Source organism: Centroberyx affinis, unplaced genomic scaffold (genome assembly GCF_046629955.1).
Source record: "Centroberyx affinis isolate AG114_WGS23_722 - 3 ecotype Tasmania unplaced genomic scaffold, CSIRO-AGI_Caff_v1 ptg004757l_1, whole genome shotgun sequence".
Lineage (NCBI taxonomy): Eukaryota > Metazoa > Chordata > Actinopteri > Beryciformes > Berycidae > Centroberyx > Centroberyx affinis.
In genome coordinates this window covers 1-71626 of record NW_027282304.1, presented here as the reverse complement: position 1 = coordinate 71626, position 71626 = coordinate 1, and the positions used below count along the sequence as shown (strand labels likewise).

The following is a 71626-nucleotide window of genomic DNA, read 5'->3' as shown; positions in this document are numbered from 1 at the left end:
GTGCCACAGAGCCTCCACATCGTTTAGTTTGTCCTCCATGATGCTTTGGTAGCAGGCCTCAGTCATGAGCTTCACACTCTGCCATGAGCCTCCGAAGACAGCGGCATGGTAGTAGAAATCCCCAGTTTGCATGTAGGCCTTGGACTTGGGGTTGCGGTCATAGGTGAACATATTTTTTGGAAGGCGGTAGTAGTGGGCATGAAGCAAAGCCACAGAATCCCCCAGAGCCTCCGAGCCAAATCTCCCTGTAAACACCTGGTCCACATCAAAGCAGAAGACGTAAGTGCAGTTGTGACGAATTTCTGATTCTATGACATCTGCTATTGTCTTCATGCGCATCATAGAGATGTCCTGCCATCTGGAGTGCCTTTCCACATTGATAACCTTCAAGCTTCGCTTAGGGGCAAGCTTGATGTCTGGTACCTTCTCCGGTAGATCCGTAAATACATAATACGTCACTGGTAAACCCACCATGAAATGATGTTCTGAAGATTTAAGGAAAGTCTCAAGGTAGGCATCCAGGTACCTTGGGTGGAAATAGGGATAAGAACAACTGAGCTGCAGTTTCAGAACATTTGTTTGATGCATTAAAACAAAAGAATAATGATAAAATTATCATATTCAGTATCATAATATAATAGGTACAACTAATAGGTACAACTATCATATACATATATGCATTCATGTGTTCAGGTCTACTGACCTTTTATCCTAAAGGATTATTTATTGTTTGGTATCATAGTGCCGCCGTTGCTACGCCGTAGGGGTCTATGGCTGCACAAGCATTTATAGTTCTGTGTTGGTGATTCTGCGCATAGACCACTGAAACGCTAGATGGCATTGCCTTGCTTGGTTAGCACTGAAGTAATAACAACAGAAGTAGTAGTGTTTACATTCTCTGAAACTCATGTTCTAGGATATTTATCAAAGGTAGTTTGGAAAGAGTAGGGGCCCAAAGATGGCAGAGCGACAAGAGAAAACAGGGGCAGTGCTTCCTTGGTTGCAAAAAATCACTAAAAAAATGAATAGAGGTGGCACATCTTCTTCCGCAGAGTCCATAAATGAGCTCTGCGTGCACACCATGATTTGCTACTTGAACCCCACACACAACGACCCCTTCTCCCAACCTTGTCTGCTCCTTAAAATATTTCTCCATTGCGAATAAAATCAAGAGAACCTATACTAAACCACTGGAAAGTTCTCCAAATACATCCCATATTTAAGGACAGACCACACTTCACCTTTTCCCGGAACGCATCTATCAGGAACGTTCTGCAAGACCCCATCCTACACATGTACAGCACACCATAGATGATCAACCATTCCCCTCTTGCCACTTTCCTTGTGCACACTGTTCCCACAGTCACCCGAAACTAAAACATTTGAGTTACCTCCCAACCTTCCCATAACTCTCAAGTCACTCACATCATGTGTATCTTCAGGTGTTATTTACGCCATTCAATGTCCCTGCCATCTTACCTACATAGGTAAAACCAAACACATTCTCCGTACCCGAATCACGAAACATATAAGTGTGATCAGACGCAAGGATGACTTCTCATCCTTGCGTCCATTGTATCCAACTAGTCCATAGTGCAGAGGACATTTGTTTCTGTGCCATAGAGAAGATATCCCCACATTTTAGAGGAGGTGACTTTAAACAAGCTGTCACACCAAAAGGAGGCATGATGGATATCCAGACTTAACACAGTAGCTCTATATGGACTGAATGAACAATTAGACCTCATGCTTCCTCTAACTGTATTTTCTTTAACTTAAATTTTAATATTAATCATAAACATCGCACAAAAAGTTTGGAACTTTGTGTTTGGTAGATTGTTTCTCTGTTGTAACAATGCTTCTTGGCAATACATTTTATACCGTTGGAAAGCCTGTTTATTTCCCTTTTAAATGGTGCCTCATTTGTAAGGAACATGCATTTGTGGGATGAGCAGCACAGCTGAGTATGTGGGTTGCGCTCATGTAAAATTTGCCAAATCTTCTGTGCCAATGCCAAACAGCTTATTCTGCTGTTGCTATTGACTCTTGTTTTGAGCTTCCGGTACCCCCAGGTGCTGACAATCAGGTACCTGATTAAACAGGCTTTCCAACGGTATAAAATGTATTGCCAAGAAGCATTGTTACAACAGAGAAATAATCTACCAAACACAAAGTTCCGAACTTTTTGTTTGATGTTTATATGAAATTTAGGCTAATATTTGATATGCTCTTCTGTTCTTTTGTGTGCTAATCTTTATATGCTTGGTACATTAATTTCAGTTTTTGTATATATGTACAGTATATAGCTGTCTACTCTATTTTCACCGTTCCATTTAAGGACTTTTCATAGTATTTGTGCAGAAACAAACCTGCCCACGGCAAACACGGTGAGGGCCACAGACGACCGGTCTCTCTTGTGCTTCTGGTCGTAAATATCGGGGTCGAACATCCCATCCCAGATGATTGGAGCTTTCCAAGATGTGGATGTCTGAACGTCAGTTCTGGACCTGATATGGGAGACCATTTTAAGGTTAAAAACACACTCATAGCAGATACATGAGGAGTGACTAAAGATATCCAATTACTTGTTCATTATCTAAAACTCAAAATGGGACACCATAGCAGTTGTGCGGTCTCCGTAATTCTATGGGTGTCAGGTGCATATTAATGATTATAATAATGATGATAATAAATTACTCTCTTACTCAAGGTCACAAGAAATGGATTTAAAAGTTAAAAAAAAGTTATGCACACATTTTCATGACTGTACCTGAAATGGGGCATGAGATATGCCTGTTCCACTTTTAAGCATTTTAACCAAATATCGCAACACTATGTGGCCAATCAGCACTATATTTGTTCAGTTAGGGCTGCCCTAATACCACTGTACCAAGTTTTGGAAGAATTGGCAGGGTGGTTATGTCTAAATCGGAAATACGTTCTCCAGTGCCCCCATGTTGTTAGAGCAGGAACCAAACCCACAAAATTTTGAGATACCCCTACCCGGGGTAGAACAAAACATGACCTTGTTTTTTTCTAACTTTGACATGTCCCCTTGATGAAATGGATGGTCATAATTTTTCTTTTTACTGCAAAAGTCATTAAATTCATCAATGAAGTGATTCACCACATAGGCAAAAAAGTGCAAAAAAAAAAAAAACGCCTGCCCTGAAAGAGGGAGTACCAAGTCAATCCCATGTCATTTTCTACCTACTGGTTGTATTTACATCATATTTGCACTGATGGTCTACAGGTAGTGTTCCTACACTCCAAAGCAACCAGAATGCAAAAATATGGTTCTATTGTGAATCATCAGCCTTTTATATAAGGCCTTATTATAGGCGGAAATATCAAATAGTTAATTTTTCTGAGAAATACTCACTTCTAATCCTAATCCTAATCTAATAATACTGTAATCAGTACCCAATTATGCTAATAATTCATTTCAGGTAGTCACTGACATTGTCTCATCAAAAACAAGAAGTAATAGTTTGTCACTGAGCACTATTATTGTGACTATCCAGTGAGTATAACCCAAAAAAGTACACAAAAATTCCTGCCTTGTAACAGGGAATACCAAGTTGATCCCATGTTTTTTATCCACTGGTTGTATTTACATACTTCATATTAGCACTGATGGTTCTCAGGTAGTATCTCTAGACCTCAAAGCAACCTTAAATTAACCACAATGTCCAAATCGAGGGCTTGGAGCCAAAGGGGTGTCAGTGCGATTTTGGTCGAATATGAGTATTATATATCAATTGAAAGGTCTTAGTGAGATCTTTCACCATGCACCATGCACCATGTTCTACCCCGGGTAGGGGTAGAACAAATAAACTGCGAGTAATCCGCGCCTATTTGAATGATTACTGGTTTATAAGGAAATTGGACTGCATTGGTGCTTTGGATTGTGGCGCTGGATATCATTGTTGCTGGGCTGGATTGTGTGCCTATGTGTATGGAATGGAAAGTGGAGGAATTATCTGCCGTTTATAATTGAATGAGATGGCTTTGCTGATGTCACACAATTGATTTTGGAAATGGATGAAAACGCTGATGCTGAAGATGTTACTCCTGTTGAGAGTGTTGCAAAAAGTGATATTGAAAAAAGAGAGAAAATTGACTGCAAAAGGTTTTATGCTTCTGGTTGAAAATCTACAAAAGAATCGCAAGTTAAACCTAAATCAAGCCTCTAAAATCAAGCTACGGATTGATAATCTGTTATCTCTCAAAATAACAACTGATATTGTTTGCAGTGTTGAAAAACTTTTAAATGAGTTTAATAAGCTGTGTGATGATGCTGCTGAAACCCACAACTCATTGATGGAAATTCCAATGCCTGAAGAAGAATTCAAAAGGAAACAAACTTGGTTTGAACCTAAAAGTAAAGCAAATGAGAATTTCTTGCATGATATAAAGAAATGGTTGATGGATGCTAAAAAATGTTGTGAAATGGAGAGTGAAAACAAGGATGAAATTCAACCCAATGACAGTATTTCAAATGTCTCTCCATATGGCAAAACTCGGTCCTCATCTAATTCTAAAGCTTCTACTACAAATTCTGCACGTTTAAGAACAAAGGCTGAAAAAGCAGCACTAGTACAACGTATGGCTGCTCTGGAAAAGAAACATGCATTGGAAGCTCAAGAGGAAAAATTGCATTTGGAGCAGGAAAGATTGAGAAGAAAAAAGGAACAATTGGAAATGGAAACTGAATTGGCTGCTACTACGGCTAAATTAGCCGTAGCTAGCAGTGATGTGGGAAGTGTCTCCGCCCCATCTGATGGAGTGAATTCATATTACAGTAAAGAAATGAAATCACAATCAGATAAGGAACAATTACCTCGGTCAGATCCACCATCACAACAACCATTTTCAAAAACACTTGATGCACGTCCTAAAGAAAGGAAACATGCACAAACACAACTAACAGACAACTTCACTCCAATGCAGCAAGTACAATCCTCTCAAAGGTCAAGGAGAGGCAATGCAACCTTCATTAATTCATTCAGTCACCCTGAGTGACTAAGTTGCCTAGTCACTCAGGGTGCTATGGGAAAAGACATGTACAGTTGTTTCACCAACAGAAAGGAGTCCAGGCTGATGCATTTTCTTTTGTTAAAGTGTCTGATGATAATGTACTTCAAAAGCTTAAAGCCCTGAACCCTTCCAAAGCAACAGGTCATGATAACATTCCCACCAGATTTTTACGAGATGCCGCTGAAGTCATCACTCCCTGCATAACCCATATAACAAATTTGTCCATCGAACAAGGCAATTTTCCTCACGGATTCAAACTGGCGAGAGTAACCCCTCTATACAAAAAGGGAAGCAAATTAGAACATGGTAACTATCGTCCTGTCTCCATCCTGTGTTCTTTATCAAAGGTAATAGAAAGGGTCATACATGAACAAATAGACAGTTATTTATCATCACACAATCTTCTGTATGAATTCCAATCTGGTTTCAGAAAATCTCATTCTACAGATACCTGTCTGCTCTATCTAACAGATCACATTAGGAAAGAAGTAGATGTGGGAAAGTATTGCGGCATGGTTATGTTGGATCTCCAAAAGGCATTTGACACTGTAAATCATGATATCCTTTTGATCAAACTAAGGGCTCTGGGCTTTAACAATTCATCTTTACGGTGGGTTAGGTCTTATCTGGGGGGCAGAGAACAGGTGGTGGATGTAAATGGAACCATGTCCATACCACAACCACTAAAATGTGGGGTCCCACAGGGGAGCATTTTAAGTCAGCCTGTGATTGCAATCTGTTCCTTTACGCAGATGATTCAGCTCTCCTAGTCTCTCATCATGATAAATTACAAGTAGAAAAATTACTTAGTTTAGAACTTCATGAAGTCAGCATCTGGTTAGCAGAAAATAAGTTGTCTCTCCATCTCGGCAAAACAGTCGAGAGTCGATACTCTTTGGGTCAAATGCAAAACTAAAGAAGTCTCCTGGGTTCAAAGCGGTAGTAGGTGACTTTGAAGTGACAGCTAAGGAATCAGTTACTTATTTCGGGTGTATTTTAGACAATAAACTATCTGGAGAGAGTATGGCACTAAAAGCTCTCTCAAAGGTCAATCATAAAATCAAATTTCTTGCTAGAATATCCACTTTAATAGATAGAAATGCTCTTGAAATATTGGCAGGGGTCCTTGTGCAATGCCATTTTGATTATGCCTGTACTTCATGGTATACTAGCATCCCTAAGATCCTTAAAAAGAAGCTACAGACCTCTCAAAACAAACTGGTTAGGTTGATTGTTAAACTCCATGCCCAAACACATCTTCTCCCTGCCCATTTTATTAGTCTCAAATGGCTCAGAGTGGAGGAGAGAGTATCACATATTAAAATGTGTATTGTTCACAGGATTGTCAACAATGTGGTACCCAAATATCTATGTAATTATTTTTCTCGGGTTAGCGATGTACACAGTTATCCTACTAGAGGGAGCTCCACTGATTTTGTGCCATGCAGATTCAAAAGCTGGGATGGGTTACCTGCAAGCCTTAAGTCGGTTAGCTCTATTGGAAACTTTAAGTCCTCCTTAAAGAGCTGGCAGTGTGCTGGCAAGAGTAGCAGCTGGACCTAAATATAACTATTAAATTGGTTGAGTTGCAGTAGGTCCTAAATTACCCATCTTGTTTGTTTTAGTTGTTCATGCGTTGCTAGGGTAAATGTGACTGGGTTTGGAGAACATGTGGGTTCTTTTTAAAGCCCGAATGATTTAGACTAATTTAGGTATACGGTTTTACGCTGTATAGTGTAGTATAGAGACATGTATTAATTGTTGAATTGGTTGGATACCTTGTACTGACTATGTATTGTACTGCTGCCTTCTCTCTATTGCCCCTCGCCACCCTCCCCCTACACGCAGGCACGTGCATACGCACATGCGCACTCGCGCGCGCACACACACACACACACACACACACACACACACACACACACACACACACACACACACACACACACACACACACACACACACACACACACACATATTAAGTAATTTATGCATATTATGCTCACATAATCATTCAGTCACTAACAGTTAAACACACACCTACACCCAAAGGACCACAATGGAAATAAGCTCTTGGGCTTTATTGTGTTTTATCCTTTTGACAAATAATGCTATAAAGATATGATGCCTCCTGGTGAGGCTGTGCATATATTATTTATGTATAGATGTCATATATTTTTATATTGTCGATAAAAAATTTCAATTCAATTCAATTCAGTTCAGTTCAATTCAATTCAAAGGACAAGCAATGTTTGTACAACTCAGACCTCAAATGAAAATGGAGTTGAGAACATTGGCAACATTTTTCAGTGACAAACAGAAATTACTGCTCAATTAGTTCAACAACAGCACTCAGCATCTCTTCCACCAAGATTAATACCAATATTTGATGGTGACCCTCTGCAGTATGGATCTCTTATCATGGCATTTGAACAGGAGATTGAAAGCAAAATCACTAATCTCCAAGACTGCTTGTACTACCTAGAGCAGTACACCAGGGGGCAGCCAAGAGAATTGGTCAGAAGCTGCTATCATATGCCAGGCAATCAAGGCTATGAAAGAGCCAAACATTGACTGAAGGAACACTTTGGCAATGAAATGAAGATTGGAGCAGCTTATATGGAAAAGGCCTTAAGTTGGCCAACAATAAAGTCAGAGGATGTTGGCTCCCTTCAAACATTTTTACTGTTCTTGAGAGGGTGCTGTAATATGATGGGAAGCCTGCAGTACATGGAAGAAATGAATGTACCATCAAACCTTAAACATCTTTTGATTAAACTTTTGTTCCCTGATTTGGTAAACTTTCTTGAGCAACAAGTCAAGATTCTCTCTGATCCTCTCTGACCCCATCTTTGGAAACATACAGGACATGCAGACTGCTACCTCTAAAGGAAAAGTTCTCTCAAAATCTTTGACCAAAAACAAAACTCTTGCGACTGTGGCAGCTGTCAACATCTCAGCGGATATAAAATCTACAGAATCGCAGATCTGCCATGCTTCTGCTTTATCAAAAAGCAAGACTGTATCATGTTGCATATGCAAAGGTGATCACACAATAGAGTGGTATTTGCTTTGGCTGTCTAAAACCTGGTCATGTCAGCAAGAGTTGCAAAGGTCGTGTAACATGTAATGTATGCAACTCAAAACATCCTACAATACTTCATATTACAGCTAAGCTCAAAGCATCTGAAGAACAGCCAACAAGCAATGCTTTTGTCCCTCAGCAGACCTGTGCTCGTACTGGGGCTGGTAAACAAGAATGTTTTCTCTCAATTGTGCCAGTGCAAATAAAGGCTAAGAATGGGAATAAAATTGACAACCTACGCTTTCTTGGATCCAGGAAGTTCAGCCACCTTTTGTACAGAACACCTGATGAGACAGCTAAGCACAGACAGCACTAAAGCTCACATTTTCCTGCGAACTATGGGACAAGCAAATACTGTAAAGACTCATGTTCTGACTGGACTGGAAGTGTCTGGTTATGATGACAACAGGTTTGTGGACTTACCTGAGGTTTATACTCAGCAAACCATGCCAGTTACCAGAGACAACATTGTCACCCAAAAAGATATCAGAAAGTGGCCTTATCTACAAAGGATTAAAGTTCCCAAGCTTGATGCAGAGGTGGATTTGTTGATTGGCGCAAATGCCCCAAAGCTTTTAGAACCTTGGGAAATTATCAACAGCCATGGCAATGGACCCTATGCTGTCCGAACCCTATTGGGGTGGGTTGTGAACGGTCCACTTAGAGGAGGTGGAAGTGACACAGGGAAGAGTGGCTGCCCTACTGTCACTGTCAATAGGATTTCCATTGACAAAGTGGAACAGCTGTTGATTGCACAGTACAGCCAAGACTTTAATGAAAAGTCATGTGAGGAAACTGTAATGTCAAGGGAAGATATGAAGTTTCTCCAGATCATGGAAAAAACAACTCATCTTGAAAACAACCACTACTGTGTTGACTTACCTTTTAAGGTTGACAATGTCATCATGCCAAACAATCAATGCATTGCTGAACAACGTGTCATGAGCTTGAAAAGAAAGTTTCAGAAGAACAAAGAATATCATCAGGAGTATGTACACTTCCTTACCGATGTCATCAAAAATGGCTATGCTGAACAGGTTCCTCAACAACTGAATGACACTGATGGCAAAGTCTGGTACATTCCACATCATGGGGTGTATCACCCTAAAAAGAAAACACTGAGAGTTGTGTTTGATTGTGGAGCAAGTTTCAAAGGCGCTTCCCTGAACAGCCAGTTGTTACAGTTTCCTGATCTCACTAATTCCCTGATCTCACCCCCCTGCTGGATTTCATCATGGTGGAACTTGGGAATGGATCATTCGCCTCATAAGGAAGGTGTTGTACGTCATCCTCAGACAGAAGACTTTAGATGATGAGAGTTTTTGTACCATTCTCTGTGAGGTTGAATTATGTAATTGTAAGTGCACACCAACACAATTATGGGGCCGGTGTGTAGGAGCCATTTGAATTTGAATATTATGTGTATGTATATAGCTCACTCTGACTACTAGGGTGTAGTATAGGTTCTGATCACGTGGTGATAGACAGCACAGCAACAGGTGTTTTAAATGAACATGTTATCAGTATGAGCCTGTAGGTGATGGGGAGCACACGGTTCTTACCGTAATAATACGTCTTTGTCTCAAACCCAGCATCAAACAAGACTTCGTTCATAAGTGGTGAAGTATTGTTTTTGTACATATTCAATCGTTGCAATAAATGGGAACATCACCCAAAGAACAGTGTTTTTTGACATTGTTTATTTTAAGTGGATACGAGTGAAGAAAATTCCTTAAGCCCCCTACGCTAAGTGACTAATTAAGTTTGTTTTTTGGATAGTCACTACAGGCTCTTCTTGTGTCTGCTGATAGGCACACAAAGTTTTATGGTGTTACGGGAATCCATTCGTACGTTCTATGCCTTTTTATGAGAAGCTGTGCCCCCCTTTGGCCAATCCATGTGAAAAGTTAATCAGTTCTTCCTTGCCCCATGAAACAACAGAAACAAACAGCACTATGCAGTGGGTCCTGCTGCTAGGCTAACAACTTATCTATTTGTTGATTGTGCTGACTTAACTACAGCCAGTATTCACAGTGCTAATAATGATTGATAGCAATCATTATAAACCATTATAAAAGAAGGCATCTCTGCTGCTGTATTGGTTCTGATGCCTTGCCGCTCCTTGAGGTTCTTAGGCAGCACCAATATTTATTCTTGTTCTATTGCGCCGCATATCAGTCTCGTTTTTTGCTTGGAGACTGGAAGTGGAGGCAGTGAAGCCAATCCCTATGGAGCTGCATCAGCCCTGCAACACTGCGCTGGTCGTGCTTGACCACAGGCGCCGGAATGGGACAAACCAGGGGGTCTCATGGAGGATTTTTATCTTGCTCAGCCCAAACACATTACTCAGACTGAAAAGAAGACAATGTCTTTTCATGAAAATGTTACATAATTCATCTTTAAAGCTTTTTTTTTTTTTTGTTAAATTGCATTTTTCTGTCTGATCATTGCCCTGCCTGTCAGCACCCACTCTGCATTCAAACAGGCAGCCAGTTCCAGAGTAGGGAGGGAGGGCAGTTTGGCCGAAGAGGCAGCTCAGCATGATGGAGCTGCCTGCTGTTATGATATACAGTACATGGTTCGTGGTTCTTACCCTAAATATGATCAGTACTATTGACTAAAATGGCCAGGTTCAGCAAAATTAAGTATAAGTAAGTGCTCGGCCTATATTGGGAGGATGGAGCTCAGTGGATAAATTGTTCATGTCATTGTTTGAATGAACACTTTGAGCCCAAGGCATTCCTAATTGTTGACGATTGAGTTTGGAGGCAGTCTAGATTAGTTGCTGCATAATGGTTTGGTCCATTGGATCATGAATGAAGACTGCTTCTGGTTTCTAAGAAGGATGATGTGTGCTAAGGAACATGTGATATGGGATGGGCAGTGGCAAGTGTTTACAAAGTGACTACACCCTAACCTCAGGATCCACTGACTGACATTCGAGTGCCTCTCTTGCCTGTTGCTGCCATCCCATTTAATCCATTTACTTACATGTTGAATGTTAGACACAGCAGACCGTTGCAGAAAACATGGATGCATCAAGGATTGGTTCAAACGTCATAAGAAAGACAGATTAAACCAGTCTACTGTAGGTCAAAAATCTGAATCTTGTTTCAAATGAAAATGTGATACAGTACAGGATTTGGGAGTTTTACAGGCTTAGGTCTCAAATTGTCCTTTATATTGTTTTCACATAATCCTTTAATTATCCTTCCTACTTAAAACAATTTTTAATTCTATATAGGTCACCGTATAAGGCATACTGAGTATCCTTTTTTCTTTGTTCCTAGAATCTCTAAAGAAATTGGACGACGTGCCTTTAAATTTAAAGCTCCATCTGACTGGAACAACCTGCCCAGTTCACTTATTACCTCCTTTCATTTGTTTAAGGCATCTCTCTTTACTTATCTTCAAGCAACCTGCTCTTGCTTCTAATTATATTTGAGATATGGAAATAATTTATCTCTAATATGTAGGTGTATGTAAATGCATGTATATAGCTCTATATGAGTATGTGAACATTTACTGTATATATTTCTACTGCATGTATTTTGGCATCTTTTGGGGAACTAGTGGGTGAGGGAGTGGCTAGGCTTGGGAGAGCTTCCTTTTTTTTTGAGTGTATTTGTGTTGTTTTTGTTTTATGTATTGTATTTTCTGTATATTTGTGTCAAGAACCCCCTTGAAAACGAGATGGTTCATCTCAAGGGGTTTATCCTAATAAATTGTCTAACTATTCCACTGTTTCTGTAGATTGGGAGGTCACTATAAATCAACAGGAAATGATTCTCTGAACAGTACCACTTTGAGGCAATAAAGGAATTAAAATCTAATATTGATGAAATATATATAAAAAATATATTTTTTGTATATCTTCAAGGATAAAAGGTCACATTACATTACACTCTTGTATCTTTAACAATTTAAGCATGATGGTATGTAGTTAATGTGTGCAACATTTTATCAGAAAAAAAAAAAGTTTTATCATAACTCTTTAACTTTAATGCATATGTTGGAATAATATGCACTTTGGACACCAGGGGCATTGCGTTTTAAAGGTGTTTTCACATGCACATCACAAGTACTAAACACAGGAAGGTTCATCAGATTGGTATTTGGACATATTAAATATTATATTCTTCAGTCATTGCACATTCAATTAAAATTTCCTCAAAGCTGTCTATTGTTGGTTTAAACCTTTTTCGTCTGTTCCATCCCCAAACTGCATCAAAAATCAATCTTTCTTTTGTGTTGGTGAGCAGCCTGTATTTTTGAGCCCAGGTGAGGCAATATTGTCTGGACACAAAAGAAAGTGACTGGATTATACAATTCACAAAAAGTAATTGAGAGAATTGAGAGCTTGAGTCGACTCCCTAATATGGGTCACTAGAAACAGGTGTTCCTTTGTCATACTGGATCTTTATAGCCTATATTATAGTCCAACCAGTTGTTTGGCTGCCATATTTTCTAAAATTCATTTCAATACTAACCAAGAGCAGTGACCCCTACTGCCCAATAGGCAATACATTAGAACATATAGTAGATTATAACTAAAATGGTAACTTTATCATCAGGGAGTTTCATAAAGATAATGCAAATTTCTACACATTTCTACACGTGCATACAAATATCGGTAAAATATTAAAGTTCTGTTTGAGTCCAAATCAGGCTTTGGTGTGCTGACTTCTGATAAACGCCCCAGCTCCCAATGAGGAAATAATGTCTGTAGCCATGGAGACAGTCTCTCATAGGCTTGTAAAGACTACTTGGAATTCAGGGCCCAAACTCCATATTTATTCATATGGCTGGCTAAAGAATGTTCATCTGTATATTATGATTGTACTGTCTGCAAAACAAAAGGTTAAAGGTCTTACCCAAACTCAAGGGTGTCATCTACACTGTTATCCAGATTCTGCATCTCTTCATGGACCACAGGCACTTTGTCCACAGGGAGAAACCTCACAAAATATCTGATATCAAAAACAAACTATGGTATGAAAATCTACAGTGAAATCATAATGATGTGATTTTTGTAACAATCTAGCTTGTTTATGTTTACACTGCGTCTTTAAGAGAAATAATGAGGACTTGGTTTGGTGTTCACCTAACAGATGAGGAAGTGAGGAAGGCAATGCAGAGCACAATAGGGATCGAGAACGCCCATTTTATTGCAGCCTTTGTTTGTCCGCTGGAACAATGCAAAAACAGTCACACGAAAAAGGGATAAAATTGAAATCCATCTCTGGTTACATATTACTGAGTATGCAGAGTTACATGTCTCTATTGCATGAATTGGCTTGTAAAAATGAGCGATAGCTTACCTCATGGTTGAAAGATAATGCCTTCTGAACTCTTAAACGAAGTGAAGGTCGCTGTAGGCTCAAGGATAAAATTAAGCCTTGAAGGAAAAACGGATAATATGTGGCACATTTAATGTGTTTATACCCAATCTTCCCTGATCAAATCCACAGATCTCATTGCATGATGTCATCTGAGTACCTTATCTGTGTACCTTACCTCATCTGTTCATCATTGTATGGAGAAAGGAAACCAATACTTCTAGATGTTTTTGTTATTCACCCACATACTCAGATCAGTAATAGACCTATAAATCATTACATAAGCCTATAAAATATAAAAACATTCCATAAATGCCTTGATCAATACCATACTTTGCAAATCACGTTTTTCTCACAGCCCTACTGGTTATCGTCACCAAAACCAAACATATCTTACTATCCTACTTGGTTTTATTTTGGTAAACTTTAATAGTATGGTTAAATAAAATAAAAAATAAAAAATCTAAAAGTTTAAAAAGTTTCTTGACGTCAATAATTTCCCAATTTTTACACACATAACACAGATAACGACTGTGTAACAATAAACCTTGAATTGCGGTTTGCTGCTTCAAGGGCACAACTTGTAGACTACTTAATGATTAATAGCTTATCTTTTTACCAGGATAAGCTGTCCAGCACCTTTCTCCGTAACTATTGTTATCAAGAAAAAAAAATCGATATTGTAAAATAGTCTACTGTTGTTGCCCTACTATAGGGTAATTTAGGTCGAGAAAAGTTTAATCATGTCGTCTCCACAAGAAAATTAATATAAACGCATTCAGGCCATAGACACGCTTTAAATACAACTAAATCATAACAAAAGTTGACACAATCTGATTAAAGCCACTCTCTTCCTGAGACCAGATGTAAATTAATTAAAATTAAAGTTCAACGTCACGTGCGTTGCTCAGCATGGACACTGACAGAGACAGGGAAAAGCATGTTGCTCAAATATTGGCTACAATCTACATACATTAACACACAGATGTTATTGATGACCCACCTGTGGATTGTTGCTACTGACACCCTTGATCATCCACAGCACGTCCAAAATGTTGACAGGATCACTCTTCGGTAGCCTATGTTTAGATTTTTCGCGTATGATTCACACTGGCAAATATGGATTGTGCCAATTTAAGGATTACCAGGAGAAGGAGAGGGAGCAGTCTACCCTTCCGTCGCCACCAGACCGTGTGGATTTTTGAACGGGATTGATTGGGACTGCAGACGAGAGACCAGCGGCGACGTTACGGCGTGTATCAGAAATCCCCTAATATATATACGCCTACTAAGTACGCACACTAAGTAGCCTAGGCTACGTTTGACGTCGCCTTAAAATCGTGTGACAAACACGTCGTCTAAATGTAGCCTACGTCGCCACCTGTACGCAGTCGCCAGTGTGACTTTTTTTCCAACTTCATTTAATAAATTCAATTCATTCAATACATGTTTTATATATGTTAAAATGTCTTTAATTTGGTTAGATTGTGTGTAAAGTTTGCATTAGTAAATGTATTTGTTATATTGCTTTGACTTAGTTATTTCCCAACAAGTGGAAACAATCTAGTTTAATTGTATTTATTTGTGTATAATAATTTTGAGTTTACTTTATGTGTTTGCTAACTTTCTGGTGCTAACTAATTAATGTAATGCTAATGGAGTTTTAATTTATTATTTTGCCTTATGTCTGTACTTTTCTGTTTGTTGAAGTGCAAGACAGCAAATTAAACATCTTCAGACATCAGTCAAGGCTTTCATTTTTCGTCTGGACGCTACACTAAGAGAAACCAGCGTTACACTGTTATAACATGAGACAAAAATATTCGTCCTCAACTTATTTTATCACTGTATATAGCCTATTATTATAATATTATAAATGTTATTATGAAGCACATACTATTAAGCTTTACCTTGCGATTCTATACCATTAAATGCACAACTGCAGACAAACGTACAGGGTTAATACACAGTAGGGATAGGGGTCACTTAGGCTATACCCCCCCCCCCTTTATATCTTTGAGGGACATGGAAAAGTCTTGCATAATATTTACTATGAAGGTTAAAATATTTCATTTGTTCCAACTGTGGAAGTTGTGAGGTAAGAAATCATGTTTGAATGCCCATGCTAATAAAACTTGTTTATGGAGATTAGAAAGGTTATTAATTAGGATGCTGACGTTGTAATTGTATAATAAGACATTTCAGACCACCAGTGACGATGTATACGACGTCCCTTGTTATTTTTATATTATTTTTATACTGTGAAATATATTTACAGCAACTTTTATAATGAAAAACTGTCTGGAACATGTATACTCCATGTATTGAATGAATTGAATTAACGCAATAAAGTTGGAAAAAAAAAATTACACTGGCGACGGCGTACAGGTGGCGACGTACAACGACGTTTGAGTCACACTGGCGATCCTCTCTTCTCGCGTAAATGTCACACGAGAGTCTCCTTCGGTAGGTAATCCGTGGCACTATCCACCCTTCATACCCTTCTTAGTTGGCAGTATCAAACTGATTTATATTGTAAGAGGTTATGGTCTTGAAAACAGTTGGAGTAGTACGGGGGCTTTTATTTTATTTTTTTAACCAGGGACCCCCTCTGGGGTCACCTGAAAAAAAAAACATGACGTTGAAATCCGTGCCCATGGATTCGCTGTCCAGGTCCTTGATGAGCTCTAGATGCGTTACTCTCGCCAGAATAACCGGAAACCAAGACTTCCGGTTTGGGCGTTTAGTCTTCAAAATAAAAGCGCAAGATTTCAAACGTACAGAAATACAGTTTTAAACCAATTCATTTGTAATTAATCGTCGAATTCAATAAATGAGGACCCAGATTGATATCATAATAATAATGAAAAATGCCATAATATGTGCCATTTACAACTATATAGGCTGCATACAGGCTACAGGCTACACTGTGCAGAAGACATAGGCTAGGCCTACAGAACACAGACTAGACTGGACACTGCGCAGGTCACCTTTCATTGATACTGCACTGCAAGTTATATGTCAAAACACTCCAGACCTGTACTTTCACTGCACTAACATTTAGGCCCAAGTCAATCTCGGAACCCATCGTCTATCGGTCTGACGACGATTAGACTCTGGGGGCGACGGCCATATTTCGGGGATTCCGGTGTAGCCAGCAGACATCCGGGCCAAGACTACTCTTCCGTGCGCCGGTCATTGTTTACATAGACATATATACGTAGACGCCGCATATTGGACCGGGAAACTCTCAGAAGACTCATGGATGTATAAAGAGAGCGTAATTATGGAGAGCGTAATTACAGCCGAGCAGTGTTGGGCAAGTTACTGAAAAATAGTAATTAGTTACAGTTACTAGATACTTCTCTCAAAAAGTAATTGAATTACTTTACCAATTACTGCATAATTAAAGTAGTTACTAGGGAAAGTAACTTTTGCGTTACTTTTAAATGTCTGCTTCAATTCTCTTATTACACAGTCATTATTTTAGTGTTGCTGTGGCACAGTGTGGGACAAGACAACTGTCAAATTTAATCTATCATTGTACACATTATCACTATGATGAAAAGTAAGTAGTGTAACAATAAAACACAATAGATATGTTTTGATAGGCGTATTTGGAGTGGCGTAAGTGGACCCTATCCTACAGTCCCTGCTCTCAGCAAAGGGAGGGAGCTAGTTGTGCTGCCTGGCAACCTCGCTGTGTGTTATGTGGACAAACAAACTTTGATAGAGAAGTTGCCTCTCAAAAATTGATGAAGTGCTGATCACTGTAAATAGGAGAAAACAAGAAAAAGTGTGTCACACACAAAATATGAACTATTCCTTTAAAGTCAGAATTCTGAGAATAAAGTCAGAATCTCAGAATTATGAGAATAAAGTCAGAATTATGAGATTCAATTTTAATCTCAGAACTCAAATACATTTCTCATATATGGTCCTAATCCTCTTCTGTACATGTGGTCAAAGCTGTTTAATGAAGAAACAATCAAAATCTAAACATGTTTGAGTGGCAAGACTAACAAATATTTTTTTTCTTTATAGGTAGATTAGCTCAAATCCCAACTGAACTGGTCTTGACTGGCACCCCTTAACTTGAATTGAGATGATTTTTGAAGGAATGTCCGATGAACATATAACCGTTTCGTTGAAAACAAGCACGTTTTTCATGATAACCTGCTACCGATTTGGCTCCATGAAACTAAATCCAAAAGCCGAATAGGCTACAGCTTATTGGTGACTAAAATCACTAAAATTTGCTCCCTCAACATAATTATTAGCTCTTAAATGTTTTCATATGGCATGAGGATACATTTATCAGTAGAGCATTGCATAGTGGGTTAATCATAGTTCTAATTAATAATCAATGATGATCAATAGATATAGACAATGAAACACATTCAATCAGGAAAGAGGGAGGGTCAGTAATTACATCATCAATCAATAGGAAACTCCCTCCTGAGTCCAATGAGCCATCACTGATCTCAATGCAACTTTGGGATAAATAGATATAGATGATCAAAAATCAGCCCATTATGAACAGGGGAGGTGCTTCAGTGACATCACCAACCACTAGGAAACTCTGGGTCTGCTCCATTAGAGTGTGTCAATGCGCCACTCATTACCTAGTGGCAAGAGCAGAGTGTGCAATATGTCAGCTGGCAGCCACAAACTTCATTATCGGCACACTCGACAGCTGAGTAAACAAACGATAATGGACGATGGAGCAAAAGCTGTGGTTGTAGCTGGCCTGGTTTACTCAGAGACGTCCATTGAATCACAACCAACACATTTCCATAACTGCCAGCATGGAGAACAGTTATCGTTTTGTGTAAGCCTAAACATTTATCAGTTCACTGTTTTACCCATCACCGTTGCTCACCATGCTCGCACCACTCGTGTGTTTTTGTTGGGTTGCTACGTGTCCTCGCCATTCTTGCTGAGCCTTCAGAGGAGCACAACTGACATGTCCCCCGGTATGTGGAGTTATTAAATGCAGTGGAAACTACGCACACCCGGGCCAAAAGCAGTACGCACCATAATGGAGTGGAACCTCTCTCTCCTGAGTCACATGAGCCACCACACATCTTGATGTGCTTTCAGAATCAATAGATCAGGAAAGGGAGAGGGGCTTAAATGACATCACTAATCAATAGGACACACTGTCCTGAGTCCGATGAGCCATCACTCATGCCAATGTGATTTTGGAATCTGTTCTTTGATGACTTGAAAAAGCTTCTAAAGGCTTGACAAAATATCTTGTGTTTGTGTAAATGACTTTGATTGAAAGTGATGAGATTTGTTGCACAAGACAACTGAATTTAAATTCTGTTTTCTGAATTTGTATGGAATGATTGAATGTATTGAAGTTGAAACCGATTATAGTAATCAAACTCAAGTTTTTATCCTATTACAAAATGTATATTGCAAAAAAGAACTAAATATTTAAATATTAAATTGATACTGGACTCTTGAAACCTGTGCCTCAAGACTTGAGACTGACTTGAAAGTTGACTTGGTCACACCTCTGGAAATAGATAATAAAAACATCCAATCAGGAAAGGGGGAGGGCTTTAATGACATCACCAAGTTTGACAAGCCATCACTCATATCAGTGCAACTTTGGGATCAAAACATCAAAACAGTTGGAAATCTGACAGAGACGGATGCGTAATCAGCTCTCATTGAAAATTAATTGAAATGAACGGAGGTGGACAGACACCAGATCAGTGTGGCCGCGGCCTAACAGATGTAAATAATCAAACATCTCACTGCAACTTGGAGATCAATAGATACAGATTATCAAAGTAAAGCCAATCAGGAAAGGGGGAGGGGCATAAATGACAGGGTCTCTAGGCTACAGCCAGCCAAAATTAAGACTTTAAGACCTTTTTTAATGCTGCCTGGAATTGAATTAAGGACCAATTTAAGAAACAGAGTTGGCAAAACCAACCTTTTTCTGATTGAATACAGCTAATGAAAGTTCTGAAATTATAAATGGACAGTATAAGAAAAAGGACAACAGGAAATTAATTGTTAAGGGACATTAAGTCCAGCTGTGTTTAGTAAAACAGATAAGAAACATTGTACTACAATCCCTGTTCTGTATTAATGTAAGACTGGATATGCAGCACAGACACACCTGTCATTGCATTATGAAACAGGGACAGCCGATCAGGAAAGGGAGAGGGGCTTCAATGACATCATCATTCAATAGGACACTCTTGAGTCCTACGAGCCATCACACATCAACACACCTCAATGCAGCTTCAGGATTGCTCTCCTGAGTCTAACAAACTGTCACTCATGTAAATGTGACTTTAGGATAAACAGATATAGACAATCACACATCTCAATGCAAATTCATACAGCCAATCAGGAAAAGGGGAGGGGGTTATATGACTAAGCCAATTGATAGGAAACTCTCTCCATCAAGTCAAGCCATCACTCATGTCAATGCTAGTTCAGGATCAATATACTTATTTTTATATATACACACACATACATATATATATATATATATATATATTTATACACACGATGAAAAGGAGCACATTTTATATATATACACACACAAAATGTGCTCCTTTTCATCGCACACACACGCGCACACACGCACACACATGATTATTTTTTATAGATCAATGGACGGCCAACTGATACTAGCTGCTGGTCACAGCTAAAAATGTGAAGCATTTTATTCTTGCATAGTAACATTTAAAATTGTAGTTATTAACATTTGAAAATGGGACCAAAAATACTTTGGTATTTGGTAAGCAAAATACTTACAAATACAGTACAAATGTGAAGTATTTTTCTACTACCTCTTTAAACAAATTTTCAGCACATCCAGATGTGTGTATTTAGTAACAAAATAATTTCTTGTTTCAACACACCCTTTTAGACATACTTGTATTTCAGCAATAGGGCATGGGCACCATTTTCATAGATTTACCTGAGCTCTGGTCCTGCCTGATAGCATAATGCATATCACATTACTTAGTGCAGCTATTAATACAAATCTTTTAGTAGAAAAACTTTCACTTTGCTCAATAAGTTATTCCAAGTTGTGGCCCTTTAGCCACACTATGCTGTCCGGAGTGTGTCATAATATTTTGGTGCCCATAGTAGGCGGGCGATATGTATGTCACTCCGGTGGCCAATACTTTTGTCCCAGCAGTACTCAGGAGAGAGCAGCCTGCTGGGTTTATGGAGCCACAGGTACTTGTTGAGATGACTCTCATCGTGCCACAGAGCCTCCACATCGTTTAGTTTGTCCTCCATGATGCTTTGGTAGCAGGCCTCAGTCATGAGCTTCACACTCTGCCATGAGCCTCCGAAGACAGCGGCATGGTAGTAGAAATCCCCAGTTTCCATGTAGGCCTTGGACTTGGGGTTGCGGTCATAGGTGAACATACTTTTTGGAAGGTGGTAGTAGTGGGCATGAAGCAAAGCCACAGAATCCCCCAGAGCCTCCGAGCCAAATCTCCCTGTAAACACCTGGTCCACATCAAAGCAGAAGACGTAAGTGCAGTGGTGACGAATTTCTGATTCTATGACATCTGCTATTGTCTTCATGCGCATCATAGAGATGTCCTGCCATCTGGAGTGCCTTTCCACTTTGATAACCTTCAAGCTTCGCTGAGGGGCAAGCTTGATGTCTGGTACCTTCTCCGGTAGATCCGTAAATACATAATACGTCACTGGTAAACCCACCATGAAATGATGTTCTGAAGAGTTAAGGAAAGTCCCAAGGTAGGCATCCAGGTACCTTGGGTGGAAATAGGGACAAGAACAATTGAGCTGCTGTTTCACAACACTTTTTTTTTTTTTAAATGATCAATTCATCATTCAGTATCAATCTTTTTATTTTTTCATTTTAATACTTACAACTGCCATATACATACAGTATATGCATTCATTTGTTCAAGTCTGTTGACCTTTTATTCTCATGCTCATAATATTTGTGCAGAAACAAACCTGCCCACAGCAAACACGGTGAGGGCCACAGACGACTGGTCTCTCTTGTGTTTATGGTCATAAACATCAGGGTTGAACATCCCATCCCAGATGATTGGAGCTTTCCAAGTTGTGCATGTCTGAACATCAGCTCTGGACCTGATATGAGAGATGACTGTTTTAAGGTTCAAAACAAACTCATATACATATTTCATATAAGATATCTTACTACTTGGTTCATTAGCTAAAACTCAAAATGGGACATGGTGTGCCAAAAAGACTTTGTAGCGGTTGTGCTGTCTATGGAGGACTCAGTATTCTGACTAAGTGGGTGTCAGGTGCTCATTCTTTTTTATTTTTCGGCATTTTTGTCTTTATTAGATTGTCTCATGAAGAGAGACAGGAAAGATTGGGGAGAGAGAGGGGGGATGACATGCAACAAAGGTCCCAGGCCGGATTCAAACCCAGGATGTCGCGGCTACATGTTCTTATAGGTTTCATCATAATAAATGACCCTCTTACTCAAAGTCACAAAAAATTGATTTAAAAGTTGTTTCCACAAGAACAGTGCAGTGAAGAATCCCTAAACATTTCCATCGCAGGGGCTGACAGGGCTGTCCAGAGTTTACACATTATTTATGCAGATAAATTTATGCTGAACAAATGTCACAATGTTGGTCAATGTCTCCTCTCAGCTTTGCATCCATGTCTTGATACGCAAAAAGTTACTTTGATTTACCACAATTTTGTGATCTATGGTGCCTTTTGTTTTACGTAGGCATTGTGTACACGCATTTGAACATTTGCTTAACAAGAAATACTTTCTTTTTTGATCAAATTTCAAATAGCACTAACTCATTGAGAAAAATAATTAATGCCAATTAAAATCATATGGCGTAGTTTTTTGTGATCAATTACTTTTGTTTTCATCTACACACAGCATATACCTGGACAAACTTTTCAATCGTAAGAGAGACAAAAATGAACAAAAGAGGAAGTAATTGTACATTGTCAATTGTAAAGAGAACACACACATATATATATATATATATATATGTATATATGTGTGTGTGTGTGTGTGTGTGTGTGTGTGTGTGTGTGTGTGTGTGTGTGTGGATATATATAATCGTGCCATAACACCATTCAGCCTGCACATTTATACCACAAAACCTCAACCCGCTCTCTCCTTTTATTGCCGTGTACCTGCTTGACCCAACAGACTCGATTACCGGCTCGCACAGCTGAATCTTTGTAAAACATTTTAAAAAAAATTTCTCAGTGAATATCTAGTAGATCAAGCACGTACAATAGTTTTGTGTTAACAGGTGTGGCCTTTATTAGATTTGAGAAGGTGGATAGGAAAATTGGTAGGAAATCTTGGTAGGAAAATAACAGGTGACTGTAATAAATTAACATCTGATTGTAATCAAATGACAGCCACAGCCAATGACCTGTGTATATGGTAAGGCACCATATTGGTAGGAAATGCATGCGACATCATAGGAATACTATGAATAGAAGAGTATACATCCACACACCAGATATCAGTTAGCCTCAGTTCCCTGGGATACAAACGTCAATAAAGGAAATGACAAAGTGTCATATACCCATATTTAAATAAGAGGAATTTGAAGTTCTTGGGCACTACATTCTAAAACTAGATGGCACTCAGTACAGCGCATACCTCTGCCAATGCTAATTGTCAATATATGCCAGTTCCACATGTCGGATTTCACCAAAAGTTAATTTCTTCCATGCCACATTATCAACTTATTTCACATCAGGAGATGCCGACATTTTCATGACTGGACCTGAAATGGGACATGAGATCTGCCTGTTTAAATTCTAGCCACTTTAAAGCATTTTAGCCGATTATCACAACACCACATGGCCAGTCAGCTCTATATCTGTTCAGTGGCCGTTAGAGCTGCCCTTCTGCCACTGGACCAAGTTTGGTGGTGTACCAATCAGAAATCGGAAGACGAAGCGCGAAGAGGTTTATATTATATAATTATTAATATCTTGTTCAGATCTATGACTGTCCAGGGTCACCTGATGTCACTATGCAGAGTTTTCAGTGCACTCTACCAACACTATCAGTCTTTTTGCAATACAATCATCTTGTACAAGTCTAAATTGATTAACTCAATATACAACAGACCTGCAGAGGTGACCGAGTTTCAATAGCCTATTTAATATTATCTATTATCTTATTTCCATGATGGTTATCGATTGTTGAGCTCTAAAATGTTTAAATATTGCAGAGTATTGGTTACACTCAACGGTGCTATAATCCAAACACAAGTAAATCCTAGAGAAACTTAAAGGAATTACTCTGTAGAATAGTAAGGTGAAAATTACATGATGTTCGCTCCAAATTGTTCTCTCCCCTTAAATTGAATCTGCACAATCAAATGTTGTGTTTTGCATGGCAAATTCTGTACAGCACGTCTAGACTGTGGTTGCCACTGTGGTTTTGGTGAAGTGACACCACTTTACCAAAGTCAAGAACATGAAATAACTTGAAGAAGACTCTTAGTTACACTGTTGACAGTAATTAACCAGTAATTTCAACAACAACAACAGTAATTTCAATTTCATAATTATTATACTATTATATTATAATTGAATTTAGATCATATCTACAAAGTCACACAAGAGAAGGAAAATGCCCATTGATGTGCCCAGCTGATTGCTGTCAACAGCTTCAGTCAGGTTGATCAGTTGCAGAAAACATGGTAGCATCAAGGATTGGTCCAAAGTTCATACAATTATTCCTTACATTGAAAGGTATTTTTTAATGACTTATTGTATGATAACATAGCAAACCCTCAATTACCATACAACCGCAGCTACCCAATGGGTTAAACAAGTCTATTGTGTTTGACAAAGTCAATCTTGTGAATCTTCCCTCAAATGAAAATAAAAATGATAACCATGTGTTTCCCATGGTACATTGAGTGGTGAGAAAACAATGGCATAACCAGTCTCTGTATCTTGTAATTGTATGCAGCCAAAACAAAGGGTTAGGTCTTACCAAAGGTCAAGGGTGTCATCTACAATGTTATCCAGACTCAGCATCTCTCCATGGGCCACAGAGCACTTGTCCATAGGAAGAAACCCCACTAAATATCTGATATCAAAAACATGTTATGGTGAGGAAAATCTACAGCAAAATGTAATGATTTTTGCAACAACATAGCTTGTTTTTGGATCTGTCTCTTGAATTGGAATAATAATGACTTAGTTTGGTGTTCACCTGACAGATGAGGAGCTGAGGAAGGCAATGCAGAGCACAATAAGGAAACAGAGTGCACACTTCATAGCACCCTTTGCCTTGTAAATGTGTCCGCTGGAACAATGCCAGAACAGTCAAATGAAAAAGGGAACATCAAATCTTACACCATGTATGGTTATATACGAGTGAGTGCTACTGAGCATGCAAAGTTGGATATCTCTATATCACAATGAATTAGTTTGCTTATAGTGAGAGATAGCCTACCTCATGGTTGAACGATATTGCCCTCTAGACTCTTAAAGGAGGTGGAGGTTGCTGTATGAAGAAAAGAAGAAGAATGTGTCACACTAAAAGATTTTACACACAAAGATTTTAGCCTGTCAATATGCATGGGAATTGTGTCAATAACTTCAGGGCACTTTGTGTGTGTGTGTGTGTGTGTGTGTGCGTGCGTGCGTGCGTGCGTGTGTGTGTGTGTGTGTGTGTGTGTGTGTGTATTCCTTTTATGTACATTACTACAATCATGTTTTGTCCTTGCATAGAGGAAGGAAGGATGGATGTTTTTCTCATTCACCATCATACACAAATCAATAAATTACATATAAAATAAAAACACAGCATGATCACAAAAAAGATCATTCGCAAGTGAAATGTTTTTTTTCCGTCTATGCCGTCACTAAATTGCCCCTGTAAAAATGTGTGTACTGGCTATCATCTCATTTATTTTGAATGTTGGTGACTTTAATAGTGTTGTGAAAGTTCCTTGTATGCTGTCAGCCATTTCGCAACTTGACGGAATGCAATGCACCGGGCCAGCCGACAACCAGCCGACCGTAAACAGGTTTTCCATCTCAGGAAAGTAGTTCCATAGCACCGAAAATAGTCCCCGTCCTAATGAAGAATTTGTTCCCATTTGAATTTGTTTTGGTAATAACTACAATAGCCTGACTTTTCATGGTAACAGTTAGTCATTTTTAAAATTTAAATTCTTTGTGAGCTGTATTTAAAGATAGATAGATAGAAAAACGTTACTGATCCCAGAAGGGAAATTGAGTCGTCATAGCAGCCAAGACACACAGATGCCAAAATACATTAAAACACAACAGATAAGAACAAAAGGCGCTATAATGGCTAAAAAGCGAGTGACTAAATTAATAAATAAAGATATAAATACTTGACAAGTTAAAAATAATAAAAGTTAGTCCACGAACAGTTTAATGTCACCAGGCCTGGCAAAGGCAGATGAATTGTAGAGTCTGATGGCACCTGGCAGGAATGATCTCCTGTGTCGTTCCTTTACACACCAGGGTTGAATTAGTCTGCTACTAAAGATGCTCTTTTGCCTGGCTATCATGTCATGGAGGGGGTGGGAGGTGTTGTCCATAATCGCCAGCAGTCTTTCCTCCGCCACCTCCTCCAGTGTGACCAGCTTGGATCCGATAACCTTTACAGCCTTTTTTAACAGTTTATTCAGTCTGTTGGCGTCCTTTGCTTTGATGCCACCGCCCCAGCACACCACAGCAAAGAAGACCACACACACACCACCAGGTTTTTAGCTTACAATTGGAGCCAATGACTTCCGGTTTGAAGGCTAAAAAGGGAACATGGGAAGTCGGAAAGTAACGGGGTAGAGCAAACGCATTGTTGATTTTGTTATTTTCATAGGATTTGTTGACGATAAGAAATGCATTAAAAAAACACCACCCTTATCCTTTAAGTCACACATATTGTCTGGTCAATGGGCTGTACATGTACATTGCTACGCTTTGTGTAAGACAATCACTTTTTTTGTTGCATTAATGCTTTAGCTAACATTACTGTAAAAGGCTAATAGTCTGTTGTCATCTGTTTTGGGAACTGTGGAACATATGCCTGTCTAACCTGACACAAATAGCTGTCTGTCAGTTTCGTTGTCATTTTTTTCATTTTTTTCTGTGTACCACTTTGTGTACCACTTTGACCACCCTGGTCAAATTGACCAGGGTGGTATTCCAGAAAGCAGGTTTAGTGAAAACCCTGAGTTTGTTAACCCTAAGATGAGGGAAACTCCAGGTTTTCAGTTCCAGAAAGAGGTAACTTAAACTCTGGGTCAGTTACCACCGTAACTGACTCTGTGAACCTAACCTGCTCGCTGGCAGGTTTTCTTCAACAAACCCTGAGTTTCTCTCTGTCTCCCTCTTACAGAGCCAGACACGTGGTTTCATTTCACATTATGCAGTTACACATAATGTGTAACTGCATAACAACCTGGTCACAGGCAGGTGTGACTACACTCAAGCCTGTGTACCTACTCTAAACAAATTCTAAAGTACTAGATAAAAAGCCAAGGGATTTTCATCACTGTAACATCCTGAAAAAATATAATTTCCTCAATTTTGATAACTTCTTATTTTACTCTGATACATGCCTGATGTTTAAAATTATTCATAATCTCGAACCCCCTCCTCTTAGAGGATGCCTGGCCTATCCTGGCAGTGGCAGTGCCGGTAGGACTAGAGCACAAATGTGTCACCACCAATGATTGCTTTGTATTTTTCATACTGATTGTATCTATCTCACACTGATGGACTTTTATGTATTGTGCTGCTTTATGTAGTGTATTTGTTGTTCTGTGGTTGTTTTTTGGTCTACCTGCCCAGGGACAACAGATGTACACTAGCTACATAGTGCATAGTCTTAACGTGTTTTAACAGCATTTCAGTGACAATGTTTAAATTTACTACATTTGTTGAAGTAGCTGAAATAAAGTCACTGAATGCTGTTGAGCCAAGATACAAATAGATGTGTAAAAATTTTAAATCTACTGTATTTTAACCTCAACGCCATTTTTCATCTTCGGTTGCTGACCCCTGTGTTTTGTCCCCGTAAGATTAAAGCTGAAGAAATACATTTAAAATGTAATGTAGGCTATAGCCTAATACACAGTCAGATTCCACCACTATCCATTAAGGAAATGTAAGTCTGGTAAAAAATGAATTAATGGACAACACTGAATAAAACTTTGTTAACTTATTGACACTTTTCCCCACTGCTCAGGCTCTTTTTTTAAAGATAAATGTACACCATCCGCATACACATACATTAATATCTCTACGTCCACTGGATAAAAATGGAGGCCCTGCCTTTTATTTACCTGTTGCCATGGTGAATCGTAGTATCAGAGCTCCATTGATGATGGCTTTTTATTGTCGCCACGCACGCGCTTAACTCAGGGTGAACATACTCAGAGTTGATTGAACTAACTCAGATCAGCTGTTCTGGAACCGAAAACTCAGAGTTTCCCATCTCGGGGTTAATCAACTCAGAGTTCAGGGTTAGACTCAGAATTTGTTGAACCTGATTTCTGGAGTGGACCCCTGAGGACTGTCACCAGAAAAGATTGTTGACATGTACGCAGGGCGGATCGAAACAGAGACGATTACTACTGCGTTGGGTAAGACGGCTGTTTATTTGAAGTTTGTGTGTGTTCAGTTGGAATGTATCTGGAGGTAGGCTCCTGCACAGTGTGGTTATAACTTTTTCATGTGCTGTCCTCTGGTCTACTGGCAAGTGATCTATTTTCCCACTATTTTATTACTTTGCGTCGTACAGTATTGAATTATACAAGACTGGTTTTGGATGTGTTCGTCGGTTGTTGTCTACTTTGTAATTTGTTGTGGTGTATGGTCTATTGGCTATAAGTGATCTATTTTGGCATTGTGCGTGGCGCAGCACAGCATAGTTGGGAATTGACAGGGATATAATAGTTTTTATTTTGGTTTTTATTTTGCAACATTGTTTTCATGTTTATTTTTTAATACAGTCTATGGTGCTTTGTTGCTAAATCAGTTGCCTTGTCTGGAGAGATGTGTCTGCTAACGTAGCTTGAGAATGAGAAATGGATACGGTAGTTTATTTCAGTGTGATTAGCATCGGGTAGCGATTTAGCTCCAGTCCCGATGAGACTATGGCAAACCGTTTTAACATTTAATAGACATTCCTTAATGCCATTCTTCCCATCCACAATTGTCATTTGGCTTTACAGTTTGTTGAATGTCCTACCAGGGAAAATAAGACACTTGATCTGTTGTATGCCAACGTCAAGGAGGCTTACAGTGCTTCAGCTCTACCACCACTTGGCAGATTGGACCACAATCTGGTCTTTCTTCAGCCTTGTTACAAACCCTGTGTACTGAGGCAGCCTGCAACCACCCGCTCATATATATATCTAGATATCTACAATCCAATTGTTACTAGTCATAATTTTAATTTCAGATATCCAACATGAAAAACCATTCCCATCTACCTGTCAACAGATATCCACAATACATTTGTGGGGCTAGACATTGAGAGGAGGGTACACATACTGTCAATATATTTCATTTTAATACTTAGTCTCTTCTTTTGTTGTTTTGGTTATCTGGCATGAGGTCAGGTTGTAGTTGGACGTTTTCCATGAATACATAACAGATAACTAAAAACATCAAATTATAAATCATCTTGGTGATTGATACTGCACTACTTAACTACACTGCAGTAACTGCTACAGTGGAACACTTCCCTGTGTACACTCACAGATGTAGATTTTGTAACATAACAACATTATGGTCCTGCATAAGCAGTGTTATGTTTTTACATGTGCCTTTTTTATGCATTTCTAAAATAAAATAATTTTATTCTGTATGAACAGTCAGTGTTGTGGTTACTTATTGGTTTCACATTTAATTTACATGAGTGTGTAAAGGGAAAAACGTATATACACACTGTCTACACTTGCATGGTGCTTTATTACATTTCAGTCATTGAAATGTAATAAAGCACCATATAAGTGTAGACACGGTGTGTGGGATTATATTACTTATTCAGTAACTTTTGTCCTATGCCCCTGTCACTAAAAGACTTTTAGGTGTGCTAAAGTTTTTTCTACATGGATGTGTAATAAAGTATAACAACACTTGCCTGGGTCCAGACCTTTGAATCCACCCACTCCACCGAGTGGAGTGTAACGAGTTGACAATTCTGTCTGATATCGGGCAATAACAACAGTTATTTTACTCAAATTTATTGTCATGTAAAGTATTATCCAAAGTCACATGTTCAAATCAATTAATGCACAGAATGCATCAAAGAAACTTACTGCTCTATACCTCTAAGCTGTAAGGGCCCATAGTCTGCTTTATAAATGTTCATTGCATTCTGTAGTGAGAACACATTCAAACATACAGGCTCCAGACCAGGGGCCCGTTCCATAAAGCGTGCTAAGAAAAGTGGGGATTAAAGTCCAAAACCTGACTTGAATGAACCTAACAAATCAGTCGGGGCTAAAGCGGTTCCATAAAGGTCAATTCAGGTTCACGCAATCAGACTAATTCGAGACAGGTTCAAGTAGTCAGGATAATTGCAAGTGCACGCCATTCTTAAGCAGCCTGAGAGGTCAAACATGGATCAAATCGATGCACCATGGCAAAAATCAATGGTAAAGAGAGAGCGGCGATGTTCACGGCCACCAAGCAGCGCTTGTTAGTAGAAATACGGTATATGAAGAAATGAAACATAATAACGAAAAAAAGGTAATACAGCTGCCATAAACACAGCAAGAGAAAAAGCCTGGCAAGAAATTGCTGATTGATTGAATGCGTAAGTAGCAACTAAGAATGTAAAAATGTAGGCTAATAAAATATTTTGATACAACCAAATTAAGTCTTGGGCACAATACATTCAAACAGTCAGTAAGAACAGAAAACCTGTAGGTTATTAAAATCTTATACAAGAATACATAGATATTAAACCTCAAGGCTGCAAATGTATATATGTTCACTCGTTTAATATATACGTATATATTATGTATATTTGATGAACTTGAGTGGGGAGAAAAGAACATGGCAGCAGGTGAAAACTAAATATAAAAATATTGTTCAGAATGGTAAGTATGCCTATAGGCTATATAAACACTTAAGCATAATCTTGATGCTAGAACTGTCCAATCTGTCCAATGTTTATTAATTGTAGCTGCAAAAAAGAAGAGTGATGTTGCACTGGGGGAGGGAGGGCCACCAGCACACTGAACTCCTGCAGAGGAGCTGCCTGGAGCTGAACAAGGGCCAGTCACTGAGGGAACAGGGGGGGGAACAGCGTCTGAATCCGTGCCACCTAGTACTCATCAATGAAAGCACACGCCATGATTGACAAAGAATGACACATGGGCTGAGGTCCTTATTTATAGACCTTTACTGAATTGATTGAAAAACCATACACCCACCAAACGCATCTAAGTTTACTTTTTGACATTGTTTTAAATGTATTAACCAATACAATAACCAATACATTTTTAAACATGGTTTCCTATCGGGCAAATAGAGGATACAGGCATATGGATTTAGATACTACATTTCTGGTCAATATAATTTTTTGCAATTGTATTGTTAACTATTTATGTAGCTATTGTCATTCTATTGGGGTAATTTAGATTGAGATTTTATGTAGCATAAGCCTAAATGCTTGATATCACATACCATATAATTAAACTTGGAGGTAAACACGTATCATTTATCATTGTTTAATTTATTATTTATTTAAGTTGATTTTCTATTAACTTTAATTTTTTGACTGATAGTGGTTAAGTAAAATAAAATAATATGGCAGCACGTCAGACAGTCAGTGGTAAAATCATCCTTTCCCGTTGGGTCAGTGTTACAGGAACTCTGGTTAAGCAACAACTCAGGCTTAGCCTGACAGTTAGCCTGTCCAGGACCAGGTTAGTTTCCCAGCATAAGTTGCCATAGTAACTGAGCTTGAACTATGTTGAAATTGCTTCATGGAATCGAATCATCTGAAAATGAGTCAGACTAACCGAAAGAAGCCTGGCTTATTTGATAAACTCGCTTTAAGGAACAGGGCTCAGGATGATCCACCATGCATGTAGGGGGATCCTGAAGCTGATTCATTCTTCTGGTAACCTAGGGAATGAGAAAGGGTAACTGTTATTTAATTTTGCAAGCTTTATAGGAACATTACACTTACAATTACGTTTATCTATATTATGTTTATTATTTAGCACAGACAATTTAGAGTAGATGTGAGTACTGTACAAACTAATGTACAGGACAAACAAAGGTGTCAACTCTAAAAGAGGTAAGATGTTATGGACAGGGGGAATGACCAGCAGGCCTCCATGAGATGCAATGTTTGAATATTTCAGCTACAGTTCTAAAACTGTTGAGCTGTAGCTGAATAACACTGTCATAGATTACGACAGTCATGTCCAAATGACAGACAGCATGGGACATAACCATATGTTCCTTGTATGTCTACATACTTGGCCAATAAAGCTGATTCTGACATAACCATATGTTTGCAGGTCGTGACAATATTTGTATCCCCTGAAGATGAGTTCTTCTTTTGCGTCTTCACATCAATTTGATGTATTTGACCATAATAACTACATAATGTCTGGTGTGGATTTGTTTCCTATCGCTGGCCAGTACAACGGCAATTGTAAGACACTTTATGGAATAACATTACAGCAGCTATCCAAGTAGCCAGCTAAAAGCTACCGACACCTACTGTGTTGACGACCTTACTAGACTCAAACCACCGGCACCAGTGAACGTCAGGTTAAAAATGAATCAAACAAACCACACGGTATAGTTACCGTGCGAGACACTCCGGCAGGTAACATTAGATATCGTTTTTATGGGATACAAATTTGTCCGCTATGGCTATCCAGAAAGACCACATAGCCGATGCAACCACATACACACGCACGGTGAGAAAGTAGGAAAACAGTGAAATTTCAACCTACCAGTCAGAGACATCCTGCTGTAACCGTGTCTGTAAAACTTCAGCAGCTGCCTCCTCTTGTTCGGTTGACAGATTCCGCCTCAAAAATGTACGGTTTTACATGTTGTGTCACAGAGTTTTCTTCTACAAGGAGCTGCCATGTTGGTTTTGGAGTTTTTCCGCGTCTGCACCCTCCCCCCTCACCCAGCCGATCATAGCATCCCCACCCACTCAGAACAGCGCATAGTTAATGAGGGGAGAAACAGAGGATGGAGAGGCTCCACAGAGCCTGGATTTGGGTGCATCGAGGTACATGCTGGGACACAAATCGAACTCACTTGTCACTGCTTGCTATGTGTGTCTGTTTGGTAGGGGGCTCTGCCAATCTGTCAATGTGTAGTTTGAATCGAACTAAAGGAATAGGCTACGTTATGGATGATTTGAATTGGTCGGTCCTAGTCTAGGTCAGAGAAGGCAAGGTGGGCTACAGCCAGGAAACACAATGTCAGGAAAAGACAAGACAGGTTATATGGATCTTCTTCACGTTTTCAAAAGAGGAAGAAAGGTATAATATGTTAGGCCTATAGGTTAGTTTAATCAAGTGATTGATTATCCATATCTGGAAAGACAGCAAAAATCAGGCAGCTGTGTGGTGGCGAGTTAACTAACAGGCGGCCAGATGGACACTGGAGTGTTAGCTTGGACTGACACTTGGTTGATAGCTTCATGGTTAGATGCCTACAAGTTACAGCAGTTGTTTTTTTTTAACTCAACATCTTCAATATAATATTGGATCACTGTAAACAAAATGTTACTATTTCTCTCCAGTCAGCTGGTTAGTCAGTTAGTTACTGAATCCTCCCATTCAGGTCTACTTATGTGGGCTGCTGGAACATTAAATGCAAAAGCTAACTCTCTTCACATGAAACATCAATATTATTTTCAACTTAAGACACTGTTTCCCTTAAACGTGAGAAAATGTTTAAACATGTAATTTTTAATTTGTGCCTCTGTATATTTTACTATGCTGGTAGAGTCCTCCAGCCATTCAGAATGGATTAGGCTTTTCCATGGTGATCTTTAATGTGGCATTGAAAATATCAGCTTCCTAACAGAAGGACATCAATCACAGGTTAAATAATTTACTTCTTAAAATGAGTTACGCTTAAAGTTAAGTCTCCATACGTTAACAAACAAACCAAAGTAGCTCACTATTAGGTTGTAGTAATATAGTGATATAGGTAGTGAAATACATAGAAATATAACTTTTGATTAAATATAACTCACTGGATTACAATTGGATCTTTTTTTAACAGTAAAGAGTCAGATGATGAGTGAGGAGCACATACTGTATATTATATATATTTAAAGTTTTATATATTAATTGATGACTGTGTCTCTGTTCATTTTTTGCAAAACCTGAAATGAACAAGAGAGAGGAGGAGACAGAGACAAAGAGAGATGAGGGGAAGAGACAAATAAGTGTCAAGAGAAGAATTCAGGAGGCAGGCCTGAGGAGAGAGACAGACAGACTACAATATACTGTATCACTGTTGACCAGTGCAGACTGCTGCTCAAACGGTTTACTATGCTGCTTCATTTACACCCATGTATGTTCATGTCAAATTACACCAGATTGATGCATTTTACTGTTGAAATTTTAAAAATTTTCTCCCGGGGGAGGACGCCCAGACCCCCCTACTATGGTTCTGTGACTTCCTCTGGGCTGAGCCCCGGATGTTCTGAAATCCTAACAACGCCCCTGGTGTGTGATCCCTCATTTGGCGTAGTCGTTAAGTGTGTGATCCACAGTTTTTCAGTTGTCATAAAAAATCTGCAGAAACCAGTCGGTTAGTGTATACACCCAGTCTTTTCATAATCTGTTAGGGTTTTAAAAGTTGTGTGGTGTATCCCCAGCCTTACTGAAATCAAGATAAACTCATTCAGGTCATAGATAGATATGATCCAACATGTAGGCTAATGGTCAACTACAATCAGTCACCACAATCACCTTGAGACGAGACGCTCTCTTCCTGATACCATATGAATGCTTTTGTTTCTCTGTTTTGCTTCTGTCATTATTGTTGCCCATGACTGTCAGTGTTTTGCCCGGCACCTATTGCACGATAAGCCGCCCAAGGTTTCTTCCAAGTTTTCCTATTAAGGTTTTTCTTGGGAGTTTTTCCTTGTGTGCATTTAGGGTCTAAGGCTGGGGTGCCGGGTAGGTTAAGCTATGTAGAATAGGGAGTTTGTTTTGTCTTGCTAAATCTGCTCTTGCCTACCTTGTTTTTTTTTTCGCTATGTTTGTCTTACATAAATTTGTTCACCATTGATTGTGTTTAGTTAGACCTAGCTAGACACACTCTCTGTAAAGTCCTCTGAGACATGGTTGTGACAAAGGGCTATATAAATAAACTTGGCTTGACTATGAATGTAAATGCGCTAAAGTTAAAGAACAACGTCACGTGTGTTGCTCAGGTGGCTAAACAGTAACAGAGAAAAGTATTGAGCAACACATTCCCTACAGACATTAACACAGAGACGTTATTGATGACCCACCTGTGGATTGTTGGCAGCGTCACCCTTGATCAAATCCAAAATGTTGACAGGATCACTCCTCCTATGTTTGGACTTTTCTCGCGTGTATTTTTCACACAGCCAGCAACATTTTACTACTCCAGAGACGTCCATGTGTCGCAGTCTTCAGGGGAAAACAGCAGCAGGGAGTGGCTCTTTTCAAAGGTTACCACAAGTTTCAACGTGCATCGCGATAGCAAGGGTCTTATTCATCTACCTGTGTGACAGTTAGCTAATGATTCACACCTGGCGGCTGCACAGTAACCACAGCCATGTAGTAGCCTGCTGTCGCTGCTGACCGGAGGAGAAAACCCACGGAGACTCAGTTAATCACCTTTTAAACGCGGAACAGAGTGTATCCACCTGCTTCCTGAACAAGAACAATAATTGGAGCTATATTAGCTGAGGTTCGGGAGCAGGACCACACCCCAAACACTCCCCTCCCTGTCGTTTCCCTTCAAATGCCAACCTGCCCAGCATACCTGTTCGTTCTCGTTTACGACGTTTAAGGCTGTGGTAACCTATTCACCTGACGAGGAAGTGAGTTAGAGGCAATGCAGAGCACAACGCACAGCACTGCTTTGTAAATATGTAAACCGGAAAAAAAATATATAAATAATAAAGGGAGCGTAAATCCTAAATCTAAATTAATTCTTTTACTATTTCATTTTCTGTAGCCTACGTTAGGCTACTACAGTCCGTGTTTTGTTTTGTTTTTATCACTGCATATAAAGAATCCGATATTTTTGGATGTTTTTCCGTCATTCACCAAACTCTCAGATCATTACATAATAGGCCTATAAATTAATGTCGTTTTTCTCCCCCTTCCTTCACAAAACCCACGCACTCAGTTTACCCACCTTATTTGCGGGATAGAGTTCACGCACGTTTTTATGCTGACATAAATCTTTGTGGCAGATATTTCGAGTAGCCTACTGGATATTTCTGCATAGGCCTATAGCCTATCAAGTAGTAGGTTATTATTGTATCAAAGTGATGTAAGTTAGTTGTTTTAAAAAGTGCTATATGAGTTTATCATTAACATTATTATTATTATTATTTTTGAGAGGCATTTCAGCATTATTCGTCATTATACAGTGATGTCTCCAAACTCACAGATGGGCCGGAGATGAGAGTTTGGGTGTGATCTTGACATGTCGACTGTTATTTGTTGTCGAAAAATGACAAACACCAAACACAGTTTAGCATTTGAGAACAGGGCCAACAACAATTTGATTGTTACCAGAGTTACCTAATGAGCATTTTACAGTGAGGTACAAGAGGCTTTAACCAGCTGAGCCACCAGGACGCCTATAGGCTCTGTTTGGGGGGGGGGAGACAACTTAAATCAGTGCCTTTGTGAATGCTATTGTTTTGCCCTCTGATTAGCACCGACTGGAGGTCTTTTTTACTAATCGCTTTAGTTACCACATCATGCTGACCTCTGAGCATCTTCTGGTAAAAAACAAAAACAAAAAAAAAACTAGTTGGCCAAGCAGGCCAGGTTGACGGTGGGTCTAATTCCCTATTGGTCCAAGGACTCAAACCCGTATCTCTGATTACGTCCACCCACAAGTAGGATTGTTACCATTCTGTCAATATGTTGACAGTATGCTATAATGTCCCCAAAGCTATACCCTTGCGAGAAAGAACTGATCCTATAATACAATTTACACTATAGCCTACGCTACAAACATCACAGCAAAATACAAGTACAGGAATATTATAGGAATGGTATAATGATATAGGCTAGGAGAAAAAAAAAACCCATAAGGTCCCTATAAACTCACTATTAAGTCCCGCAGACACACTTCAAGCAGCCTGTCGAATAGGCAGTTAGAGGAATATTATGGTGATTCTTCGTTAGGGAACCATCATCATGCAGGGCTAGGGAAGCTGATTTTCCAATGAAAATTAAAGTTTAGACTAATTAGTTTATTTGCTATAAAAATGGTCAAATTTGAGTGCAGAAAGCATCAACAGCCCGTGGAACAAAATACTCCAATATTTAAGCCTAATGGATCTTACTAATGATTAGGCAGCTATCTAATAGGTTAATATCACAGGTCAGCAGCATGTCTAAATTTTAATTCGTTTGAGAACAAAGCGAATTGCCTGCAATTTTCAAACGTATAGTTTGTATTATATAAACAGTGTCTAACAACCATACAAAACTTAACCTTAAGTTTCAAAGCACAAGGTTATAGGCTTCAGGCAGGGTTGGGGTCAATTCATGAATGAACGCATCAATTCCAGTTCATTGGAATTTGAAAAAACCGACAGGGAACAGGATTGGAATTGAATTGGAATTTTAGGAAGTTGAATTTAACTAAAATTCGGTGAAATTCCATGTTTTGTTTTTTCTCACATATCTGAGGTTACAGTAGTGTTGTATAATATACATACTGAATATAAAATATTCAGAGTACCTCTCAGGTCGTATTTGATGCATAAATATAGGAATGAATGAATGAAATGATTTTTTTTATTTTCGTGTCATACTATCTAAATGGCCCCTCCCATATGGGATTACATGACACACAACTACAACAACACATCCAGGTCACTCAACATAACAGCACAAACTGTTGACAGCTAATATAATACAAAGCAACTACTGCTAGGCTACATGTATTTTCTGAGTCCCCATGCTTTATCTAAATAGTCCACAAAAGCAAATGTTTCCACCTCACACAATTTTTTCATGAAGTCTCCCATCGATAAATAATCAATATCTCCTCTGTTGATCTTATTATAATGTTTGATTTATAAAGTTTAGGAAGTCAAGACAACCTCTGTTAGAAGTGGAATTTAAAGGAATTCAGTTCTTTTTCCTGTCATTCTAATTCAATTCCATTTCTGTTTCCATAAAGCTAGGTGCAATTCCAATTCCAACTCCAGGAACTGAATTACCATGCAGTACCATGCATTCTTAATTCAATTCATGAGTCGCCCTGACCCTGCCTGGATACAGGTTGCGGAAGTTTTCGTAGCCGATTATGCTCCAAGTTTGCTGACTATAGTGCAAAGATCATCACTGGTGAAATATAAACTGATGATGGGCAAAGATGAGCTGGCATCAAGGCCCTTCAAGGAAACTGGGCAGGTTTGATCAGTATCTACAGTAAAAGCACATGTTGGTTTAATTTCAACGACTTGTATTTGGCCTTTTGGCTCCCCTCCTGTATTGGGACCTTAGAGGTTACAGTAACATTACATTTTTAACTGCTTAGAGCAACTATCTTGTTTCCCTGATAATACTTCGATTGGCCTCTTATTTTGAGGCTCTTAAAATCTGTTGCCCTTCAAAACTTTTAAAGCTGACTTGTCTGCAATATAAAATGAAGCTATGATCCTGATATCTCTGGCCTGCAGCTTTCTATGCTGACCGACTGCACAGCTTATAGTTGCAAATCCACTCAGACTTTAGAAATTGGCATTGCATTGTAGATGAATGGGTAGCAAAATATAAAATAATATCTTCATTCTTTATTCTCACACTCTTGAAAAGGGATGTGTCATTTTGAACACGTGTGTGTGTGTCTTCTTTGGGAGATATACTGTATGTGTTACCTTTCAGTCAATATGTGTTAATAACAGCATATGTTGGATGTAATTGTCATTAACACATTGTGTTGAAAAGCAACACAAATGTGTGTTCTCGCGAAGAAGACATGCAGATGTTTTAAAATGACAGAGTGCATCAAACTGAATCTTCTATGCACTGTATGTACATATTACATATGTGATAGGTACATGTGAACAAAGAAGATTGTGTTTATCTTTTATCTTTTTTTCTGCCAGAATTGTTTCCGGATACTTTGTTCCAGGTGCAGCCTGACTCCAGACACGAGCCTTTGTTTTGGAGTGAACAATAAGGCACTATACGTACTGAAGCCGACTGAAACATTATCCTCAATAATAGTACCCAGATAATAAGGTGAGAAACAAGAGCTTAAGAAGAGTCAAGTACGGTAAAGCTTGAATATCTATCCATTCCCTGTACACACATCACCTTGGGTAACCGTATACCGTTTTCATATAGAGTTAAACAGAAAGTAACCCAATACCAGTCATTCATAAATAAATAAGCCACCTCAGGAGCAACTGTATGACCTTTGATTCATCAGCATTAAGAAGTTGCTGAAAGAGTCATTTATGTCTGGCCAAGGCCTGTGGTTTCCCAAAGTAGTTTTTCAGTAAAATCATCTCACTGCTGCTCCATTTTAAACCATTGGATAAAAACAATGTCAGCATGAAGACACATTTGGCAAACCCAGGGCAGATTTCTTTGGCTTAATTCAAAATAATTGTGGAATGATAGAATACACTCAAATAAAAGTAAAAGAAAAAGAAACAAGTCTTCACACTACATTGCAAAAGAAGAAGACTTTCAGCAATGCCTGTAATTATAGAATTATTTATTATAAAAGGGGTTAACAGTTAATATAGTTTATTTACAGTATATATCATGCTGTGACATAAAAGGCAAATGTAAAGTGATAAACAACATAAGAGTGTACCCTAAAATTGTAATAAAGTTAAGGCTTAAATGTATATAAAATGGCAAAATGTTGATTATTAATGATAATTAATGATGGCAAAATTAATACTCAAAACAAGGTTGTCTTTACATAATGATACCGCATCTACACATTATAACTGAACACCCAAAGGAGGAATTTCATCATTCAGTTTCAGGGCAGAAACATTTCTGCTCACTGAGCAGAGTGGAGTATTGATATAACATTTTGGATTTGCCATTTTTTTTATTTGCACACCCAATTAAATACAAAGTGGACAAACAGTACAGTAAGTGCATCATTCAATGTAATAATAACACAATAAACATAAATATTGTGGTGAATTTGAAGAGAAAAAGGCTTCTAAAAAATTACTACATTCTCAGGGAGTCTTGACCAGCAGATAAAGATACTGATTTTTACAAAAAACACTACTTTGATTGAACTCTTGTACTTGCACTTATGGGAGAGCAGATGCTGTCATGCTCATCACATTATTTATTGAATTCATTATTAATTTAAGTATTTTGAGTGTCAAACCAATAGTCTGTATTGGACCTCTACAGTGTATCATTTGATTGCTCAGGTCTTTCATCATCACTACATGGCAGTGCTTATAATTTAGGTGAGCCCAAACACTTTTAAAACTTGACCATATTAAATTGGGGACTCTTAAGGATTGCCTTGAGCATTTTTTCATAACATTACAAAATATATGTTAAAGAAAAACTATGGAGTAAAAATATTGACACATAAATTATGTGTGAATTATGTCCAGACAGACTGGATTAGCAAAATGTTGCAAACATTGACATAAAAAAGTGGCACAAGATACATGAATACACTTTATATAAGCATTTACCTTTATGGTCACTCGGCTTAGCTAAAGGAAGACAAGGTGTCTGATGCAAATAGGTTTTTGCAAAGACTTGAGTAAAGAAAGAAAAGGACCATATAAAAAGACAAAGTAATCCGTTATAACACAAAAAGTTTAAAATTTTCCATGTAGCTGCCTGGAGCAATATGTTTTTTTCTGTGAAGTCAGACTAAAAAAATTTTTGGCCTTTCATTTCCAGGCCTGAAAGTGCTGTAAAATCATCTTTGGATGTCCCCGATAATACTATCTGGTCAGCAAGAAAGGAAAGGAGGATATACTCATTAAAAGAGTACCTCTTCACAAGATACAAATACAATCTGGCACATTTTTGGAACCCATTTGTGGGAAAACAGAATCCACCAGAGGAGAGTGGATATCACAGGAAATGTCTCTGATGGAAGAGCAGGGGATGGGCGAGGGTTCAACGACGAGGAGAAGCTCAGATGAGGGAAATCCGTATAGGGATGGTGGGCGACTCTGTCCTGTGCTGTGGAGAGTGATGGGTCACCAGGTGCTCCACCACTGTGTGTTTAGACATGTGCTTCATAAGGTAGGTCTCCTGGAGAACAAAGAGAGCCTCCGTCAGCATCAAAACACCTTGAGACATCATCGCTGCAGTCGACCTAACAATTCACATTTAACAATTTAAGCCTGCAATAAGCGATATCAGAGCTTACAACCAATCCAGAAACTAACGTGTGCTATGTGGAGATTTCATTGAGACATAATGATATAAAACAATATCCACACACGCGGGTCAGCTGTGTTGCTGTTTTCACCTCTTTTCAAAAGCTTGTTGTCAAATTCCACTCCAGAACGAAGCTCCTTCCGGCTCATTCAGTAGCTTTAAAAATTTTTTAAACCTAGCTCGTCTCCTCCGTCGCTGTTTAAAAGCGGCACTCTCCCCCTCCCATTCCTGAAAGAAAATGGTAATGGCAGAATCGCCACTGAATGAAGCGAGTGCTAAACTTGTTAAACTGGTAAACTTGCCAGCTTCCTCTTCACTTGTCATTGTGGGACATGTAACCTTCAGCGGGAGAAAGTTCTGGCAAAGCGAGACTGGTAGCCGGCGAGACATCTCCGTAGGTACAGTTAGCTTAGCTGTTAGCCTTTATGCATGGTGCTTTGCTAGGTTTATCCTTAATAGCCCTCCGTAGTGCAATGGCTTTGCTGTGCTTTATTTACAAATGTGTTGCGGTTTCTGTCGCTCTCTAGTGGTCAGGGAAAATCGCTTATTGCAGCTTAAAATATGAAATCTGTTTGATTTACACAACTCCAACTCACTGATGTGTACGCCCTGCCGCACATGCTGCAACAGTAGGCCTTGGCGTTCTTGATGGCGTGTGCAGAGAGGTGGATCTGCAGTGAGGCAGAGTCTGAATAGGCACGGTAACAGTTGGAACACTTGAAGGGCTTGTCTTTGTTGTGCTGCCTCTGGTGAGACTGGAGTGGGGGAGACGAAACGTTTAGCTGTTAATTACAGTGAGTCACCAGCACAGCGCTCTAATGAGTCTGCATGTCTCAAGTTATTGCCTGACAGAAGCTACCACCGTTACTTATGTCACAGATCCATATCAGTAGTGGAAAATGAGATTTGTGTGGCGGAGAAAAAAAGACTGATTGGTTATTTCAAATCTTTACCTGCAGATTAGATAGCTGAGTAAAGGCTTTTTCACATCCTGGATGGGCACATTTATAGGGCCGATCACCTGTGTGGATTCTGAAAGAGATTGAACAGATAGGAATGATGAGACAAACATTACGCAATCTAAAACCTTTTCAAGCATGCCAGAAAGAGAGATCAAAAATGCTGTGAATTACAAAAAAATAAACACCTGATTGAATTGCAATCAGAAGCAATCTACCTAACTCTAAGGTGCGGCAAAGTACCAAAGACATGGTACAAGCCAAGAGGCCACAAAAATAATTTGCTTACTCAAAATTATACCTTAAAATAACACTTCAGTGTACTGTTTTGATGACTCATCCTGCACTTGGAGTGTGACATTTTGATTGACATTTCTTAGCCAGCTCTAGGCCCTGTACTGGGAGTTTGTTTCCAAGGTAACATGTCTAAAAAGTTTTGTGAGTTTGTCTTTACTACAGACTAGCATGCCAGCGATTTGAAAAAGGAACTGCACAATACTCCCAGTAAGTTACATCATTTTGACAACAATCATATTTCATCACAGCTTCTTAATGTTTTTGCTGCTCAGTGGCAAACAGAACAAGACTGTATACTGGGCAGTTTCAGGTGTGAACGTATGTAACTGTATGACTGTGAAGCAGGGTGGTGTTGAACAACAGCATGTGTGCTCAGCAAGGCTTTGCTGGACAATATCAATGTTAAAAAAAAGTCATGAACAGACTGTAGGTGATCGAGTGAAATGAGTGTAAAGATTAGACCTGGTGTGCTGCTGCAGATGGGAGAGCTGGCGGAAACATTTCTCACAGTAGGAACAGTGGTAAGGTTTGACGCCCAGGTGTATGCGGAGGTGTTGGGCCAGTTTGTTTCCAAGGTAACATGTCTAAAAAGTTTTGTGAGTTTGTCTTTACTAAAGACTAGCATGCCAGCGATTTGAAAAAGGAACTGCACAATACTCCCAGTAAGTTACATCATTTTGACAACAATCATATTTCATCACAGCTTCTTAACGTTTTTGCTGCTCAGTGGCAAACAGAACAAGACTGTATACTGGGCAGTTTCAGGTGTGAACGTATGTAACTGTATGACTGTGAAGCAGGGTGGTGCTGAACAACAGCATGTGTGCTCAGCAAGGCTTTGCTGGACAATATCAATGTTAAAAAAAAGTCATGAACAGACTGTAGGTGATCAAGTGAAATGAGTGTAAAGATTAGACCTGGTGTGCTGCTGCAGATGGGAGAGCTGGCGGAAACATTTCTCACAGTAGGAACAGTGGTAAGGTTTGACGCCCAGGTGTATGCGGAGGTGTTGGGCCAGGTAGGACGCGTTCGCAAAGGACTTAGTGCAGTGAGGACACTTGTGAGCCTTTGCCTCTGTGTGGGTTTTGGAGTGGATCTGCATGTCTGACTTGGAGAAGAAGGTCAGCGGACAAACTTTACACCTGTATCAAGAAAACAGACACACAGACAGACCACACACATAAACAAGGCAGGCAGAAAGACAGATGGGTGGCCAGACACATATAGCCTAAGCGTTCCATTAGCAGCGTCCAAGCACACAAATACCTGTCCTCACAGTAACATTACAGAGCAAGTACCAAATTTGATCTGACACGTGGAGTTTCATTGCTCTAGCGTTAGATGTTTGTTTTGTACATCTTCGCTGTGGAAATTGTGGTGGAGATTGAGTCAATTTTGCAGGAGTAATAACAAAAAACAAGTGTTACTGCAGGGTCAGCCTGATGGTGGCACTATGGAGCACAAACATATGTGGTCTTACACACTTTAATTGAGGCCTATCCCTGTGTTGTTCATTTCTTGTAATGATGAAACATTATCTTATGAACAGCTAGCTTGTGCTAGTTCTTTGCTGTTTTGCTCACCAACCAGGAAACACACTTCTTTTACTGGCCGTCTATATGGACGTCCCTTAATTCACAGAGCCATCTGTTGGTCAAACTTGGTATTATACTTCTTATGTTACTGTTATGTTCATTACAATCCCAAACATTTATGTGAGGTTAGGCTGCTCCAGCTTACCACTACTGATAAGGTCAGACAAAAATGGGAAAACAACATTGGTGAGACAATAAGTTTAGAAGATTGGTCTCATATTTGTTCTAGAATTCACAACTGCTCTTATAATTTCAGACATAGGTTATCATACCTTAACTGTTCATAGAATATATTTTACACCTGAGAAAATGCACAAAATTAATGGGGAACTATAATTTCTGTGCTGGCGTTGTACTAGGTTGAAGGGAACTTTTTCCCACATGTCCTGGTCATGTAATTTATTGTCTAACTGTGTTGTTACTGACACAATATCTACCTGTCTCAATGTATCTATTCCATGTTTACAAAGATTGTGTCTGCTTGGGACTCTCCATTCTGACCCATGGAACAAGCACCAGAAAAAAATATATTGACCTTGCTTTACTGGCAGCCAGGGAATGTATTACTATACATTGGAAATCCTCTACTCCTCCAACCATATCACACTGGCTTAATGAACTCTCAAGTTACATTCCTCTTGACAGAAACTATTATAATAACAGGTGTAAACAGCATGAATTTCTTCAAATTTGGCAGCCACATTTAGATCTTATAGCATCCAGGACATGATAATAGCTGGTATTACTGTTAAAAAAAAGTCTTTGGGCTTGTTATTATTGTTATTTTGGGTTTGTTTGTTTCTTTTTTGTCTTTTGTTTTTTGTTCTTTTGTTGTCCTGTCTTGTCTGAGTCCTTACCCCCAGGCCACCTAGCCTACCTAAAACCCATATCTGCATTTATGTTGTTGTTGTTGTTGGCCATATGGACAACTGTCAGTGCGTGTGCAGGTCTGGGTGCGCGTGGGAGTGTGCACATGAGGGTGTACATGCATGTGTGCGTGTGTGTGAGTGAATGTGTGTGTGTGTGTGTGTGTGTGTGTGTGTGTGTGTGTGTGTGTGTGTTTGTTTCTACTTCTCTTTTGACATGGGAAGGGTATGGTAAAATGGGGAACATAATGTTTCATATTGTTAATATGCCATTGTACAAATGTCATTCTCTTAATCTGTGCACTCCTTCATAAATATTAAAGAAAAAAAAAAAGGTTGCTCTAGCTTTAAGCATCTAAAAATCAATTTGTAAATTTGGAATTTCAAACCTCTGTGTAATAGTCATGACACTGGAAAAATTGTGAGATACCACAATTTAAGTAATGGTTGAATATATACAGTACTGTGCAAAAGTCTTAGGCACCCTAGCTTTTTTATATAAAATGTATCTTTGATGTTTATTTTTTTTCTGCATTAGTGTGTCAGTAGACTGCTCTTTATAGTTAATTTCTTTGATATGGATGGAGAAACCTTTCATTTAATTATTTTTGAGAGCATCTTTGCTTTATGGATTTTTTTTACATGTGCCTAAGACTTTTGCACAGTACTGTATATATAAATGTATATATTTGGAAACACTTGTAAGCCAAGGTCAGAGACACTGTACCTTTATTAGCTATGCATTTAAAAGACATGTAGGCACTAGGTCATTCGAGAAATATTGAATTGAAGTGGAACTACTCAAAAAATGCCCTTTCTTACCTGTATGTCTTTCCCTCTTTGGCAGTGATGGTGACACAGGATTGGTCGTTGCCTGAGGCGAGGATGGGGTAGGGCACCACCAGAAGAGAGGAAGTCCCGTTCTCTGCCTTGATCTTCTTACGGCCTCGCTCCACCTTGGGAGGAGGCCCAAGGAGCGCAGCCAGGCCCCCGTTGTTTTTTAAAGGCTCCATCCCATGTCCGCCGGCTAACCCTGAGATGAGGTGAGGCATCGGGGCTCCACCCAGCCGACCCTGGCTGCTGGAGGTGGGTGTGGTTGGGGTGATGACCTCTGAGGTGTTGAGGTTGCCTGTTCTGGATGCCAGCGCCACGCCTGATCAGTGATCGGAGGAGGAAAAGATCGGAGTAGGTTATCAATAACAGGTTACATTTCTAAATGACTCCAAATTCTTATTGGAATACAACAGAACGGCATACAAAAATACAAGTACAGAATACTGTGCAAGAATGAAGGGTAGCTTACTTTGAAGTCAAAATGACATCATGGAGAGGGATAAATAGACACTTAGACACTCCACATCTTTGTTTATTTTTTTACTATTTTCCACATTTTAGAATAATTGTAAAGACATCAAAACTATGAAATAACAAAAACAGAATTATGCAGTGACCAAAAAATGTCAAACTCTTATATTTTAGATTCTTTAAAGTAGCCACCTTTTGCCTTGATGGAAAGGCAAAGGCTTTGGAAAACTATTTATATTTGTCTATGAAACAAATTTCAAGCATTTAAGCATAAGCCTTTAGATCAAAATGGCTTTAAAATAATGAGAAACAGAGTACATTCAGATGTGTCCAAACCTTTGACTAATAGTGTATATATACCCATACATTGCAGGCCTGACTGCTAAAACAATATTTGTTTCATACTACTGTTCTTATTTGTACAGCATCAGGAAGCACTGGGCTGAGAGTTGTCTAATAAAACTGATGTTGTTACCTGATACGTGGTTTGTTCTAGAGGGTTGGTCTATGATTTGACGCAAATGCCAGTCTTCCCACAGTCCTCTAGCTTTTATAGCTGCCTTATCATCCAGATTCAAGTTTACATCCCCCAGAATACGCCCTGTTAGAGATGTGCAGAAAATTCACATTTTTACAAAAAACACACTTCCGGCCAACATTACATTTGACAACAATTGGTAGTAACACTCAACAAAAGATATTTACAGCAGGTAATCATATAGCAAAATAAAGTTATTCTTTATGCAATATAATGAGATGAAGGATGGGTAAATTTCATGCACATCACTAAGCAAATCACAGCATGTTGACAGGTGGAGCCGGTGACGAGTGACTGTTGGGGGGAGCGTACCTGTGACAGAGCTGGAGGCGGGGCGGGCGTGCAGGGCGATGTCTGGCTGGGACGGGCTGTGGGTGTGGAGACCCGGCATCTGCTGGACTTTGGGAAGGGACATCCCATGCTGGCCGCCTTCCACCTGGGTGGGGGGAATCAGTAAGGGCTGTTGGGAAGGGACTGTGGTAGCGGGCAGGTGTGGCGGTCTGATCTTCTCTGCCATCAGCTGCTCCTTGATTTTATTGATCAAGACTAGGTTATCCAGCTGACAGCCAGGAAACAACATTTGTGACAAGAGAACAGCCATCAGTTCAGTCAGTGCCCTTTGTGTTGCGCTGGTTCCCTCTAATGGATGCTACTTGACATTGTACCCACAACCTTCTTGAAAGAAAGTCCCTGAGGATCAACAACTGATGTCTGTCTTAAATACTGTGTATGGATATAATAAAAATAAATACACATTTTCATGAAATTCCTTGAATTCCAAGAAAATGTATAAAGCAATCATTACCCTGTGCAGAAATTTAATGAAAATACCAGACTCACTCACCTGGCCAGGCATAGTAGGTGGTGGAGGCCAGAAATAGGGATTGTTAAAGCGAGGTTCAGCCATCCTGAAATGAAAACACGAGACTCAAAAACAGCAGCATGAGGGCAAGATTCAACCTCTGGATCTGTCTTTATCCATAAATGAAAATAGTGGACAGTATGTACAGTATTGAGTACATATTTGTAATCAAACTTGTGATTACCGTAGTAAGCAGTGGTTAAAAACAAAAAAAACAACAAAAAAACAAATCTCCACACATGCAGCAGCTGACTGCTCAATGTGATGATTTGAGATAACTTGCTCCAGTCTTGTGATACAGCATTTTGAAAGACATTCTGTATTGGTTCTCCTCCTCTTCCAAGTGCGAGAGGAAACCTTGTGTCCAAGGCACACTGAATCTAACTATAGAACACCTTCCTCACACTTTTTCTGAGTCACTACTTCTTCAGTGTTGTCCAAGATGTTTTTTGGGTTGTTTTTTTTGAGTTGCTGTGGAGAATGAAGTCAGCAAGAAATTCTTAAAAGACAGACTTAAAAGTGATTGCCACGAGGACAGAGTGCGCTTGGAGATGAAGGGGCTTTGTTCACCCTCCCTGCCAGTTTGGCAGCTTTTTTCTTAGGATTTCCAACCACACGGCTGCATGATGGGCATTTTGCCGAGAGATAGACTCTCACATGATTACAACAGCTAGTTAGGACACACTTGAAAGCTGTTATCAGACAAAACAGAAATGTTGAACCGATGTGGCTCGGATCCTAATCTGTCTGACTCCTCCTCAACATGTCGGCCCCAACAGGTCGTCTGATGGGAAGCAGGAGACACACTGTAGAGTCACCTCAGAGCACAGCATCGACAAGACCTGAATGACGTAGCCTATCTCAAAAGCCGAGAGGTCAGTAATCCAACTAACTATAATTAACATGGAGTAACTATAATGACGATACTGAACGAAAGCCCCACATTACACTGATCTGTAAGGGATGTAGCACAGATGCTACTGTACAGTTTTTAGTCCAAACATCAAATTATTCTGGAATCTGTAAAAAAAATCTAGAGGAGACAATAGTTTATTTTCACATGATACAATTAGGCATTATGCTTGATCAAACAGATGCTTTTCCTCAAAACTCTCTTGGGCAAGACGGACAGAAACCCTCTTAACTTCAAGGCAGAGAAAGCCGCTTGCTCATAAAGCTGTGAGCTGAAGGCCTTTCTTTCCATAGCTTCTCTTTTCAACCCCTATGAAGTTCTTTATACGACATTTTGCATTGCGTGCTTTGGCACACTCCACCATTCCTAAGTCTGTTTGACTTAGCAGAAGCATAGCACAGTCCACACGTATGAGCCAAGAGAAACAAAAATGATATGTCCAGGGGTATGAACGTACAGTAAACCCCACAAAATATTTCTCTAATGATGCCAGCGGGTATCAGTTTCACTTCCTGGAGGTTTTCTGCCTCGGGGGAAAAGGCTGGAGAGGCGAGGGGAGCTGACTGCCTGACAGCTTTGTCTCACTCTCTGACATGACACATTTCACACAGAAAACAGCATTTCATGGCAGCAAGGTGTTTCACATACGACTTATTCAAGATGAAAAAGTTGCTGTGGGTTACTGTGGACTGCTATACGCTCACAGTGTTTGGTGATGGAGGTTTGGTTTCTCCAACTGTATCTACTGTATGTGAGATGACAACACTTCACCTTACATTGGCAATGTCCTTCCAATGAGCAGATTAACTCTGACTGCAAACCTATAGATGATCTACTTCAATCTAGGCTGCTTTGTTGTGCTATTTTTGCCAGAATATTTTTATATACACAAATGCAGCCTAGTTTAATGTTAAAACTGTGTATTCTGGTTTACATGGAATTGTTAGGGTTAGTAAACACTGTATAAAGTAATTAAACTGTGATTAAAACATTGAAGCCCCACATACCAGGCTGTTCTGTGTACATTTTATAATAATTTAATTTAAGCTAAGTTATCATAAGTATCCTACTACAATCTAATGCTATATTAAGGTATACAATGTTTAATAAGGTGCTACAAATGGTTAGCAGTCACCATACACTGGGTCAAATGGTAACGTGTAGGCTAACACTTCCTTTCCAGGCGTGAACCTAATTACATTTCTTAATATTTCAGTAGTATCAAAAAACGTCGCCAGTATAATCAACTAGAAAACAGAACACCTTCAATCTACTGTATGTCAAATTATAAAGCTAGACAGAAAGACCTGCACGCCGTCTTTTAAACATGTAGTGGAAGAAGGCAGAAAGCGCACTGAAACAAAAGTTAGGGTTAACTTTTCCTTTTTTTTGCAGCGAGCTGCATTATTCCGACAATTAAACCCACACGAACAGCATCATATAATGTCTCGATGTAAGCAGCCGAAACGGCAGCATCGTTGCCACAGAGAGACGATCCTCCGCAGCGCCTCTGTCCACAGCCTCTCCCACATTCTCAGACAGTTTATTAAAAAATTTTCAGACAAAAGGAAAACAAAAATGGCAGCCCTGTCTTATTTTTATAAGGACAGGACGCCATATTCTGCAGATCCGAAATTATAGGGGCATAATTCGCCAGATGTATTCAAATGGTCGCGATGCGCTGGGATGTGCCATGCGTTTATTTGCATTAAGTGTACGAATGATTGTTTACTTTGATTTGCAGGTTTGAATAGCCCGGCTCGAGAAAAAAAACCTAGACACTTCCTACAACAATCATCATGCCTTTCTGAATGCACTGCGTTATGACAATTGCAGCGACTAAGCAAGTACCAAATTCAATTATTGTCGATGCTTTTTCTGGCGCGTAATGTAACGTTAAGCTATATTTGCACAGTAGGGGAAAAATCTATCTTGTGCACTGCAAATAGTCTTTTTTTTATAACAACTTTTGCATGACTTAAATACAAACGATAACGAAGCGACACCGGGACAGCTGCGCATCTGACAAATGAGTAAAAAGGGAGGCAGAGAATTGCATCGAGCAGCCTACATACCTGAACCTGGGACAGAAGAAATATTTTATAAAGGGTTAGATTGTTCTTTCTGCTTGCTCTCAGTCGGAGTTCAAACCTTCCGGGTCGCCTACTGTTCACTTCTGGGTGCTGCAGGCAAAGGAATTGTTCAGTGTGAAAAATACAGAGCCGAGACAGATTTTAACCCATTTTGTGGTTTCAAAGTACAACAATAAATCGGCAACTGTCTGTTTCATAGGGTGCAGACGCTACAGAATAAACTTTGCATATCAACGGGAAATTAATATGTAAAGAGGTTCTCCTGTACAGTGACACACAGCTCTGCCAGGGTATTAATACGTTATTGTAAGGTTAACTTTCTCCTCCCTGTATGAAAACATGCAGTTGGCCCATGAGTTTAAAATAAACATAAATAAGGGCATTATAGTTATGATTAGGCTACATAAAGATCCCCGAGTTCATAAAGCACTCTAATTTCACAGTATTGTAATGGCATAATAGTGGGAATGTTTTAATTTCACGCAGTAGGCTATTACAAGTTTCAACATCCCATTCACCTTTCTCAAGTATAAAGCATATGCCTCTCCCATTGACATGTACAGTGAATCTGAAATCTAATCCTCTCAGGAGCAGCATGACAGGCTGCTAATATGTTCTGTGCTTAGCTCAGCAGGAGATGGCACTACTGTATTAGCTGAGGCTTAATTAAGAGCTTCAGCTGGGAAATCAAGGTAAAGATGTTAGTCTTGGCTAAAATGAGTAAATAATCAATGAGCGCTGCCAAATAAGTACTATCAGTTAACATGTGAAAGGAGACAACCACACAGTGCTGGCACACACAGAACATAATCTAATTATCACTTGTGGATTATATTGCAGATATATTGCAGATATTTGCAGATATTGCAAATTAGAATTGCAATATGAGATTAGAATATTAAATTAAACAGACAGTTTATTTACAGTTTTATTTACAGCGTTATTTTAAGTTTGATCCTCAACATCAGCCTCTTCAAAATGTCTAAAATGCTATTTTTTTTTGTCTATAACAACATATAACTAACTCATAATACTTTTTCCTCCTTCAAACATGTGTCTCTGCATTCCAAAATGTCAAAATGTAATCATGTTTTTTCCAAAGTCTATGTAATCAAAGCATTGTGTGTTTTCAATAATTATAACAGATTAGAGTCACCATTGTTTTGTAAAGTTATTTTAATCTTTTCCTCTCCAACGCAGCAAACACGATTACTTACTTACCTGCTTACCTACACACCTACAAACCTACAAACCTATCTATCTGCCAACTGTGCTGTATCTGGTGTTTACACACACAGGTGCCCAGAAGCACACATGCACGCACACACACACACACACACACACACACTCACACACACACACACACAGAGAGAGAGAGAGAGACTACTTTGTACCACACGCTGTTAGTTAGTTAGTTGTTAGACTGGTTTTCTTCCCAGTGATCTGTACAAACACGGCCACACCCTCTGAAGAGCACATGTGCTCTCACCTTCACATAGGCCAGGTGCAGAGAGGACAAGGGTGGGGGGGGGGTTCATTATCCCCAAGGGGAGGGGCAACAGGGAGGTGAAGAAAGAGGATGAACCGTTTGAGGCTCATATTGACATGCTGTTCTGAAGGCTCCTGTGAGCACAGGTAAGAGACTAGCTAACTATTAACAACCTTACAGCAGTTTTGAACTGTACTCATCTTTTAATCAGAATTGTATGTGATTTACCCACTTTCATCGTGTGACTGAGCTATGGAAATGTGTTTTACATGTTGAAGCAGCCTGATGTTGACTGGTGAGGAGGTGTTTTGAGTGTTAGTTTGCATAATGACTTTTACCTCCGGTAAGACTTCTCTGTCATCAGGCCATAGCAGCAGCCTCTGTGCACACAAGATTAAGCTAAATTTGCACCTGTGTTTGCATGATTGAGGAGAGTTTAGTACTTGTTTATAAATTGGTGGTGTAAAATGGCAATTGTGAAATTAATACAAATGTTTTCATGAAAAGGACAGCTGATTGTGTTCCTGAGATTTAATTTTTGAAGGATAATAAACTGTAAGGCAGCCATGTAGTCCAGGGTCCACTACTAATGTACACAATGATTATTGATCTGCAGCCATGGGTCAAAAACATTTAGATGTCAACAGACTGAGAGTTGAATGATCAAGAACCTAAAAAAAAAATTATGTGAATTTATAACATGTTACAATAGTATTTAACATGGGGGGTTTACTGTTAGTTGAGTGCCAGGCATTCCAGGAGTCTTCTGCCCCGAGGCAGAAAAAAAGAAAGAACCAGTTTGACGGAATCATGTTGATGTTTTGTCCTCACTTTGTGTTGTTTTGTCCTAGCCATGGATGGCGTGTTGGAGGGAGCCGCTGTGTTGTGTGTGTGTAAACTGGCCTGCAGTCTTCCCTTCCTGGCCTCAGTGACTGCCTCCTTCAGCCCTGTCAGCTTCTGCTGCTGCTGCCTACTGATCTTCACTGACTTCCTAGTCACATGTAAGTATCTAGTCCTGAAGCATCAAGACAGGACCGTCCACTGGTCACCAGAGTTCCTTAATTCTATCCCACTGCTTCACAGACTGGAGTCTCCCTACTCATTGACACTTGTTTTGTTTTTCCCTCAGTGTTTCTAATTTTCCTGTGGATTGCTGAGTCCTGGCTACCTCAGCTGTCCCCGCTCAGTGATGTCATAGCCCTGCGCTTCCTGCTCTTTCTCAGCCATACGTATGGGGCAGTACTGCTCCTGACCACACCTCTGATTGCTGTGGAGACCGGGACCAGACTGCTGTGGCCCCACACTGACGCTTTGGACAAGGAAGGATGTGAGGCTGCTCTGGGACAGCGTTGTTGTGTGGAGGAGGTAACTGTGGAAGAAGAGGAGGATAAGAACGAAGGGAATGACACAGACAACGACCAAGAAATAGGGAGGAGGCTGTCCCATGCCACTGGCTACCTCTGCTGCCTGTCAGTGTGGATTGTCGTTGGCCTCAGTGTCAGGTGGGGATGGAAACTGGAGGAGGTGTGGGCCGCCGCCTGCATGCACACAACCGACTCCCTCATCGGATGTTTGCCCGGCCTGCTCAGCGGCCCCGTGCCCGGCGCTCTGGACCCCTGCTGGGGCATGGCGTTCCTCTCCCTCCCTCTGCTGCTGACCGTGGGTATGGGCCTGCACAGGCGGCACCAGGCCCCCGCACAGCCTGCGAGGACACACAAGGAGAAACACGGAGCTAACAATAACAGCAACATTGGCTGGCAACACCTCGTTCCAGCGCTCTCTGCTCCATCCAAGACTGTGAAGCCTGGGATGTGGGTGTCAGAGCCAGCACAGTCTGTTGACCCAGAGAAAACACAGAGCAGCTGCACTGTTCACAGAGCGTGTTCCTGGAACAGCATGCAGATGTCGCCGCATCACCATGGAGACTTTGTCCTCCTTTCCCCAGAGTGTTTGTCTGCAGACTGGGGAGGACAGGAGCACAAGAGGACAAAGAGAGGTACACCTCTGGCATTTATCATGGAGGAGCGCGTAGACTCACAATACAGGAGTCCATGTGGGTGGCGACAATGGGGTTTTCCCTGCCTGGGGGTGAATATAATGACAGGGTTTGTGGGTGTGCTCTCTGTCTTTGTGCTTCCTCTGAACCTCGGTGTGAACGTTCTCCTGATCCGAACCATAGAGACGATGCTGGAACTGTGTGTTAAATGTTTAGTATCTCTGCAGCAGATACAAGAGAGGGGTCAGTCCGTGACAATATAACACTGACGTAAAACCTGAGTTGTGAGGAACAGAAGTGGACACTAATTGGAGGGGTCTTTTTTTAGCTTGTGACTGGATCAGCAGATTAATATTGCATCTATGCAGACAGCTGGTCTACCTGTCAATGGTGGTTTAAAAGAGTGTAAATAACTCAATTTTAAGCAGCTATTCGCGTGTGGAATAATATGTGGAAAGCTGCTGAAAGGTGTTGAGAAGGCAGGTTGAGGCGTGCTTACCAGAAACACAGACACTAAACCTGACTGAAATAGACTGTCATAAGGCCCACTGGTGAGACTTGTAGATCTACAAGGTTTTGTCATCACACAGTGGGTTACAGACCTAGATTCTCCAGCTAAATGAAGCCTAATCCTGGAGCGAATGTTATTTGGAAAACAGCAGTACTGAGTGTTCTTACACTGCATCCAATAAATCACTAAAGATAAATAAATAAAGCTGACTTGAAGTTGTGCCAAATGTTTTTTTTTTTTTTTACATCTTTGTAGTTATGTGTCACAATTTCAAAGGATTGAATTATCACTGCAAGATGGTACGGTGAGATGTAGTGTAACTGGAGAAATTGAACATAATAAAACAAACACAAACATTTAAAAGATTGATGTGCATTCAACTCATAAACTCTGAACTGAGACATGTTGTAGTTGGAAGGTGAACAGGGACACAGATGACACAAAGTGACACCAGAGGGCACTCTGGTACAATAACGACTACAGGCAACTAAAATCTAAGACCATGAAGCTCTCAGGATGCATGATAGACATGTCTTTAGGATGAAACAGGAGAGGGATGAAGGGGATTCTGGGAACAAAAGAATACATTTTTAGGCTGTCCTCCCCTTGACAGAGCCAGAGGGTAAGCGCAGAGTTAACAGAGGCCTGTACAACACCTTCTCTGCCAAAGTATTCAGACCTGTACAGACAAATACTTTAATCAAAGCGCATTGACATAGCCAAGATAAAGGTCCAGCTTCCTTACTGTTTTTATGCTATTACATGTATCAAAACAGATGGAGATACTGTTAATGCCCTGATATATTCACAAGCAAACCATTGCTTCAGAATGGCAAGATGACATGTTCTGCAGTGTGTTTTCACTCAGGATAAAACGACGAGTGCATGGGTGAGTGTGTGAACAAACAAACGAGTTGAACGAGTGACATGGTTTTGTGCTTCTATGTGGATTGTTTTCTTATGAGTGAATTATGGGAATGATGAAAGGGAAATCTTTTTAGTTGCTGGCAGTTTCCTCAATCAAGATATTATCACCATTCAGTGCAGGAACTGTGACTGTTCTGTGTTCAACTGCTATAAAAAAAAAAAACAAGTAGATGTATTCCATTACAAAAGTTGAGAGAATTTTCTTCCTAATGGTCTTATTTTATGACTTTAATAGCACACCCACAAGTAATTTGGCAACTCCCAGCCGAATGAATAATCGTATGATTCACCTACACGTGACTCATTCTTTGTGCACTGCTTTCTCAAACGTTTCTGAGGCAGGATCACTCCCACGTTCAACATCTTGTGGAATCCTTAGCTGTGATGTTCGGAGGTTACATAAATTTCAAAAGGTATCTCCAGAGTGAAACACAAGAGCCAACAGATGACTTGGTATGTACCACCAGTTCTAGCTATTTCTGTCGTCATTCTCAAGATTGAACACGTATTTGAATGCATACAGATTGAAGACAAGCACAAGCACGCACAGTATCTGACTAAATAATGCTGAGTATCATTTCACAAATCCACCATCATGAATACACAGCCTCGAGGCCCCTAGACTGTGGGAAGCCTCAATGTTGGTGTTACTTCTATTTTGACTGTATAATCACTTGCCCCAAATCATATTTAATCTCATATATAATCCTATAGCTAAATGAGCGCAATGAAGGGAACATCTATCCATGCCTTCAGGACACCGGGTGCAACTCTTCTGTTCATTCACTGCAAAAATTAAGAGATGACAATGGTGAGCCTTCATTTTTGCTTTTTTTCAACCACCTACAAGATAAAAACCCTGCGCTCCTGCCTCAGGAGGGCCACATCTTACTGGAATGAGATAGGGGTCTCATGAATGAGGGCTCAGTGACTGTTTAATGGACACTTTCTCCCGAGGCAAAAATGTCTATTACAGGATGGACACTTTCTCCTGAGGTAAAAATGTCTCTATTACAGGAGTGAAGGCTGAGTGAGGGGAGAAACCTACACTGAATCAAAACTGAGAAGAAGCCACGCGTCCTGGGGGTCTGGTGCGAACAAACGGCTTTCTGCTTCAAACTGCGCAGTTCGCTGTGTAACAGATGTAACCATGATACAACAAGAGTCAATTGCATTGGAGTGTGAATTAACAAAACAGCAGGGTACGGCGTAACACAAAAAATAACTCTAGCACTACACTTTCAACTGACAATAGCTTGAATTTACTTGGGTGTCTTATTTGATGTTGTGTATGATTCAGATGTTAACTTCCTAAAATGGTCTCATTAAAAATGTATGATAATTCATTCGCCCCCCGGTTTAGCCATCTCTCTCTCTCAAACCTGGCAGAGCGATAGTTAATGAGGAGGACCCATCTACAGCTGTAGCTCACCTGCAGTGAGGGAACACTCGACTCAGGCAGACATCTGCGCTTTTTATTCATCATGTCAGAAATGCCTGAGTGTGAGTAGAGGAAAGCAGAATAAAGACGGTGCACAACCTCCCACCTCACTGCTGGATGGCTTCACAGGGCTGGGAGTTTGGCACATCTCAACTAAAATGTCTGGCATGAAACTATTACTAAACTGGAACAGGTATCGACAAGCAGAGGCAAAGGCTTCCTACATTTCAAATAGGATTCCTCTGCCTCCGACATATGATTCCTGTTAGTTTTCCATTTCACCTGTGTTGATACTCTCAGAATAATGTGACAGATTATGTTCACTCTCTGAAGACAAACTGAACTTTAAGCAGGCATCAGTAATGATATAACATCCTGTACGCCGTCAGTGTTGGTTTACATACAAACCAGGACAGAATTAAACAGACAGGTTGGTTTTAGCAGTAATTTATTGTTGTACATTAAAACATTTCCCACAAACCTCCAGCAGCAAAAGCACACTAGAGTGTGTTCACACAATGATGGGTGCACAGCGGCCATCATCAAAAGACACAATCATTATAATCATTAAAAGTGTCATAGTTATCATCATAATCATTTTTACCATTATCATCACCACCACCGATAACCCACCACCATCTCTCAATAATAATCTCCTTCTTAATATCCAAGCGGAAACAGCCTTTCTCAAAGCAGGCCCCACAGAGGACTGCACCATGCCAGTCTGGGTCAAATGGTATTTCAAATCATTAGCATTTGTTTTAACCTGCATTAAGCACCAAGAGGTCGGGATTTACTTCATAAGGACAATTCAGACAGTGTCAATCACAGAGAAGTAAACTGACTTTCAAATCCTGTCCTGATTGTCTAAACCTTCTGATACTCATTATATCATCCTATTGGAAATCCTAACATCTGCTACTCCATGCACATCAAAACAAACACTAAGAATTATTAGCAAATACACACAATTTTGACTTTGCATCAAACTGCACATACCGGAACCACATCACACAACATCCAACTAAACAGGGGCACTGCCCCAATTCTTTTAAATGGACAACACAGACAACATACACACACACAAAGATGTACAGCGGCAAAGGAAGGGTGAGGTGAATTTTTTTTTTTTTTTTTGCTCTTGAAGTTTTCAAAGAAAAATCTCTCAAGTGATACCTGGGCCAAAAGGTATTTTGTAATAAATACATTTAGCTACTGCATGAGCACACTTGGAGGGCCAGATGGGTTTTATCAAGCACAGCTAAAGCTGGTAGGATTTAAACTTCTATTTGACCCAGGCTGGACAAACACACCCGCACATATGCCCACCCACCCGCAACACACACACACACACACACACACACACACACACACACACACACACACACACACACACACACACACACACACACACACACACACACACACACACACACACACACACACACACACACACACACACACACACACACACACACACACACACACACACACACACACACACACACACACACACACACACACACACACACACACACACACACACACACACACACACACACACACACACACACACACCTCAGTATGCTAGACTTGGCTAGAGGACAAGGGCCTCTTAGAGCAGATTCTGGAGGGCTTGTGTACAACCAATGAATAACAAGAGCAGTTGAGGCACATGGGCAAAGTAGCAAACATAACCGAGCCTCAGAGGAATGATCAGTGATTGTATCATTATATAATACAGCGTCAGAGTGTGAATGCCAATTGCACAGGAATAGCATAATAGCTATTGTCCATCCATCACCCCTTTCCTTGGTAATTACCATTTTCTCAACATACTGCTTTACTTCATTTATATGTTATGATTTAAAAGAAAAAAAGAAAAGTTGGTCTCCATAGCATTTTTGATTTTCAACACATTTTGAGCAATATCTCATCTTAAACTTTACAGATTTTAGCATCCGCAAAGTCATGCTGCTACAATTAGTGGTCTCTGCCTCATTTGGCTAACTACTTAGATGGTCCAATTTATCATTCTGATTTAGCCTTTTAATATTAGGACAAAATTATCACGTCATTAGAGGCAGAAATGTACTTGAGTGCTAACAGTAAAGTGGATAAAGTACCCACAAGCATACTGTATGCAAAATGATAGCATACTTGTGGTTCCTGGGAAAAAGCAGAAACCAAAAGATGAGCCATAAAGGGAGAGGACGAATGCCTTTTACCCAGCGATATATGTAAAACATACAAGTCCCCACTCCAGGAATAGCAGCATATTCTCAGACAACCTACACCTCCAAACATACCGTCAGACCATACAGGTGGACAGGGTTGGGGAGTGGATAGGGATGGGCAACCCAACAACCACTTGTTCATTTATTTTGTCATAAGTGACATGGAGGACAATCTCTGGAGGACACAGAACAAGAGCCTTTCTTGCAATAATGGAGACTTTCAATGGACACACATGGGTGTAACCTACGGGAGAGCTTGAGAACATGGGACATCATCCCCCCCACCACCCCACTACATGGGTAAAGGGTATAACATACAGACATAAGTGAAAAGTGCCAACAGGCTTGAGTTCAGGGTAAAATTCAGAGTGGATTGCCGAAACTGTGGCCAAAGGAAAGCAAAAGGAGTCGAGTGCTGTCAAACACATTCCACAAACACAGCTAAGCCAACTGTACAGCACAGAGAAGATAAGTGACCGGTCTTCGGCATCCGCTTACTGGGACAGAGAGGGGACATATGTCTGACAAGCCTGGAGCTTGATAAGGAGAGCAGTGCCCCCTGGGGCTGTGCAAGGTGGGTCTGGGACAGTCGCTTGAGATGGGAAATCACTTTCAGGGCTTACATCACTGACACGGACCCCAGAGGTGCCCAGGGGTCCCTCTCTTTCTCTCTCCATTAGTCTCGTCATCTTTTTAATTAAAGAAGCGGAATGAGGCTCAAGTGCAGGCCCATATAGTATGGTCATTCCAAAAGTCCCCAAAGAAATAACAGCGCAGGTGATAAGAGCAGCAGCACGCACATTTCTTAACACCAAACTGAAAGAAATAAACGTTTCAAACACCCCATTAAACTTTTTTTTTTTTTTTTTTTTTTAAACGTTTTCTTGAACTTCTTTTTAAACCTAGTAGTCCTGTGAATTCACCTATGACAGATACATCCCTCAGGACAATCACAGCCACAGATGTGTGCGCGCGCATGTAGCTCTTATAGGCGTACGGTGTTGATTCTCAGCGGCTGCACGTTCTTGCCATTGGCGTGGCTCTGGCCGGGGCTGAAGTAGGGGTAGAGCTTGGCGGGGAACTTCTCTCTGTAGGTGTAGAGCCAGGACATGTCGTCCGCGTTGTAGAAGACGAGCAGGCCTTTGGGGTAGTCCAGGTACACCCCCACCTTCTCCAGCTTGCTCTTGACGTTCAGACGGGTCCAGGGCTCGGTGCAGGCGCTGTACTGGTTGCCGTCGTGCATAACGATGCAGTAGAAGCCGCGGCTGGGCTGGATCTGGATGCTGCCCTTGCGGCTGACCGTCTCGTTGGCCACGCCGATCATCCACTGGGTCTTCTCCGACACCATCACCTCCCAGTAATGGACGCCGGAGCCGAAGCCCTCGGCGCCCAGAACGGACACCTCCACATCAAAGCGGCGCGGCGAGTCCTGCAGGGGCTGGGGGTGAAGATTCCCGTAGGCCACGATGGTGCAGTCATCTGACAGGATGAGTCTTTGGTGGGCTGTGATGGGGTCGAGGGTCAGTGCTGCTGGCACTGGGGAAGAGAATCAAAGGGAGACAGAGAGAGAGACAGACAGGCAGATTTATCATGGAGACACTGCATTTACTTCACTTACCTTGGGGAGGTAAATACTGTGGAGAGATAACAGTTGGCCTAGATAAACAGGCCAGTCACAGATATGAAGATAAGGTAGCGTTAAAGAAAACCATTTCCTGAAAGAAAACCCAAAACACATCAATATGTTGATGAGGGAGCTTGGCCAAACAGAGTAGCTGGAATTGCAGTGTCATTCTATCGCACCATTTTTCTTTATCGTTGCAGTTGCTGTGTGAAGAGTTTTATGCTGAGGCAGTGAGTAAATACGTCCAGGCCGCTCAGCCACTCGACAGGAGAGGCGGGGCACGGAGTCAAGGTTATGAACTGATCTCTAAAATGTCTCCACTGAAAAGGATTCATCAAAGGCAGTTGGTGAAAAACAAAAGGAGAGTGTGTCTGGAGGCGGGACCTGAACTCTAAATTTTATATTTTGACCAAGGAGGTGACTCAGAGGGCCCAAGACCAGTAGACTGGTGGAATTATTACAGTGTATACCACTAATGCCAGAGTTAAAGGAGGTGATCAAAGCCACGCCCTGTGGTAAAAGATGACTGACGGCTTGTTATTGTGGCACACACTACTGCCGCTCTTCTCCTATTTCAGGAAAATCAAACAAAGAAAAAAAGAGTGCGACTGTGAGTAGAGCTCACGATCAATTTTTCATAATCTGTTTTTAAACTTCATGCATAAACTATGGTCTTCAAAGTCAAGTGCTCTCCAGAGTCTGATACGGGAGTTCAATTTGAGCAATATCACACCATGCAAAGAGTGCAAACAGTGCTGTAGCAGAGAGAAGTAATTACAGCTATGGGAGGAGCGGTGCTACTCTGTGCAGTTATGTGGTTTAGGGAGGGAGCCTCTGCACCCGTGCCCGCTCTACCTCTGAAGAGCACAGCATTCAGTTCAGTCATTATGGAACCATATCAGGCTGAACAATAACGGCCTGTTCCCCTCGCTCTCCCATACATAGAGCAGACTCGGAATAGAGTGGGAGAGGAATTTTACTGGATTTCCACTTCCTCTGTATTTATATCAGTGGGCATAAATGGAGGTGAAATGTCTGGCAGCCGGCCAGCGGGCAGGACAATGCCTTCTCCGTTCGATGACATCGCCAGTGTGTGTTACAATCTATTCATTAAAATTTCATACTCTGAGTGCCTCTTTGTGTCATATGGAAAAAACATACAGGCACACACACACGCACATACACACACACTGGAAAACCATTTTCCCTGCTGGATGAGAGAAGGAAAGCGCAGGGGCTGCTAGTTATCCCCCGTAACCCATCAATGACAGAAAGGGATGATGGGAGGAATGTCTTTGTCCCGTCTCCCTGGCAGCTTCTGGTGATGGATCGTAACCAATTGTTCCATTTGGCAGCCAGTCAAGGGAGGCCAAAAAACTGCCCTCCCTCCCCTCAGCCAGGAGTGGGCTAAAATGGGAGAATTGATTGAGGGAGTGAAATATTCCTTGGCACATTATTTTAAATGATCTCCTGTGAGTGAGTGATGGCTGTAGGCAGAGGGAGTGGAGCTTCTCTCAGCACTCTCGCACACAGAAGGGCATCTCAGCCCTCCAGGTCCAACCACCATTTCTCACCACAGAAGAATAAGCTCTGAGAGCATCCCAGCAATCTTAATGCAAGTTGGGATTAGCTCTTGCACGGCATATTTCAGGGTCAAACATTCTTCTGCTGAAGATAATTTGATAATTGACCTAATTTCTAAACGTTTGCACCACTCCACACTAGATTCCAAGCTGTATAATATTTCATAGTTTGTGTTAAATTAATCTGCATGTTTGAGTTACACAATGCGTCTAAATTTCCAGAAATGTTTGGTGACACATACCTGGTGAAATATCCTGGAACAGAGACTTCCATATTGTGTACTGTAAGGGCCCCATGTACTTGGATGTCGGGAAATCTTCATACGTCAGATTGGTCTCATGTATCTTCCCCTTAATCCTATGACAGAAAACAGATCAATGTCATTCTCAATCCATTTCTTGCTTCTTCCGGATGCTGCTTCGCTATCAACCCATGTCTCAAGTAATTGATCTGGTTTGCATCTTCTGAACCCTAACAACTGACAAGGTGCTTCATGAATGCTCATGGACATCTTCCTACAGCAAAAAGAAAAAGCATCAGTAGGGGGGGTCAGCTCTAATGCTATTACAGTTTCAACCCCCACATGAATCGCTCACTGCACTCCTACATGGAGCCTAGAGTTCAGGCAAGACATGGAGGTGGTTACTTGAAATCTGCCATCATGGAATCCTGAAAACAACATATACACAACACCATAACTGTATGTGTGGAAAAGGGGCTTATAAACTTTGTGTTTAATATCAGGTTGATCATAGTGTATAGGCTGAAAATAAGGAATTAAAAGAGAACCTGGTTGAGTCAGTTTCCTTGATATTTCAAAGTTTTTGTAAGTGGTATATTTCCTTCTGAATGACAAAGTGCTTGTGTAGCAGTTTGTTTTCTTGTGCCAAAGCGCTACTTCAGATCTGTTGTTATAAGCCATAATAATGGAACTTCCACAGTCCTCCTCATTAAGTCCGCCTTAGTAAGCCCCTCTAAGATATTAAACTGTTCAATTAAATCACCCCCGAGCCCCCCCTCCCAGATTAAACATTACAGCTGGTTTATATCAAGCCTAATATGCCATCTGTTCAGGGATTAGTTAATCCTGTTGCTCAAATCTGCACTTTCTCCAAAAATTCAGCAGCCTTACTTAACACCAGGAGTCGAACACGCATTTAACGTGTTGTGAGGCATCAGCATCATAACAATTTCAGTGTCATTTATCCTATGGTGAGATGAATTAAGTGTAGCTTCGGGACTTGAGTTGATAAAACCTGGCAGTTTTTGACCGAGAGACAGTTTCTGACCCAGCCTCATGTTTTCCATTTTTACTTTACTTTTACAGGGACTGCAATAATGATACGACTGCTATACTAATGTCAGCGAACACAGGGTAAGCGGAGCACCTCTCAGAAGTGATCGCCACTCCCTCCAGGAAGTCGTGCCGCCCCGTCTCGTTGAGGCGCTCCTGCAGGATCTGGATGCCCTCCTTGACATCGCGCAGCTGCTGACTGTAGCGCTGGATCTTGTGCTCAATGTCGGAAAGCTTGCGGGCCGTATCCATCTCCAGCTCCTCCAGCATGCTCTTCTGACGCTCGCGAAGGAACCGGTGAAGGCGCTCAAACGCTTCACCAATGGTCGCGCGCAGACTTTTGGCTGAGGACTGAAAAAGAGAGGCAGGACATGGTCTACTTCACAAAGCAAACCACTCTCAGCCCAGCTATTCATACCTGCCTCTACAGAATTGCCTTTGTACTGTACTGTACTGTACTCTAGGTAGCTGGCTTTGTTAAGCGTTTCAGTCACTACAGCCTTACTATTAATTGGACAAGGGTCAGTCTCCCTGGGGCTTACAAGTGTTCTAATTGCGTAAACATTATGTAAACATTTATTCATTGATTCAACTTCTACGTGTATTGGGAAAAAACAAGAGTATACATTTCAGTAACTGAAACTGCTTAAAAGGCTGATCAGGTAGGGGTCGCCAAGGACATCCTGTGTGTGCAGTCGGGTGATTACAAGACCAGCGGACAGCCAGATAAGCTGATGCTATTAAAGACAGAGCCAAGCAGTTCGCAGGGGGCAGCAGACTGGAAGCTGAAGAAAGAGGGGAAAGAGTTGTGGAAATTGATTTGTACTTGGAGGAGAAAAGTGGGAAGCTGGACATCAGAGGGAATGAATCATCTGAGTGCTAACAGTCAGAGTGTCAGAGAGATGGAACAAAGGGGTGTGAAGTGAAAGCTCTGTAATAACCGCACAGAGAGTAGCATGAGTCTTTCACTCTGGAGGTCCCGAACAAAGGAAACACCGGGCCTCATTCACAGACATTTCCTTAGACTTTTCCTGTCTATCCATAGTCATCTATAATCACTATTTTGCAGAGATTTGTTTTTTTTATCAGAAGTTACCATATTCAAATCATGCAACTCATGTCTGTACACAGACCTTCAAGAAATATTTCTGAATCAAAGCACAATACAAAGAAAGAAAAACAGTGCAGTGATAATGCTCTTGAGAAGCATTCGAGATGAAATATGTTTCTGTGAACCTTTGATGAATGAGGGCCATTTTCTGTGTCAGGAGTTTGAAATTCTGCTCTTTGATCCCCTTCAGAGTCACAGGAGGTGTTGGATTCAGGAGCCGTGTGATCTGAGGTTTCATTACACCTGCCCTAAAATCGATCAATCCCCATCAAACAGCAGGCCTGTTTCTCCTGTTCTTTCAGAGACCAAGGACAGGCGTTCTCACTCTGTGCCAGTGGGAACCCATTAAGATTGCTTTTTCTCTGTGGGCATGAGAGCTATGACATTAAGGTGGGCTGTGTCCCAGTCCTCCTACCTAGTTAAGAGTTGAAAACTGATGGTATGGAGGAGGAAATGGAGGACCGGGAGGAGGACTGCAGCAGCCCAGCTATCACTCTAACTGACGTGCCCGCTAGTCTGGCCCAGCAGGCTGTGATGGCTCTGGGAGGGTATTTGCAGCCCTTGGAGACAGGAGGCTGGCTGGCTTTCAGGGCAGCATGTGCTTATCAGGCGAGTCCCCCGTGGGCATGGGAATGGGACACAATGTCTGCCCTTCAGACTGAGAGCCTCCCAAGCACACATGAGCCCAGGACTCAAACTAGAATGCAAGGCAGGCACATTCAGTTCCAATGAGAGCTCGCCCTGCTGCCGTGTTCCACCTGCTACTCCTCTTCCTCCTCGGCTCTCACTAGGTGGGAAGACTGGGACACGGCCCACCTTAATATTAACCAATCAAGTGACAAATTGAAGTCAAACGGCAGACCAAGGAGTCAGAACAGAAGGTGTCAGACTACAGGCAACCTCACATTTAGCAAAGGGAAACCTAGAGGAATACATGGACCTTTCAGAGAAATATGTAGACAAAATACCTTATATTTAAGAGTTCTTGGGATCTGTGTAAATCTATTTTTTTTTTCAGAGTTTTGATTTTTTCCTTATGTACTAAGTACTGCAGTTTGACACTGCAGTGTTCATCGTGGGGTTGCACTGAAAGGCGCCAACATGGAACCAGGGAGACATTTCATTGTCAGCTCCCTAAATGCATCAGAGATGGAGAGATCAATTTAGTCACACTGCAGTCCTCTTCCAGGCAGTGCACTCTGTACAAATGGATGGAAACCTAATGAGATCAGCTGATTTACAATGAGGAGTGGGGGTTGGCTGAAAGACCTACAACTAGCAGTTAGACCGAGTCAATGGCAGGGCTGAAACGGACAGCCCTGGCTCTCTCTGGCGGTCCTGCGGTGCAGAACTTGGACAGGGAGATGAGTGCGGCTGTGACATTGGACAGCACTACAAAAGCAGGAGAAAGAGGGATGCACTCCTAAATGACAAATATCGCTGACGGCAGCGACATCGTCTCTGTCAGAAAGCCCTCCCTGTTCAATAGCTTCAATGTTGCTACAGGAGAGATGAGAAATGGGGGGGTGGGGATTGACATATTGCCTGGATGCTCACGGTTCGCTGATTAAAACAAGGTGTCGAGATTAAAGAGCTACTCAATAAACCAATTTGCTTGTTGGAATTTCACTGTCAATTCAAGACAGTTAGGCAGGGAAATGGGAAAGGGAAATTTAGTGATTCAAAGACTGCACACATTGGATAGTCCTGCCCTTTATTGCCACCCACTAGTGGAATTTGGTTTGCCAACTAGTTTTCTTGGTGAGTATTACTGTCTCAGTTTGGTCTGAAGTAGATGCTTAAGATGCAAACTAGAATGCCTTCTGGAAATATCCACACTGTATCCTCTGCTTGGCTTATGCTACTTGATGTTTTATTATTATTCTTTAAATCAAATCTTTGCACATGAGTATTACCATTGGGAAGTGTAACACTGTAGTTCATTTGACCTAAGTGAGAATTATTGCTGCTGGTATACCTCTGTTGGTGAGTATTGTTTTTTAAAAAGGTAGAATGTGTTACGGTACCTTAGTCTCAGTGAGTTGTCTCTGCAGTAGCTGCAGGGCCTCCGTGTGTCCCTTCTCACTGTCCTGCAGGGTGGCCAGCTGCTCCTTCATCTCCCTCTGCAACACAACGAAATGGCAAAAAGGTCAGTAACTGGTGGGAGGACCTCACTTAAGTCACTGATGTAATCCATAACAATGCCAATATACAGTTACTGTAATTAATCAGGCAAAAATATTTGAAGGATTTCATTTTAAAATGCTGTATAAACTCCCCTCCATCTAAAACACTCCTTACTTGAAAATGCTAAATCAAAAACTCAAAAATGTTGCCAATTACAGTTTGAAAAACAACAACAACAAAAATGTGTTTCACCTGCCTTATGTCAACAATCATAATATAAGAGTAGGTGTTAGTCTTCAAATAGTGGATTTCTCATTTTGAAACAAAACTGTATTCATTTCTTCTGCGCTGAAATTTTAGGACTTAATGAATAAGACAGACGACCGTATTAGCGCAACTATTTCAGCACAAGGAGCAAAGGTTAAGCCTAGGCTATAAAAAGTGCGAGGCAGACGGAGGGGAGAATATGAAACAGAGAGGGTTTCATCAGAGAAAATTAGGTCTCTGGAGATGGTTGGCTGTGTCAGAGAAACTGGGTCTCATCTCTAGTCAGGCAAACCCTGACAGAACCAGCACTGCTCAGCCACCTCCAACTTTCCCCAAGGCAGAAGGAAAGCACTAAAGGAGCCGGCTGGGACGGCTGCTGTCACAAACGGTGCAGAGTTTCACACAGGTCCCATGTGCCAACACTGATGCCCTGTGACTTTAAGTTCCAGGACAGCAGCGGTACAGCACACGCACTCCCTTTGGCAGAGCCTTGTATGGAAGAATGCGCGCTTTGTATTCCTGGTACATTTACATTTGTGGTATTTAGCTGATGTTCATGTACAGAGTGACTGACAATGAATGCGCAGGTGGAGATTCAGGTTGAGATGAGATTCAAGGACATTTTGACAGGACACATGACGGGACACACGTCGGCTGTTGTGGGAATCAAACCTGTTGGCTTATGTGACGGTCTCAGTACCCACTAGACCACCCTGCTGCACAGTCTCTTCACTCATGCAGCCTGTGCGTCACCTTCTCTGTGATCCAGGGGGGTCGAAACCTCTGCTGAACACCGGCTGCAGCAGAAATCCTCCAAATGGAACTGTCAGTTTAGCAGGGCCATTAAAACAACCGTCACTCAGCTACCGGGTTGCAACGAATACTAAACTAGGTCTCCCATGTCAGGAAAATATATAATGATGCAGCCATCTAGTCTGAATGGAAAAAAAGGCTATGGCAGTGGTAGATATAAAAAACGGCATGCTTCAATTCATTATATATTAGAAAATCCTTGACCTCGATTATGAGCTACAAAATTAGAGGGACAAATGTGGGTTGTTGGAGAGGAAACATTTTTCTTCTCAAGGACAGAAACAGAGGGGAAAACAATCGCTGCTGCAGAGGGGGAACGTGACTCTCCATGTTAATGATAGGAGTGCAGCAGGATCAGCGGTCTCTCCGCCTCATGGCCGAGCTCTTGTCTGCAGCAGGTCAAAGGCTGCTCCCACAGGCTAAAGAAGACCACTTCTGACAGACTGGCAGAGAAAACATGCTCCTCTCCACTTTTGTTGCACGTTGTCTGACTGACTGGCTCAGAGAAGGGCAACTTTGATTGTGGTTACTGTCACTACAATTGGTGGATGGGGTGAACACAAGTGCACACAGCTCTGAAAACCCACAGATCATCTTGCAAATGGTAGAGTTATTCCTGTAAAAAATTGGATCCGTAAGCTTGGGTAATTTGCATACATTTGGTTGCAAAAGATTCACACTAACTAGGAATTTTGCATCACCTTCTGCATTAAAGTATCTAACAATCAGACATACTGTATATGACAGAAAGGACTGGATATATCTACCACTTTCCCATTATTGAACAGTATTTGTAGCTAAAATTAAATGTTCTGGAGAGCACTTGTACTTAAGCCATACTAAGGGAGGCAAGTTGCAGCTGCATCTTGAAAACTGCAAAAATCAAACTTGGTGATATCATCTTCATGCACTTCAAGCCTCCATAACATCCGATTACATAATCCTCTTAAATCTGCTTGGAAGCAAAAAGGTCCTTGAAGTATCCCACAGATGGAGATTTTCCTTGATGACATTGCTAGCAGTCACATTACTATTACTACAGGGGCAAGAAATTGGATGTTATTGCTGTGTTTTAGGGCATGTGGGAGCTGGATGTGGTCCACGGGCATCTAGTTTCTAAACACTGGTCTGGAGCTAGAGGGCTGCCTAACAACTTCCTAACAGCCTTGTGAGAGAAAAAGTATGCATGATAGCAAGCAACCCATCATTACGTGGCAAAAAAAAAAAAAAAAATATATTTATATAAAGCTGGTATAAACAACCACTCCAATAGAGACCTCAGTGCGTGCATAGAGTGTGTTAGTGTGCGCTTGTCCTCTGTGTGGAAGCGTCTCCCCCGTCCATCTCATCTGGCCAACCAATGTCTGACGTGACATTTCCCCAGGACGCCAAGCTGCAGGAAACGGGGGTCACGGCTGGGGGATTATAAATCTAAAACTCATTTCATCCTGCTGTCATTCCGTCCCTTCTCTTCTTCTCCTGTCACGTTAGTAGCTCCCGGGTACATATTTAAAAATAAATAAATAAAAATACACCATGGGTGCGCATTTCTTCAAAATGCATATGGGGCTTAAAATTCCACAAACTTTCCTTACAGCTGCAAGCTTTATTAAATTCAGCAGCTCGTTCAGGAGTTTAAAGAGGGTTGTTGGCTTCAAACTGCCAGCCCCGATAAAGACGGTAACAAAACAACATGCAGTGTCGCAGCATGAATAATGAAATGCCTACAGGATGGAGAACTTCCTCTGACACACACACACACACACACACACACACACAAGCAGAGAAGAGTAGCTTCCTCTGATTTCATTCACATTCACTGATGCCAAGCCAAAAATAAATAAATAATCAGCAAAAAGTTGTGACTCAAGGCCCTCCTGAAAGGCATACAGTATGCATAGGCAATGTGCTATTTAGATGGCTAATTCATTTTCCACTTAAAACAGAGGAATCCCTTTCATCTGCTTATCATTAGGCTACATGTGCACACCCCACCAGAACTCACAGTAACTCGACACACTGCAAGTGATTTTTACAAGGACAGTTTAGCATAACCTTCCTCAAGCCCAGGGCATAAATCTGCCAGGTAGCAGACAGGGTGGGTAAATAGGATGCCAGCCAACAGCACAGCAGTGAGCACACAGCAGCCGTTACAGTCAGGCCAGCTTTATGGGCTTATTGTAATTCACCATGGATTGGGTCAGAAATATGCTATCCACACGCTGTCGGCAGTCACACCCAGGCACAGAGTCACAAGGGCAAAGACATACCTAGGCTAGGAAGGAACATACATGCACACATGCACACACACACACACACACACACACACACACACAAACACACACACAATTACTCTATGGTGCTGTATGAAGGATTTGTATCCCGGAGAGTACACTAAGTGCATCATTTTCTTCAACTCAACGACTCCTGCTCAGCCACAGATGGAAATTCAATGACTCCGGGCTGGAGGAAAGAAATGATAAATTATCGAAATGGCAAGGGGAAAGAGGTAAGAGATGGACAGAGGGTCTACTCAAGGTTTTGTTATGAAGAACACCAGGGCTCATGTCATCACTAAATTCAACTGAAAGTAAACATGGCACAAGCAAGCAGAAATGGGAATAAACAAAACACAAACAGCAGACAGGAGGAGAAGGAGGAGAGATAAATAATCTGCTGACAGACTAAAATTCCTAGAATTGTGTACAGTAGTGCATTTTCTAATTGGGCTGCAGTAGCTAGGGGTAAGCAATAGTACCTCCACACACACTCACACACACAGACACACACAGTGCACCCCACCTCATCAGCAGGTTGCCCTGATAAAACATGACGACAAGTGATGCAGGAGCACCTAGCTTGTGCGTGGGCAAGCCTTTACAGTGCGAGGACCGTTTCACAATACTCAATGCCAAACCAAGCACAGCCGCAGTGAAAGAGCCAGACTTCTATAAGGGGAGGGAAACTATTTATGTCACAATAACAGCAATATTCTCAAGTTCTGACCTGTGCTTTATGTTCCAAGGTGTGTGATGGAAAAAATACTTGCTCCATTTGCTCATCTCTGACTCACTGTCCCTACGAGCAGTGCCATTCATAGTGCAATATCAAAACGCAGACCAATGACTACTGGGAATACAACACATAGTGTAAGCTGACAGCTTTCCAAAATCTGTTCTAAATATTGTACAGGTCATCATTTTCATGGATAAGCCAATAGTGGCTGCATTACTTGAGCTGTGTGCAGAGTTATGATACACTATGGGCCAAAGGAGGCAAGGCCAATCACAGAATTGTCCTCTTTCATCCATCTGTCTGGTGCTATGGCAATCCCCTCCCACTGGCCCCGGGGCTGTGACCAAAAGAAAAACTTCATAAAAGAAAACAACAACGGAGAAACAAAAATGCTGTCTCAGGCTGCAAACTCCAGTTTGCTTATTCCAAGACACCAAATTGTGCTCAAGCTGTGCCTTACATCCTGGTGCCTTTTTTCCCCTAGCATCAGCAGAGCCGGCAGCCTCTCCAGGGGGAGGATCCCGTCCCTGCAGCCTGAGATCAGCCAACAGAGCAGAGCAGGCAGCAGCCAGCTGAGCTGACTGAGTGGGACTGGCTGAGGATGGAGCCACAGAATCCACCTCCATGATCTGTCCTAATGAGACAGAGGCAGTCGGAAACACTCACAGCCTGTAGAATATG

General features: G+C 40.8%; 5 protein-coding genes across 7 annotated transcripts in view; 1 reads left to right on the top strand and 4 right to left on the bottom strand.

Moving 5' to 3' along the window:
- Positions 1–14709, bottom strand: part of LOC139665977 (N-acetyllactosaminide alpha-1,3-galactosyltransferase-like) — a 17590-nt gene extending 2881 nt beyond the window's left edge. The window contains exons 1-6 of one of the 3 annotated variants that reach the window (XM_071545045.1): positions 14465–14709; positions 13444–13520; positions 13227–13310; positions 12997–13092; positions 2370–2507; positions 1–526 (exon numbers count right to left, since the gene is read on the bottom strand). The exon at positions 1–526 is cut by the window's left edge and continues 2881 nt beyond it. In XM_071545045.1, coding sequence (XP_071401146.1) covers positions 1–526; positions 2370–2507; positions 12997–13092; positions 13227–13310; positions 13444–13448 — 849 coding nt within the window. In that variant the 5' untranslated portion in view covers positions 13449–13520; positions 14465–14709. Of the gene's footprint in view, positions 527–2369; positions 2508–12996; positions 13093–13226; positions 13311–13443; positions 13521–13639; positions 13698–14464 lie in introns of those variants that run through there. The other 2 variants (XM_071545046.1, XM_071545047.1) reach the window with 2 other exon arrangements.
- Positions 14710–18931: 4222 nt separating this feature from the next.
- LOC139665976 (alpha-1,3-galactosyltransferase 2-like) lies at positions 18932–35426 on the bottom strand. Its single transcript, XM_071545044.1, has 6 exons — positions 34976–35426; positions 24923–24973; positions 24680–24772; positions 24458–24553; positions 21442–21579; positions 18932–21232 (listed from the first exon to the last, which is right to left on the bottom strand). The coding sequence occupies exons 2-6, from the start codon at positions 24925–24927 to the stop codon at positions 20548–20550; spliced, it is 1017 nt and encodes a 338-aa protein (XP_071401145.1). The 5' UTR covers positions 24928–24973; positions 34976–35426; the 3' UTR covers positions 18932–20547.
- A 4005-nt stretch (positions 35427–39431) lies between these two features.
- LOC139665979 (zinc finger protein 362-like) lies at positions 39432–51022 on the bottom strand. The gene is made up of 8 exons (XM_071545049.1): positions 50492–51022; positions 47486–47549; positions 46954–47200; positions 45621–45951; positions 43255–43479; positions 42035–42113; positions 41678–41836; positions 39432–40952 (listed from the first exon to the last, which is right to left on the bottom strand). The coding sequence occupies exons 2-8, from the start codon at positions 47546–47548 to the stop codon at positions 40833–40835; spliced, it is 1224 nt and encodes a 407-aa protein (XP_071401150.1). The 5' UTR covers position 47549; positions 50492–51022; the 3' UTR covers positions 39432–40832.
- A 1103-nt stretch (positions 51023–52125) lies between these two features.
- Positions 52126–55341, top strand: LOC139665978 (uncharacterized). The gene is made up of 3 exons (XM_071545048.1): positions 52126–52144; positions 52850–52999; positions 53128–55341. Exons 2-3 carry the CDS (start codon positions 52852–52854, stop codon positions 54255–54257), a joined length of 1278 nt encoding a protein of 425 aa, XP_071401149.1. The 5' UTR covers positions 52126–52144; positions 52850–52851; the 3' UTR covers positions 54258–55341.
- A 1963-nt stretch (positions 55342–57304) lies between these two features.
- LOC139665980 (E3 ubiquitin-protein ligase TRIM62-like) lies at positions 57305–66843 on the bottom strand. The gene is made up of 4 exons (XM_071545050.1): positions 66751–66843; positions 63707–63963; positions 62560–62675; positions 57305–60646 (listed from the first exon to the last, which is right to left on the bottom strand). The coding sequence occupies exons 1-4, from the start codon at positions 66838–66840 to the stop codon at positions 60096–60098; spliced, it is 1014 nt and encodes a 337-aa protein (XP_071401151.1). The 5' UTR covers positions 66841–66843; the 3' UTR covers positions 57305–60095.
- Positions 66844–71626: the final 4783 nt, after the last annotated feature.

What these genes read in the sequence shown, in the direction of transcription:
- LOC139665979 (XM_071545049.1), bottom strand. Translation starts at nt 47,548, where the DNA reads ATGGCTGAACCTCGCTTTAACAATCCCTATTTCTGGCCTCCACCACCT. An exon ending in CACCTACTATGCCTGGCCAG is followed by an intron (nt 47,201 to 47,485) that starts GTGAGTGAGTCT and finishes CCTGGCTGTCAG; the next exon opens with CTGGATAACCTAGTCTTGAT. An exon ending in CTCAGCTATCTAATCTGCAG is followed by an intron (nt 41,837 to 42,034) that starts GTAAAGATTTGA and finishes CCCCCACTCCAG; the next exon opens with TCTCACCAGAGGCAGCACAA.
- LOC139665980 (XM_071545050.1), bottom strand. Translation starts at nt 66,840, where the DNA reads ATGAAGGAGCAGCTGGCCACCCTGCAGGACAGTGAGAAGGGACACACG. An exon ending in GTGGCGATCACTTCTGAGAG is followed by an intron (nt 62,676 to 63,706) that starts GTGCTCCGCTTA and finishes TTTCTGTCATAG; the next exon opens with GATTAAGGGGAAGATACATG. An exon ending in GTTCCAGGATATTTCACCAG is followed by an intron (nt 60,647 to 62,559) that starts GTATGTGTCACC and finishes TCTCTTCCCCAG; the next exon opens with TGCCAGCAGCACTGACCCTC.
- LOC139665978 (XM_071545048.1), top strand. Translation starts at nt 52,852, where the DNA reads ATGGATGGCGTGTTGGAGGGAGCCGCTGTGTTGTGTGTGTGTAAACTG. An exon ending in CACTGACTTCCTAGTCACAT is followed by an intron (nt 53,000 to 53,127) that starts GTAAGTATCTAG and finishes TTTTTCCCTCAG; the next exon opens with TGTTTCTAATTTTCCTGTGG.
- LOC139665976 (XM_071545044.1), bottom strand. An exon ending in CTCAGCTCCTCATCTGTCAG is followed by an intron (nt 24,554 to 24,679) that starts GTGAACACCAAA and finishes TTTTGATATCAG; the next exon opens with ATATTTAGTGGGGTTTCTTC. An exon ending in ACCGTGTTTGCTGTGGGCAG is followed by an intron (nt 21,233 to 21,441) that starts GTTTGTTTCTGC and finishes TTTCCACCCAAG; the next exon opens with GTACCTGGATGCCTACCTTG.